The sequence below is a fragment of the Triticum urartu genome, chromosome 3A (genome assembly GCF_056163025.1).
Source record: "Triticum urartu cultivar PI428250 chromosome 3A, HENAU_Tu73, whole genome shotgun sequence".
NCBI lineage: Eukaryota > Viridiplantae > Streptophyta > Magnoliopsida > Poales > Poaceae > Triticum > Triticum urartu.
The window spans coordinates 467,887,906-467,959,994 of NC_141875.1; the positions used below are offsets into that span (position 1 = coordinate 467,887,906).

General features: G+C 47.6%; 1 long non-coding RNA gene across 1 annotated transcript; it reads right to left on the reverse strand.

Moving 5' to 3' along the window:
* Window positions 1-22,681: 22,681 nt before the first annotated feature.
* Window positions 22,682-26,139, reverse strand: LOC125548504 (uncharacterized). Its single transcript, XR_007301105.2, has 3 exons — window positions 25,659-26,139; window positions 24,196-25,585; window positions 22,682-22,965 (listed from the first exon to the last, which is right to left on the reverse strand). It is a non-coding gene; the product is annotated as an uncharacterized LOC125548504 (long non-coding RNA).
* Window positions 26,140-72,089: the final 45,950 nt, after the last annotated feature.

The following is a 72,089-nucleotide window of genomic DNA, read 5'->3' on the forward strand; positions in this document are numbered from 1 at the left end:
CTTTGTCTGCACAATGAAGAAGACATCAGTTCACTACAAGATGGTACAAACTATTATACCTTGCCTTTTTTTATTCCTTTGCCCCATTTCCAATATAGAGAAGATATTTATGCACATCCTTGTTTTCAGGCCTTTCCAAAGCAGTTCACTGATGATTACCTCTCAAACCAACTCTATTGTCAGCAGGCGAGGAAGGTTTTCATACAACACCCACAGTACAATATTGAAGTGTTTCTGAAGAGGACGGAGGACGGATGGTCAATCATCCACATGCACTGGACTAAAGTTGCAAAGACCTTCAACATGAATGAAGGATCAATATTAGCCTTCCGCTTTAGCAATTTTCCAGATGAGATGCATCCGTCTATATACACAAAACTGTTATGCTGTTATGCTGCTCGTGCAATCAATACTTAGAATAGAAGAAAAAGAGTTCCCTCGGGACACATCCTCTTCTCCTTTGCTGGTGTGACTATCATGAGAAGAATTCCATTCCAAGAAGTCAAATAACAAGAAAAAGAAATGAGGTCAAGATCCGTTGTTACCAGTACCGACGAAATGGAGAAAGTGTCCTCCGGGAACACAATCTACTACATTAGTTGGTGTAGCCAAAGAAGAGGATATCCCTTTTTTGACCCATTGGTCTTCAGACCAGACCCATACCATAGCTACAAACACTTTTGAGTTGGAGGAGACTGGCCAGATCGCCTTCTTGAGGCTCTCTGGGCTTATCGGACGTCAATCTGTATAGCATTGGTCCTCTTCTCCTTAGTCGTTGGCATGGACGCCATTCTTCCCAGTGAACTCGATGATTCCTTCCCTGCGCGTTCTGATCGACGATGATATGACTGATAATCAGAAGGAGAGTGAGGGAGTCCTGGATTAGGGGGTCTCTGGACAGCCGGACTATATCCTTTGTCCAACTATTGGACTATGAAGATACAAGATTGAAGACTTCATCCCGTGTCCGGATGGGACTCTATTTGGCATGGAAGGCAAGCTAGGAAATACAGATATGTATATCTCCTCCTTTGTAACCCACCTTGTGTAACCCTAGCCCCCTCTGGTGTCTTTATAAACCGGAGGGTTTTAGTCCGTAGGACAACATACAATCATATCATAGGCTAGCTTCTAGGGTTTAGCCTCTCCGATCTCGTGGTAGATCAACTCTTGTACTACTCATACTATCAAGAATAAACAAGCAGGACGTAGGGTTTTACCTCCATCAAGATGGCCCGAACCTGGGTAAAACATCGTGTCCCCTGCCTCCTGTTACCATCTTCCTAGACGCACAGTTCGGGACCCCCTACCCGAGATCCGCCGGTTTTGACACCGACATTGGTGCTTTCATTGAGAGTTCCTCTGTGTCGTCACTGTTAGGCTTGATGGCTCCTCCGATCATCGATAGCGATTCAGTCCAGGGTGAGACTTTTCTCCCCGGACAGATCTTTGTATTCGACGGCTTCGCACTGCGGGCCAACTCGCTTGGCCATCTGGAGCAGATCGGGAGTTACGCCCCTGGCCACCAGGTCAGGTTTGGAAGCTTAAACTACACGGCCGACATCCGCGGAGACTTGATCTTCGACGGATTCGAGCCCCTGCCGAGTGCGCCACACGGTCTCGATGAGCATCATTTAGCTCTACCATCGGACAGTGTTCAGGAGATCGCACCGGCAACCGCCCCGACCCTCAATTCGGAGCCAATTGCGCCATCCATTGGCAGGAGGATAGACCTTGCCACGGAGGCCGTATCCTCAGCGGCGATCGAGCCAAGTATCGACCTTACCCTTCGCGAGAGCTGTGATGCCAAACTGCCGGATCCTTCCCCGGCCATGGACTCCGAACCGCCTGCGCCCGTGCCTATTGAATCCAACTGGGCGCCGATCATGGAGTTTACCTCCGCAGATATCTTTCAGCACTCGCCCTTCAGCGACATACTGAACTCATTAAGGTCTCTCTCCTTGTCAGGAGAGTCCTGGCCGAACTATGTCCGGCAGGATTGGGATGCGGATGACGAAGAAATTCGCCGCCCACCCACCACCCACTTAGTAGCCACTGTCGACGATTTGACCGACATGCTTGACTTCGACTCCAAAGACATCGATGGCATGGACGACGATGCAGGAGGCGAACAAGAACCACTGCCCATAGGGCACTAGACAGCCACCTCGTCATATGACATATCTATGGTGGACACACCCAAAGAAGGAAATGGCGACGGGACAACGGAGGATGACCCATCCAAGAAGCAACCCAAGCGCCGACGTCAGCGGCGCCGCTCTAAGTCCCGCCAAGGCAAAAGCGGTGATACCGGCACCGGAGATAATAGCACTCCGGACAGTGCCGAAGACAACAACAATCCCCTCCAGCAAGATTTAGAGCAGGAGGATGGAGAAGCCAGCCCTCCCGAGAGAGCGGCAGATGGAGAGGCGGAGGATGATAATTACATGCCTCCCTCCGAAGACGAGGCAAGCCTCGACGATGACGAATTCGTCGTGCCAGAGGATCCCGTCGAACAAGAGCGCTTCAAGCGCCGGCTTACAGCCACGACAAATAGCCTTAATAAAAAGCAACAACAGCTTCAAGCTGATCAAGATTTGCTAGCTGACAGATGGACTGAAGTCCTTGCGGCCGAGGAATATTAACTCGAACGCCCCTCCAAGAGTTACCCAAAGTGCAGGTTGCTACCCCGATTGGAGGAGGAAGCACCAGAACCTACATCTCCAGCGTATGACGCGGCTGATCGGCCACCTCGTGGCTGCGACAAAAAGGAGCTTCAGCCAAAAGCTCAGCCCGCACCCCGACGCCACTCAAATAAAAATGTCAGGGCATGGGGAAATATGCCAGACATGCGAGACGTATTGGAGGATAAAGCAAAACACACAAGATCGATCTACGGATCAAGAGGGCGTGCCACTATGCGAGACGATAACCGTCACGCCGGATACGGTAAAAGTAAATCCGGCCGGGCTGAACATAGCGGACAAGACTCATTTGAGCTGCGTCGCGATATAGCCCAGTACAGAGGCGCCGCACACCCCCTATGCTTCACAGACGAAGTAATGATCACCAGATCCCAGAGGGTTTCAAACCCGTAAACATTAAATCATACGACGACACAACAGATCCTGCGGTATGGATCGAGGACTTCCTCCTGCACATCCACATGGCCCCCGGTGACGATCTACACGCCATCAAATACCTCCCACTCAAACTCAAAGGACCAGCTCGGCATTGGCTCAATAACCTGCCAGCAGAATCCATTGGCTATTGGGAAGATCTGGAAGCCGCATTCCTCGACAACTTCCAGGGCACTTATGTGCGACCACCAGATGCCGATGACTTGAGCCACATAATTCAGCAGCCAGAGGAATCGACCAAACAATTCTGGACACGGTTCCTGACAAAGAAAAATCAAATCGTCGACTGTCCGGATGCAGAGGCCCTAGCAGCTTTCAAGCACAACATCCGTGACGAGTGGCTCGCCCGACACCTTGGCCAGGAAAAGCCGAAATCTATGGCAGCCCTCACGACACTCATGACCCGCTTTTGCGCGGGAGAAGACAGCTGGCTGGCTCGCAACAACAATGTATCAAAGAACCATGGTACTTCGGATACCAAGGATGGCAATGGCAGGTCACATCGCAACAAACACAAGGGCCGCATCAACAACGACAATACCGAGGATACGACAGTCAATGCCGGATTCAAAGGCTCTAAACCCGGTCAGCAGAAAAAGCCGTTCAAAAGAAGCACTCCGGGCCCATCAGTTTGGACCGTATACTCGATCACTCGTGTCAAATACACGGCACCCCCGACAAGCCAACCAATCACACCAACAGGGATTGTTGGGTGTTCAAGCAGGCCGGCAAGTTAAATGCCGAAAACAAAGATAAGGGGTCACATAGCGATGACGAGGAGGAGCCCCGGCAGCCGAACACCAGAGGACAGAAGAGGTTCCCCCCACAAGTGCGGACGGTGAACATGATATACGCAACCCACATCCCCAAGAGGGAGTGGAAGCGTGCGCTAAGGGACGTATATGCGTTGGAGCCAGTCGCCCCAAAGTTCAACCCATGGTCCTCCTGTCTGATCACCTTCGATCACAGGGACCACCCCACTAGTATCCGTCATGGCGGATTCGCCGCACTGGTCTTAGACCCAATCATTGACGGATTTCACCTCACTCGAGTCCTTATGGATGGCGGCAGCAGCCTGAACCTGCTTTATCAGGACACAGTGCGCAAAATGGGCATAGACCCCTCAAGGAACAAACCCACAAAAACAACCTTTAAAGGTGTCATACCAAGTGTAGAGGCTCATTGCACAGGCTCAGTCACACTGGAAGTGGTCTTCGGATCCCTGGATAACTTCCGAAGCGAGGAGTTAATCTTCGATATAGTCCCGTTCTGCAGTGGCTAGCATGCACTGCTCGGGCGAACCGCATTTGCCAGATTCAATGCGGTACCACACTATGCATATCTCAAGCTCAAGATGCCAGGACCTCGGGGGGTCATCACAGTCAATGGAAACACAGAACGCTCTCTCCGCACGGAGGAGCACACTGCGGCCCTCGCAGCAGAATCACAAAGCAGCCTATTAGGGCAATCCACCAGTTCGGCGATTAAAGACCCGAACACCTTCAAGCGCGCCCGGAGTAATCGGCAACAAGACCGCCTGGCACGTTCCGAGCTCGCATAGCAATGCGGCCCCCACCCCAGTCCCAGCCACACCGCAAAATCCGTGCCACGCGTACATAATTACACATTGAAAATACCATGGGCACAGGTGGGGAGGGGGGCACGACTACGGCACGCCCCAAGACGCGGCTCAACCGCACTAGGGGCTTCCCGCCTTATTATTTTTCTTCTCTTTCAGGACTTTACTCTCTGGAAACCCCGTCCGGCAGTACATTTGCCGGACACACGATACAACAACCAAGGAGGAAAAAAGCTACGTCGCATCATGGAATTCCTAGGTGGTCTCTGATAACGAGCGAAATACCTGCTTTCAATACCATTCCTCGGCTTGCCCTTGGAGGGGACATGTCAAATAGTCCTACTTTTTGCTTATCGCACTAATTGTATCATTCTGCTTCGACGCACCTTTTTGAATAAACAATGCATATCACTAGACTATTATCGCATTCTCCATTCTTTTTTATTATATATATATATGTTCATCCATGACATTCAGCACCCGTACACTTTGGTACGGCCACTACGCCAGGGGCTTAAGCGTACCCCATAATTCGGCGTGAGAAGTCTGAACACTTTCAACAGTGCGGCACCCCGAACTTATAGCATTATATGCATCAGCTCCGAATCATGTCTTGGGTCAATAGTTGGGTTTGCCCGGCTCCCATGTTTTGGTACCTTACGTTCTGCTATATCGGCTAAGGTAGCACTAGGAGAACTACTGCGATTGTGCCCCGGTTCAGCTGGGCTAAGCACCTCAGTAGAGAAAGCTAAAACTGACTGTCATGATAAGGCGAGAGACTGGTCGCTGTTCGAGAGGTCTCGAGTCCCTAAAGACTTATGCCGCTTAGAGCGAGGAGTCGGCTTTGTCCGGCTTAAGGCGTGTATGGCGCCCCAAATTCGGCCTTCCGAACACTAGGGGCTTCGCCAAAATTTAAAATTATAGAATTATATGGCTAAGTGTGAGTGATAACGCATTATAGTCTGATTGCCTTGTTCGTCGTGCTGAGCACCTCCCTCGAAGGACCCAACAATGGGAAAAAGAGCGCTCAGGTTTATCCCGAACACCCCAGCACTCGTGGCATGGGGGCAGAAGCCGACGACTGGCCATCTCTCAGATTTGATAAACAGCCGCACAGAAGGTAATATTTTAAATTCAAACAAGTGTTGCATAGCGCATATGAACAAGTTTTCATAATACAGGATCACATGAGAAAGTTTATTCAAAAATTACATCCTTCACGCACTCGTCCGCCACAAGACGGGCACCCTTCAGGACACCCTCGTAATACATCTCGAGGTGGCGATGCACCTTTCCCTGCGGCGGCCCCTCCTTCACCAGCTTCACGGCGTCCATCTTGGCCCAGTGCACCTTAGCACGGGCAAAAGCCCGACGGGCACCTTTGATACAGACGGACCGCTTGATGACTTCTAGTCATGGGCAGGCATCTGCAAGTCGCTGCACCAGGCCGAAGTAGCTGTTGGGGAGGGAGTCGCCAGGCCACATCCAGACTATGAAGCCCTTCATGGCCTGTTCGGACGCCTTGTGCAGCTCGACCAGTTGCTTCAGTTGGTCGCTCATAGGCACCGGGTGTTCGGTCCCACTATACTGAGACCAGAACAACTTCTCCGTCGAGCCTCCCTCCTTGGCCTGGTAAAACTTCGCGGCATTCGACACGCTGCGGGGCAAATCTGCGAATGCTCCTGGAGAGCTCCGGAATCAGGTAAGTAAAAAGTAATTTACTTTCGCATGCTTGCTTTGCATATTGAATGCCTTACCCGCCGCTATCTTCCCCATCGCCTCAGTCTCCTGGAGGGCCTTTTGGGCTTCGGCCTTGGCATGCTTTGTGCTCTCGAGGGCCGCGGCAAGCTCGGACTCTCGAGTCTTCGAGTCAAGCTCCAAAGCCTCGTGCTTAGTCACGAGAGCCTGGAGCTCTTGCTGCACCTTGCCCACCCGTGCCTCTTGTTTTTCCCACTCGGTGCGCTCCAGGGCCGCTTTGTTTTCGGCCTCGGACAGCGCTTGCTTCAGGGCCACCACCTCGGTCGTGGCCCCTGGCACATTTATGATGATCCTGTCATTTCGCAACCACATTTTATTTTATATATAGACAAGGTATCACTTACCTTTGTTCTCCTCGAGCTACCTCTTGGCAAGGCCGAGCTCTTTCTCGGACCCCTCGAGGTCCTGCTTCAATGCAACGACCTCCGCAGTCAGTGCGACAGAGGTCAGCAGTGAAGCCTGCATACGCATACAGACATACTAGTATTAGACTCCTACAGATATTATTTGATCCTCTATTCGGCTTTTCTTTGTGAACACCAAACAGAGCATCAGGGGCTACTGTCTATGCGGTAATATTTTTCCTATATTTTAAATACTTACCTCAAAGCCTGTTAGAAGGCTGGCACAGGCTTCAGTCAGTCCGCTCTTGGTGGACTGAACCTTCTTGATCACCGCACTCATAATAGTGCGGTGCTCTTCGTAGATGGAAGCACCGCGAAGCGCTCCCAGCAGGTTGTCCAGTGCCTCTGGATGGACAGAGGTCACCGGCACAGGCGTCTTGCCCCTTTTGGAAGGAGGCCGCCTGCCCGAGTCCGGAACCACTGGAGGTTCCGGCGCGGTGTTCGGCTGAGGGCCGAACTCGGAGCCCTCGGGAGCCTTACTCCCTTTGCTCCCGGAGTCCGGAAGGTCGCCTTGAGGCTCCTCCGGGATTGTCTCCCCTTGACCCGGTGCCTCCTAAGACAATACCTCGGCATTGTCCATAGGGTAAGGGGAGGAGGCGGTCGGAAGTGGATCGCTATCCATATCCGACGAGTCCAAGGAGCCGTCCGACGAGGATACGTCGATACGGGCTTGGGGCGGTCTGCATAATCATATTCGGCGTTAGGAGAAGCAGTGCGACAAAGGTATGCTATGAGTTACTCTCGTATCCGAATACTTAAGACTTCACCAGGGGCTTGGCCTTGAGCAGCCACTCGTCTTTGCCTTCGGCGGCGGTGGTGGAGCAGTCCGGAAGGAGAGTCCTTCCCTTCTTGGACCCTTCGGGCCCCCCGGTTGGGGCGGCCTTCCTTTTCTTGTCTCCCCTAGCTGGAGGGGGAGCATCTTCATCTTCCTCCTCGTCTTCGTGGGAGGAGTGCATCACGGAGTCATCGGACGATGAGTCCGATACCACCTGGCGTCGGGAACTCTTTCGGGTTCCCTTGGCCTTCTTCTTGGTCTTCTCCGGCACCTTGTAAGGAGCCGGAGTCAGCATCTCCGTCAAGAGAGCGTCCGCATTATCTTCGGGCAGAGGGGCCGGACAGTTAATCTGCCCCGACGTCTTCACCCAGTCCTGTCAAAGGCATGGGAGCTCAGACCCCGCACATGGTCAAACTATGGGAAATAAATACCCTACCAGATGTACAGAACTTACCGAATTCGCAAGGCGCTTCGTGCTTAGCCCACGGTCCTCGGTAAGAGAGGGAGGGACCTCGGCGCTCTTGAACAGCACCTTCCAGACGTCCTTGTGCGTCGTGTCAAAGAGCTCGTGTAGAGTCTGGTGCTGGGTCGGGTCGAACTCCCATAAATTGAAATCCCGTTGTTGACACGGGAGGATCCGGCGGAAGAGCATGACTTGGACTATGTTGACAAGCTTGAGTTTTTTGCTTATCATGTTCCGGATACACTTCTGGAGTTCGTGCAGCTCCACTGATGAACCCAGGACATGCCCTTCTCCTTCCAGGAAGTGAGCCGCGTGGGGATTCCGGATCGAAACTCGGGGGTCGCCACCCAGTTGGTGTCGCGCGGCTCGGTGATGTAGAACCATCCCGATTGCCACCCCTTTATGGTCTCCACGAAGGAGCCCTCGAGCCATATAACATTGGGCATCTTGCCCACCATGGCTCCGCCGCATTCCGCTTGTTGGCCGCCCACCACCTTCGGCTTGATATTGAAGGTCTTCAGCCACAGACCGAAGTGGGGCCGGATGCGGCGGAAAGCCTCGCACACGACGATGAACGCCGATATGTTGAGGATGAAATTCGGGGCCAGATCATGAAACCCCAGTCCTTAGAGGAAGTGATGGAGGAAAACCACCCTCTCGTGAGGTTCCGGGGTAGGGACTATCTGCCCCGCAGCTGGCAGATAATGCGCGATATCCGCGGCTAAGTATCCGGCTCCACGTAGTTTTTTGATGTTTCTATCCATGACGGAGGAGACCATCCACTTGCCTCCCGCTCCGGACATGTTTGGAGAAGGTTGAGGAGAAGGATGTGGACTTGGGCGCTGGAGCTCAAGTGGACGAGAATGGATGAGCAAGGAGGAAGAAGGCCTGGGTCGAAGAAGGTTAAACCTTATCCCTTTATAAGGGCGGACGAAACTATGCGCCCCCACTAGCCTGGTAAAACTTTCTTATCCCCCAAGCGCCGTAATTGATGGCGCGGTTGGGTTACCCATGACCGTATTGATGAGAATCCCGTAATAAGGGGGACACGATCTCTGCTTTGACAAGACGTGTCAAGAAACCGCCTCGCGTTATGTGCAGGGCTGGTTAAAGAAAAATGGTTCGAATAATTACCGGGCCATGGCATGATGTCATGTTGCCAAAACATGTCACCAGATTAGATTTGTGGAAATATTATTCTCTCTACGGTGGTATGTGGGACTTATTTTGCAGGGTCGGGCAATATCTTTGTATTCAAACTCTTCTGTGGTGTATTCGAAGGAGGAACCCTCCTTGCAATGCCGAAGACAATAACTGTGAGCCAGACTCATCATCATTGAAGCCTGGTTCAAGGGCTACTGAGGGAGTCCTGGATTAGGGGGTCTCTAGACAGCCGGACTATATCCTTTGTCCGGACTATTGGACTATGAAGATACAAGATTGAAGACTTCATCCCGTGTCTGGATGGGACTCTACTTGGCGTGGAAGGCAAGCTAGGCAATACAGATATGTATATCTCCTCCTTTGTAACCGACCTTGTGTAACCCTAGCCCCCTTCGGTGTCTATATAAACCGGAGGGTTTTAGTCTGTAGGACAACATACAATCATATCATAGGCTAGCTTCTAGGGTTTAGCCTCTCCGATCTCGTGGTAGATCAACTCTTGTACTACTCATACTATCAAGAATAAACAAGCAGGACGTAGGGTTTTACCTCCATCAAGAGGGCCCGAACCTGGGTAAAACATCGTGTCCCCTGCCTCCTGTTACCATCCGCCTAGATGCACAGTTCGGGACCCCCTACCCGAGATCCGCCGGTTTTGACACCAACAGAGAGGCTCTACTCTCGAAACTTGACCTCGTCGATTCGATGGATGGGAGAAAAAAAAGGTTACGAGCGGCGGAGCACGCACAAGTCTATCAACGTCAACTCAGCCGCGCTTTGGACCGGTCCTACAAATAAGAGGCATTAACAAAGCATTTATGAGACACCATACTTTGAATAGGCAAGGGCCAGCCCAAAGATCAATGGGATCTTTCTCCAAGCTAAGTTTCTACCCCCGAGGGAACCGACCATGATGCGTGGGGTATCAGTGCTGATAAACTCGTCTCCGCTCATCTTACCTGGAAATGGAAATATATTATGGTAGATTACCTACCTCATCTGAGATGAAGGAATTTCCTACTTAATATTCATATGCCTATTTTGCTATTGATGTGGAGAAATTGGTACTAGCCTACTCGGTATGTTCCTTGCCTGGTTCGCTATAGGAAGTGCTTTCAGCAAATGAGGAGGGGAATATTCATAGGTATGAATCTTCCGTCAATGGTTAAGGTTGAAGTGAAGGCAAACCTTCCTTGAATTTTTATGCCTAATTATTTAGCTCTGGTATGGAGAAAGAAACCATTCATACGGCCAGGTCACAAGAGTGCTTCTTCGGCTTACAATTCCGAGTCAACAACCGTAACTCGAGCGCTTAGCCCTAGCTCTTGCTCTTTCCTTCCTTACAACGGGCTGCCTGTGTGCCTACTAATATTTACTTACATCAATGGTGCGCTAACTTTGGAACGAGGATTTTCCAAATTCGTATTAGGGGGGGCTATGCAGCAATTCGACCACTGTTACTGTACTAGATATCTCAGGCTTATCCTAAAGAAATTATGGCTTCACTTCTCTTCTTCCTGGTGATGGATATAGTCTCAATGGCTTTGCCCAAGTATGGCATAAAAGTCAAATAGGATATCCTTCAAATGGGAATTTCATGTGTGAGCACCTTGCCTCTTTTAGGGAAGGCTATTTACCAAGTGAGTCTGCGCAGCATGCTACAAAACATAAGAATCATTTTGAATCCCATTTGCACCCGGATTCAGCTTCTTTCGAACTAGGAAATGCACTTTCAGAGCCAACAACGGATCGGCTTGGCCCATTCCCCATCTAGGGAAGAAAGAGTACCAAGATCTCCATCTACTAAGTATGACCTGAAATTCATGTTATGATCCGGTCCTTCCCAAAGCTAGGGCTTATTTTCCCATCCCTATCCTCTGCGTCAACCTGTACCGGACCCAGAGTCAAAACTAAAAAGAGAATGAAGTCTCGAAAACTCTTAATTAATAAATATTTGTGCACCTACTTTGCTTATCCTTCTCTGCCCCATTATAGATAGTTGGGTAGAGCGAGAGGGATAGCAAGGACTTGAAAAGGGAAGGGTTTTTTACGGCTAAGATGTTTCAATTTGCCCCGACATGAAGCTACCACTTCTCTCCTATTGTTTCAAGCTATTATCTCATTGCCCCCTTTTAGTAGCACCTTTGACTTCTATCGCTCAGAGCACAAATCGTTGTGCTCCTCACTGCTCAAGAGACTTCTTATTTTCTTCTTACCCTTCGAGAAATCGGGGCAGCTGAACTCTTTCTCTTTTGGTAGTGGATTCCCTCTTTAACTACTTGCAAACGAAAAAAGTGCAATGTTTCCGTTTTTTCCTGGATCACATTCCTCTAGCTTTTGTTCTTTTTGATGAAAATCACTCATCTTTACTGGGATTCCAGTACGCGACTATTGCTTTCGTTTTCACCACTCGTAATAATAGTGATCTTATATTTGTATTGCAAAATGGAGAGGGAACTACTCGCTAATGGTAGAAAAACCACCCTGCTCTTCTTGGTTAGTATGGAGAGAAGTTATCTGAAAGGTTGAAAGATGCCAATGTGAGCTAGCATCTTGTTATGCTTAATATCATTCCAATCTTTTAATAATAATCACTACGTTTATCTCTTTTGCTTCGCTTGGTTGATTAGTTTCACTACTTCAAATAAAACAATGAACCTTTTCCTATGTGGCCAAAGGGACTACGTTCCTAAAGTTCGAATTGATCATTCAATCGATCTAGGAATCATGCATGGCACAAGGTAAAGGATGGAATGAGACATCTGATAAAGTGCCTAGAATGACCTTTCCCGATCTTTTGAAGGGTAAGAATAAGAACTCTGTTGTATCGATGCACTACTCTCAGGAGAGATTGAACAGAAAAAAGGTGCATCAAGGCGTGAATAAGGAAGAAGTCACCTTTGTCGGTTTTCAAATTGAGGACCAACTGTGCTCCGAAAGTGAGAGAAGAGATCTCAAAAGACCGACACCCACATCAAGAGAAACAGACGAAGCAGCTCAAGCAGAGCTAGAAATGGAGCCGAAGCAACATCTTCTTCCTTTTTCCATACAGAGAAAGGTGCCTTCGCTTAGATTTTTTTTCTGTTGATCAGAATTCCTTAGAAGAAATTAGAAGAAAACCGTAGAAAAACGGTTGAACCTTAGCGAAGTATTTTGGGTTTGTTACAACCTTCTCCTATTCAGAGTCGGAGAATAGGAACGAAGTAGCTCGCCTAAAGAGGAACTACAATTCTTCTTTACTTCGATCAAGAAACTAGATTCTCAATAGAGTTGTTTACTACGAAAAGAAATATACCCCACCTTTAGTTATTAGATGGATCACTAGCCCTTACTCTCAGTCACTGATTCAAGAACGAATACCGAGATAGGAAAAACCCGTGCTGGTCTACTTCTTGATGGCTTTACATCGCTAAAGAATCCGTAATGGACAACAAGAACTCTGAATCAAGAAAAGTACCAAATCAATTGGAAATGTACGCTCCTGTGGGAGTCGAACCCACCACATAGGTGCCTTGTTCTACCGAGAGATGAACTAAGGAGCGGCAACCCCTACATCAGTTCTTTGTACCGCCCAGAAGGGCACGAGAGAAAAAACAAAACCAATAAAAGACCAGACGAGACGGAATTGGTAACGTGAACGTCTTTTCGTCTTCTTGCCTCTGTTTCATATAACTCAACCTTGCTTTCCAAAAAAGAAGTACTGATTGAGATTTCCCTTTTATGATGGCTATCCCGTTTCTATTACTTACTGAATTTCTTGTCTACTGGCTGGAAACTTGAAAGGCTTACCACGGGATCGAAGGCAGAAGAACTTTTAGGATTGGCTAGAGGGGAACTACTCCCCCAATCCCATTTTTTCATGGGAACCTGATGTTATTAGATTCTATTCATTCGTTCTGAATCTTTTATCACATCGCTTATTACGGCTATCTTTAGAATTTCATTGACTATATATGTTTCTTTCCATATGAGCTATTCCCTTTGCCTTCAATCTGTCTTGTGCCACTCCAGCTTTCACTCAAGCCATTCTTTGCCTGTCGACCCTCACTCTTCCTCTTGCTTCCTTAGGAAAGAGCATAAAGAAGGCACCGAAAACAGGTGGGAAAGGAAAGGTATGCTTTTCACAGCCAATAAGAGGCGCATTTATGCCCTAAAGAACTAGCTTCCTGGAAAAAACTCACTCAATCACCGGCTTTCAGGGGATTCCCTCACTTAAGAATAAAGGGGCATAGACTATGAAAGGGCTACGTTCACTTGATGAACAATAAAAGGTATTCTATTACATAACGAGAGCATACGAGCGGAATACGATACTATCGAGCTTTCCGAAAGTGTGAGCTGAAATTCCAGGGTAATCGCACCCTTGACTCTATCACAAGCTATTGGAATTGGCTGGAACTTTCTATACCAAAAAGGGATATATATATATATATAGGGGTTTGTTTTATTGATGCAATAGAGATTTTCGTAGATGGATCCCAATATGATCTTATTGATACAAGAATTAGAATGAAATAAAAGTGTTTTCTGATGCATGCACTCTTTTCTTTAGGTTAATCAGCCCTTACTTGCATATGATGCTAATTTCGAAAGGTTCTACATGTTGCATGTGAAACTTGGTGCCAGTGCAGTTGTGTAATGGGGTAGCTGAGTGCTGAAGCTATATCATGTTGTACTCTGATGTATTTCAATTATGAAATTTCGCTTCCTTAATATGGAAATGAAATATAGTATGTGCTTAATATGAATGTCAATTAGATTAATAAATGGATTATTAATAATTGGGCAATTAGCCTGCTAATTGGGTCTTGCTATTGCAAATGGTTATTGAAAAAATACCGTGGGTGATGACCTCAGGCAACACACACAGTTTCAAGGAATAAACCATGTTGGACCAATGAACAATCACACACGATTGTTGGCGTCCTGGGAACGGGGGTCCCTAGACTTGCCTGCCTGCGGCCCGCGGCGTGGCTGATCCAGCAGGTCGTACGACCCATCTTCACCAACAAGGCACCCAACACCCTCACGAGGCGGATGGCACGATACCTCCTCTCGAGTGGCCTAGTCAGGCAAGCTCACAAGGAGTGGAGATATCAAGGCTAGGCGAACCTCACGAGGCTCTCTTACGTGAGCCATGACGGTCGACACCAGGCGGGCGCCAGGCAGGCGCTAGCGCGCGCAGCGTCCTTGTTTCCTCTTTGGTGCAAAGGAGGCAAGCGCAACCACGGAGTACCAAGGCCTCAGGAAAAGGTTGCCATTTCAGTGCAACAAGACCAAGAACAGAAGGACGAGAAGATGGAGGTCATCGTGGAGCCCAAGACGGCGTCACCACCAGAGCCTTTCGCAGGCGGAGACCACCTTTTGTTAGGATGGCTTGTACTAGCTGTCCCCCTTCAAATTTGCCCGCCATTGTTGGCTCCTTTCCCACTCAACATTTGGGAAGAGGACCAGGGCCTCTATAAGTAGGACTAGCCACCACCATAGAGAGGGGAGAGAGGGAGAGAAAAAAGGGGGATTGGCAAACAGAAGGAAGAAGGAGGGGCGAGGAGACGACATCTTAGATCCCTCTCTCACCCACACAAGTAGCCACGCACAAGAACACCTCAACCTGAGGAGGTTGTTCTCCCCCCTTGTACTGTTCATCATCAGCCCAAGAGGCAATCCACCACCACCACACTGGAGTAGGGTGTTACACCACAACGGTGGCCCGAACCCGTATTAATCTTGTGTCTTTCCGTGTTGCGAGTTCGTCGAGTTCGTCCGCGAGATCTTAGCGAGCTAGGGCGTAGATCGGTAGGAGGGAAAGACTTCGCGCGCACCCCAGTGTTCAAACCTTAAGGGTTTTCCGGAACCCCACATCCGACATTTGGCGCGCCAGGTAGGGGTGAGCCGGAGCTTCTTCTCCGACAATCGACTTGCAGACGCACCGCGACCACGATGTCCGACGACCCAAGAGCTGATCCCGACCGCTGGGCAGCCTGGCCAGCCCGGTCGGCGCCCCCCGCCTATGAAGACCTCAACCCCGCGCTCCAGGCGGCCCGAGCGCCACCCAATCCTGCGGGGCACGGGCGACGCGGCGGGGCGTCGGCTACCCTCACTCCACGGCAAGTACGAGCCGCTACCAAAGCAGCAAGCCACGCCGCAGCGACGGCGCCGCACTCACAACAGGAGAAAGTAAACATGCGGACAACACTCACTATGGCAAGGGAGCTGCTGCGGTACCGGCTGATGGAAAGCAGCCGGGACACGCTGCTGGAGCGCGTCGCCGAGCTGCTGGATGCGGCGGCCTCGGGAGCCCCGCCCTTCTGCCATCAGCTCCCCCTTCAGGCCGCTACGGGGGTCTTTGGTGGGCCACGCCGCCATCACACACCATCGAGTGCGCCAGGGGGCTTCGTCAAAGCCGGCACGGCCGGCGGCGCCGGGGGCTCTATCGCCCTCGTACCGCCCGCAACAAGCATGGGCACAAGCGTCGCCTTCCATGGCCCGAGTGGGATGACACCCTATCACCCCCAGGACGCCACGATGGGCCGAGCGGCATGGAGTGCGGGGCACCACGGCAAGGTATTCGGGGTAACAGCCCCGGAGGCCTACGTGCCCCGCATGACGGACCAGGAGTACGCACCGGAGGACGGTCCGGGCTCGTTCGCTGGAGAAGATTGGGAAGAAGGAGCGCAAGGAGCCGAAGCCTTCCAGGTGCTGCCGGGGAACCACCACGACCACGTGTGCGATGACCACTACAGGGTACCCCTAATCCCTCAGGAGCAAGCTTACGCTAACCATGAGTCATAGGAGGAGCAGGTCACCGCGGCGGCAGGCGGCCCCAGCTCGACAGCCCCCTGGCAATAGGAGGATCGCGTTGGGGGCTGTAGGAGAGGGGTCGGGAGCCAGGCCCCTCCCCAAGGCACGCGAAACCAGGGGACACCCGGAGGTAGGCCCTATGCCGGGGTGACTTCGACAACCCTTCCCCCGGCAGAGGACCCGTGGTCGCCGAGGGAACCGCTGGTGTGGGAGTCCTGGATTAGGGGGTCTCCGGACAGCCGGACTATATCCTTTGGCCGGACTGTTGGACTATGAACATACGAGATTGAAGACTTCGTCCCATGTCCGGATGGGACTCTACTTGGCGTGGAAGGCAAGCTAGGCAATACGGATATGTATATCTCCTCCTTTGTAACCGACCTTGTGTAACCCTAGCCCCCTCTGGTGTCTATATAAACCGGAGGGTTTTAGTCTGTAGGACAACATACAATCATACCATAGGCTAGCTTCTAGAGTTTAGCCTCTGATCTCGTGGTAGATCAACTCTTGTACTACTCATATTATCAAGAACAATCAAGCAGGACGTAGGGTATTACCTCCATGAAGAGGGCCCGAACCTGGGTAAACATCGTGTCCCCTGCCTCCTGTTACCATCCGCCTTAGACGCATAGTTCGGGACCCCCTACCCGAGATCCGCCGATGTTGGCACCGACGTTGGAGCTTTCATTGAGAGTTCCATTGTGTCGTCACCATAAGGTTGGATGGCTCCTTCGATCATCGCTAGCGATGCGGTCCAAGGTGAGGCTTTCCTCCCCGGACAGATCTTCGTATTCGGCGGTTTTGCACTGCGGGCCAATTCACTTGGCCATCTGGAGCAGATGGAAAGCTACGCCCCTGGCCATCAGGTCAGATTTGGAAACTTGAACTACACGGCCGACATCCGCGGATACTTGATCTTCGACGGATTCGAGCCCATGACGGACGCGCCGCACAACCGCGATGAGCAAGACGTAACTCTGTCGTCGGACAGTGCTCGGGAGATCGCATCCGCAGCTACTCCGGCCGTTAATCCGGAGCAAATCGCGCCATCCGAGAGCGGAGGGATAGACCCCGCCATGGAGGCCGCACTCTCAGTGGCGATAGAGCCAGACACTGACTTCACCCCTTACGAGAGCCGTGTCGCCGAACCACTGGATTCATCTCCGACCACGGACTCCGAGCCGCTCACATCCGTGCCCGTCGAATCCGACTGGGCACTGATCATGGAATTCACCTCCGCGAATATCTTTCAGCACTCACCTTTCGGAGATGTGCTAAATTCATTAAGGTCTCTCTCCCTGTTAGGAGAACCTTGGCCGAACTATGTCCGGCCAGAATGGGATGCGGACGACGAAGAAATTTGCTGCCCACCCACCACCCACTTAGTAGCCACTGTCGACGAGTTAACCGACATGCTCGACTTCGACTCCGAAGACAACGACGGTATGGACGATGATGCCGGAGACGAACAGGAACCACCGCCCACAGGGCGCCGGACCACCACTTCATCACATGACATATACATGGTGGATGCACCCAGAGAGGGCAATGGTGAAGAGACAACGGAGGATGCACCCTCCAAGCAACCCAAGCGCCGACGTCAGCGGCGCCGCTCTAAGTCCTGCCATAGCAAAAACAATGATAACAGCGCAATAGGGAATAATAGCCCACTCGAGTCTGGAAGAAATGACAACTGCACCACCCCGGTGGCAGAAAACGATCAAGATGCAAACTGCAAACATAGTATGGATCCGACGTCCGAACACGATGACGCCAAGGATAAGCCTCATCAAGCCCTGTCTGGGGAAGAAAGCAGTCCGGACGAAGATGCACACATCATCCCGGAAACGCACCTGGAGCAAGAGAACCTCCGCAGAAGGCTTATTGCCACAGCGAGGAGCCTGAAGAAACAAAAGCAAAGGCTTAAGGCCGCACAAGATACGCTCAACAGCAGGTGGAACAAAGTAACAAAGTATGGTGGAAGTTACCATAAAAATAGCTTTCCAAAGCACAAGCTATTACCGAAATTCGATGATGAGGCCTTAGAGCCCATACAGACGAAGAGTGATACGGCCAACCGCCCGGATCCACCACCTTGTAAACGCGATAGAGCAGCTAACAAAATCGCGCATAAGTCAACACACGATATACGTGAGAACTTGCGTCAAAAATCTGGCGTGACCAGATCTATCTATGGATCTAGGAAGCACGCTACGGTACAAAACCAACACCGAAGACTACAACCGTCCGAACACCATGGCGCATCCCAATACAGGGGTGCCGCACACCCCTTATGTTTCACTGATGAGGTGCTGGATCACGAATTCCCAGAGGGATTCAAACCGGTGAACATAGAGGCGTACGACGGGACCACAGACCCTGGAGTCTGGATAGAGGACTTCATCCTCCATATTCATATGGCTCGTGGAGACGATCTCCATGCCATTAAATACTTGCCCCTCAAGCTTAAAGGGCCAGCTCGACACTGGCTGAAAAGCCTCCCCGAAAACTCAATTGGAAGTTGGGAGGAGCTCGAGGACGCTTTTCGGGCCAATTTTCAAGGGACTTATGTCCGACCTCCGGATGCAGACGATTTAAGTCATATAATCCAACAGTTCGGAGAGTCCGCCCGAAAGCTTTGGAACAGGTTCCTCACCAAGAAGAATCAAATCGTCGACTGTCCGGACGCCGAAGCCTTAGCAGCTTTTAAACACAGCGTCCGAGACGAATGGCTCGCCAGACACCTCGGTCAAGAAATACCGAGAACAATGGCAGCCCTAACAAGCCTCATGACCCGCTTTTGTGCGGGCGAGGACAACTGGTTGGCCCGTAGCAGCACCAGCGACCCAAGCACATCCGAAGTCAGGGATGGCAATGGTAAACCAAGACGCAACAAAAACAAGCGTCGAAATAAAGAAGGTAGCCTAGATAACACGACGGTAAACGCCGGATTCAGGGGCTCCCGACCAGGTCAGTGGAAAAACCCTTTCAAAGGCAGCAGAGAAGGACAATCTGGCCTAAACAAAATTCTTGACAAACTCTGTCAGATTCATGGCACCCCAGACAAACCTGCAAATCGTACCCACAAAGAATGTTGGGTCTTCAAGCAAGCCAGTAAGCTAAACGCCGAACACAAAGGGGAAGAGACGCCAAGCGAAGACGAGGATGAACCTCGCCAGCAAAGCGCCAGAGGACAGAAAAAGTTCCCACCAGAGGTTAAAACAGTAAACGTGATCCATGTGACAAAAAGGAGAAGCAAGCATGCACTCTGAGGCACACACGCCATAGAGCCCGTCACCCCTAGGTTCAACCCCTGGTTGGCCTGCTCGATCACTTTTGATCGTAGGGATCATGATACAAATATCCGGCATGAAGGACTGGCGGCCTTGGTGTTAGACCCAATAATAAACGGGTAGCATTTCACACGAGTCCTCATGGACGGCGGCAGTGATCTAAATCTGATATATCAGGACATAGTCCGCAAAATGGGGATAGACCCGACACAAATAAGCCACAGTAATACTACCTTCAAGGGAGTAATACCAGGCCAAGAGGCCCGCTGTACGGGCTCTCTACTACTGGAGGTGGTATTCGGTTCTCCCAATAACTTCCGAAGCGAAAGGTTAACTTTTCACATCGCTCCATTCCGAAGTGATTATCAATCACTACTCGGAAGGGTGGCTTTCGCTCATTTTAACGCAATACTGCATTATGCCTTTCTCAAGCTTAAGATGCCCGGTCCACGTGGCATCATCATAGTTAGCGGAAATACCGAATGTTGTTTACGTACGGAAGAGGACGCGGCGGCTCTAACAGCCGCGAACTAGACGGCCTCGCCAACCAGAAAAAATGGCAGGTCGTCAAGACCACGGACATGGTTAGACGAGTCCGGAGTTCCATCACATACACACGAGACGGGTTTGATGATGATCAAACCCTCATAAACGATACCAGGGGCTCCCCGCGTGCAATCAGGGCCAGCCCGACTCAACTTGACTTCTCCTGAATTTTGATAGTTCATTGATAATAACCAATTCTTCTTTTTTGGCACGGCAACTTTCACCTAAGTTCTTTCCTTTTACAGATGATAATCGTGCTACACCGGTCCAGGACACGGCACAACGGAGACACAGGCGCAGACGTGCAACAGGGACCCGCCCAAAGGTTTCTTTTTAGATTAAGACCATGTGCAAACCTTTTTTACTGTCTCTTGTTGCTCACATCCTCCGGATACTCCACACAACCGAGAAGGATGCTGACGTTCTTGGCATGTGGCCACGTCAGGATATTGCACGTACCTGGACACATGGGGTTTCTTATTAAGGGCATTGTTTCGCCCGGTATATGTTATGAAGACCGAACACCTTAGGGAGTGTTCGGCATCGCGAGTTTGGCCCTATATGCATCAGCTCCGGATCATGTCTTTGGTCAAATGTTGGGTTTGCCTGGCTCCCACGTTTTGGTACCTTACGTTCCATTATATCGGCTAAGGTAGCACTGGGAGAACTACTGCGATTGTGCCCTGGTTCATCCGGACGAGCACCTTAGTAGAGAAAGCCGAAAACTGACTGTCATGATATAGGGAGAGACTGGTCAACCACTCGATGACTCAGCGGAATCTTCGGGATTCCTCCACATTAACGAAGGGCGGTTTCCCGGTCATGTACGTACGCGCCCCGTATTCGGACAAGCGTAGAAGTACCAGGGGCTATATAGTAGCCCCACCGTCAAACTCCTATGGCTAAGTGAAAGTGTTAAAGAAATATAGTCCGATTGCCTCGTTCCCTGCGCTACCACCTCCTTAACGGACCAAGACGTTGGATCAAGTGTGGATATGCATTTTTTGCAAACACCCCCGCATTATATGCGTGGGGGCGGAAGCCGACGACTGCAAACTTTCAGGTTATATACATATATACATAAACGGCCGCACAGGAGGCATCATAGTACTTTCAGGCAAAAGTATAAATACAACCTTGATAATTCAATAAAACATTGTTTTTACAATGGGAATACATGTCACTAGAACATAATATTCTTCAAGCACTGAGCCTCTATCGAACAAGCGCCTTCAAGAACTTCTTCAAAGTAGTGCTCGGCAGCTACTCGACCTACGGCCGAACCCTGTGTCGCAACAGTGGTGGCCTCCATCTCCGCCCAGTATGTCTTGACACGGGAAAAGGCCATCCGCGCACCCTCTATGCACGCCGATCTCTTTACAGCATCGATGCGTGGCACAACACCAAGGAATTGTTGCACTAAACTAAGGTAGCTATTCGGCCTTGGCCCTCCCGGCCACAGGTGATCCACAACGGACCTCATGACAAGTCCGGACAACCTATGGAGCTCGGCCCACTCGGCCAATGGCTCATTCAACAGCAGCGGACGGACTGGAGCGTGAAACTGTGACCAGAACAGCTTTTCCACTTTGGGACCTTTCTGATCCTTGAAGTACTCGGCTGCATCAGCAGCACTTGCAGCTAAATTCATGTAGGCATCCGCAGAACTCCAGAGCCGGTCCAGAGGAGCATACTTCGGATCTCCGAACTTAGTCCGCAACAAGAAGGGCTTCCCAGACACGATATCTGCAGCTTGATTCAGCTCCTCCTTCGTCGCTCTAATTTTGGAGTGGACTTCCTTGCAGCCACCAGGGCCTTCTCCAGGTCCGTCGCCTTCGCCCGGTTTTCTTCTTAAAGAAGCTGGTAACGGTCAGTGACATCTTTTAACTCTACAGACATCTTGGCTATTTTTTCCTTGCTCTCGCAATGCACGGCTCGTTCGGCCCTTAACTCTTCGGCCGCCTTTAGAGCGGCCGCATTGCTCCTCCTTGCTTGCTCCTTGGCTCGGGCAAGCTCTGCCCGAAGGGTCTCCACGGTGGTAGCTCCATCTGCAGTCACAACATATTAAAGATACTAGCATCATGCTCCCCTTACTATGTGTTGGTCACCGAAAAAATCACTTACCCTGTGCCTCGTCAAGACGCTTGTTGACAAGCACGATGTCGGCATCTGCCGCATCTAGTTGCCGCTTTAGCTCGGCAAACCCATCACTCCGGCTAGCCACCGGAGCTTCAGCGACCTGCAAATCGAGGCGGTCTGGTTATTACCTGGGACTATGATCCTCTGTTTGCCGCTGTTTTCGACGACAACCAGAGTCTCAGGGGCTACTATCTGCATAGGGCACACCTAACGTATGCGGTACTATAAAAAACATACATTATTTCACGTACTTTGAAGCCTTTCAATAGACTCATAAAGGCTTCATGCAAAGCGCTTTCAGCGGATGAAATCATTTCAATTACCGTACCCATTAGCGTACGATGCGCTTCCGAGACGGCCGCTTGCCCCAGAAGATCCTTCAGCGCGTCCGACCGCACACTGTACGGACCCTTGCTGTCGCTCTCCTTAGGAGCCGGATACTGGGGATCCCGAGTAGCCATAGGGCTGTCCTCTGGCCTTAGTGGATCCGGAGATGCCCTTCACGACGACACTTCAAGGTCGCCCACTGTAACACCCACGATGTGGATATCTCTCTCATGTGTCGGAGCACGACTTAGAGGCATAACCGCGTAGTAGGCATGTCGCAAGAGGGGTAATCTTTACACATCTCATGTACTAAAAAAGAAAGGGATAAAGAGCTGGCTTACAATCGCCACTTCACAGAATACATAAATATGTCATTACATCATCCAGATACAAACAAGGTCCGACTACGGAACCAAATAAAGAAAGACAACCCCTAATGCAAAAGATCCCCGATCGCCCCGACTGGGCTCCACTACTGATCAACTGGAAGCGAAACAACACAACGAACACGATCTTCATCGAGCTCCCACTTGAGCTCAGTTGCGTCAGCTGCACTGGTAACATCGGCACCTACAACTGTTTGGAATTATCTGTGAGTCACGGGGACTCAGCAATCTCACACCCGCGAGATCAAGACTATTTAAACTTATGGGTAGGAAAGGGGCAATGAGGTGGAGCTGCAGCAAGCACTAAGCATATATGGTGGCTAACTTACGCAAATAAGAGCGAGAAGAGCAGCAAAGCGCGGTTGTGAACTAGAAGTGATCAAGAAGTGATCCTGAAACTACTTACGTTCAAACATAACTCCAAAACCGTGTTCACTTCCCGGACTCCGCTGGAAAGAGACCATCACGGCTACACACGCTGTTGATGCATTTTAATTGAGTTAAGTGTCAAGTTTTCTACAACCGGACATTAACAAATTCCCATATGCCCATAACCGCGGGCACGGCTTTCGAAAGTTCAAACCCTGCAGGAGTGTCCCAACTTAGCCCATCACAAGCTCTCACGGTCAACGAAGGATATTTCTTCTCCCAGGAAGACCCGATCAGACTCGGAATCCCGGTTACAAGACATTTCGACAATGGTAAAACAAGACCAGCAAGACCGCCCGATGCGCCGACATCCCGATAGGAGGTGCACATATCCCGTTCTCAGGGCAACATCGGATGAACACTACGTACAACTAAAACCAACCCTCAAGTTTCCCCGAGGTGGCGCTGCAAGTGGTTCTGGTTCGGACCAACACTTAAAGAAGCACTAGCCCGGGGGGGTAAAATAAAGATGACCCTCAGGAGCGCGACTCCCAAGGGAAAAGTAGGTGGTGGTGAGGCAAATGGTAAAACCAAGGTTGGGCCTTGCTGGAGGAGTTTTATTCAAAGTGAACTATCAAGGGGTCCCCATAACACCCAACCATGTAAGGAACGCAAAATCAACGAACATAACACCGATATGACAGAAACTAGGGCGGCAAAAGTGGAACAAAACACCAGGCATAAGGCCGAGCCTTCCACCCTTTACCAAGTATATAGATGCATTAATTAAATAAGAGATATTGTGATATCCCAACATATCCATGTTCCAACATGGAACAAACTTCATCTTCACTTGCAACTAACAACGTTATAAGAGGGGCTGAACAAAGCGGGAACATAGCCAAACAGCGGTTTGCTAGGAAATGTGGGTTAGAGGCTTGACATGGCAATATGGGAGGCAGGATATAGCAAGTGGTAGGTATCGCGACATAGCAATAGAGCGAACAACTAAGTAAAGATAGAAGTGATTTCGAGGGTATGGTCATCTTGCCTGAGATCTCGCAAGAAAGAAGAACAAGTCCATGAAGAAGACAAACAGACGTAGTCAAACGGATCCTCACAAACGCGACGTTATCGGAACCAACCCGAAGAAGCCACACCGGAAAGAAGCAAACAACATAGTAAACATCCACCACATAATCATGACATGATGCACAACCAAGTATGATGCATGTCCGGTTTAATGAAGCATGGCATGGCAAAGTGCATAAACAAAACTACAAGTTAAGTGGAGCTCAATATGCAACGAGTTACATATTGAAGGAACACCATATCAATTATTTAGTTCTCTCCCGTTTATGTACTCAACAAAATTAGATGTTGTTAACCATGGCAAGGGGTGAAGCATTAGTAAACTAACTATCTAGTCAAGTTTAAATGAGGCCGGAAATAACAAACAACAATTCCGGTAAAACCCCATATGCATATTTTAAGGTTTGGTATTGTTCTGCCCTAAAGCAAATTTTAGAGTTGTTAAACATACAAAGTAATGTCACCATGTTAAACCAGGCATTTTTCTATCCCATTTACATATAAAGTTTATTAAATTTGGAGCTACGGTTATTAAGTTATGAAATAAAGCATTTTAACATGTCATAGGAGAAAATTTAACCAAACAGCATTATAAACATTTCAAACATGCATGAAAATTGGATATTGTGAAACTAGATGAAATTCTAGTCAAGTTACATATATAATTTGTTTTAAACCGATGCATGGTTAAGAAGTTATTATATGCATGATGTTTAGGGTTTTTTCTGCAAATCTGTCAACTCTGGAAAAAATAACTAAATTCACAGATCTGGGAAAAAACCTAAACAGGCCGAATCTGGTTGGCCCGATAGAGAGAAGGGTTGTTGCTCACATGGGCCAAGCCCAGTCGGGGAAGAGGCTTGGCAGGCCGGATCTTGAGGGGAAGCAGGCTGGGCCTTGAGGCGCTGCAAGAGGAGGCCCACGTACGGTGTGGCTGCGGTTAACGCAGAACGAGCGGGGAGCGCGAGGTTCAGAGTGGCGGCGCTGACCACGCGAGGCATGGGCACCTCGTCCTCCCCGTAGAACGAAGTAGAGGAGGGGCTGGAGATGGCCGCCGGCGACAACTGGCGCGGGCAAGCGAGGCGAGGCGGAGGGACTTGGCGCTCTGGCCGTTGCTGGAGACGACGAGGAAGCCGAGTCCGGCGTGGAGCAGGGAACTTAGCGCGGCGGCGGCTAGCCTGGGGTCTCCGGTGACGACGAGGCCGGTCTTCGGAGGCGCGACGACGAGGCCGAGGAAACTAGGGCGGCAAGTCAAACCTAGCTTGAGGCGTCCATGGCTCCAGGTGCGGGCGCAAGAGGAGTTCAGGTCGGAGGCGCGAAGGCGTTCGGGGATGGAGCTCCTGTCGTTGCTGGACAGAGGGAAACAGAGGTTAGGAAGGAGACAAAGAAAGGAAGGGAGGATGAGGGACGTTGGTGCTCAACTGCGGCAGTGTCGATGGTCACCGCCGAGGTCGAGGCGGGGCACGCTCTGGCGGACGGACGACCTGGCAACGCGCGGGCGAGGTAGAGCTGACAAGGCAGCGACGTGAGGAGGTTGGGGAAGAGCTCGGGGATGCTCTCCTATTGCGGCAAGGGAGGAGCACGGCGCAGGGGCTCCTCGGGCCCATGGATTGGTGGTACGGCGATGGAGATCCGACGATGAGGTGGAGCAGGGGCGCGGGAGAAGGGGCTCAAGCTCCTGGAGCTTGGCGAAGACAGCATGGAGCCCTCGAGCGGGAGAGCCTATGGGCGCGGAGGAGCTCCACTCCTCTAGATCGAACAGGGAGGAGGTGGTTGTTTGCGGTTCTGGAGGGGATTGAGGGATGCTCGAAGGAGCTAGCTGGTTGGGTGAGAAGGGGATCTAGGAGGATTCCGATGGAGATGGTGAGTGGGTGGCGGCGACGCGATGGGAAAAGATGGTTGGGACAGATCCTAGGACTAGGGTTTGGACGCATATATACATGGCATGGATTAGATTAGAGGCTACCTTGTCCCTCCGATTGTAATCGGGCGGACGAGAATAAATAGCTTAGGGGAGTCCAACAAAGAATCGGAGATGTTTTGTATATGTTTGGGGATGTTCCGGACCCAATGGTGATGACTATCCGGGTCGGGTTCGGGACAGTTTTCAGACGCGCGCGAGGAGGGCCGCGGGCTGACGAGAGAGGTTAGGTTGGACCTGGCAGTGAGTGATGGTGGGCTATGCAGAAAGCCTTGGGCTGAGAGAAGAGAAGAGAGAGACCCGGCGACTGTTTCCGGAGACCGAAAACGTCCGACGTTTGACCGGCTATACTGCAGCTATAGTTATCCGTTGGGGCGTCAAACGGACTTCGAATGCGATGAAACTTGGCGGGCGGTCTACTGACAACATAACAACATCGCACGCCAACTTTCAACCCATTCCAAGAACATTTTCCGGCCACTTATAAAATAATATTTCGGACATGCCACGGGCGCGTGCAAGTGTGTCTGGGCTCAGAACGGACAACGGACGGAACTGGGGGAACCCGGACGGATGCAAGTTTTGAAAACATGATGATGCAATGCGGATGATGACATGGCAAGATGCGACACGCGAGCAAATGACAAGGCAACAACAACGAATCACTGGAAGATACCTGGCGCGTCGGTCTTGGGGCGTCACACCCGCTTCATGAGGCGGGGTGTCGAGGGGGGGGGCGTTTCACTCTCCATCATCTCCGGAAGATCCCCCGTAGATGAACTCTGTCGAGACAGGCTACGATCCGGACTACAATTTATAAACATTGGTTATTGTCTTCGGAAGTAAGGTAGGATGTTTCCACTATGAAGTACTTTTTGACTACTTACAGCTCGGTAGAGGGCTGATCCCCGCGCGGATATTGTGCGGCAAGAATACCCTCCGAGGCAGGACCCTCTGATGAAGATTTCTTCTCCCGTTTGGAAACCTTAGTTTCCAGATCTTCAGAGGTAGTCCTCTTCCTTCCCCGGGGAGCGAGAATGTCAGACTCTTCCCTTTGGTTGTCCTCCCTCGCGGAGGCGCTCATTCCCCCGGCTGGAATAAATAGCGAGTGAGGCCCGCTTTCGCCCTCTCTATTCCCCCATCATCTTCCTTTGAGGGCACTGGATACGGCGCCGGCTCGAGCATCTTGTCCAGTACCGGATTGTCCAAGCCCTCAGGAAGGGGGGCCGAACACCTGATCATCATCGCCTTTGTTATCCAGTCCTGGTCAAAGAGCGGCTCTTTAGAATGATGCCATGATGAATAAAAGGACAGCAGGTTCGGCATGGGATTACTTACTAGGGCAGCGGGGCGGTTCCAGCTCAGACCCACGTCCTCGGTGGTGTCCGGACACTCTATTTGGGGTCCGAAGAACGATTTGTACATCTCTTCGAGCGTTATGCCGAGGAAATGCTGAATAGCTCATGGTCCTTCCGGGTTGAATTCCCACATGCGGAGGGGCCGGCGTTTGCAAGGCTGGATTCGACGAACTAGCATAACTTGCATTACCATAACCAGACTGAAATCTCTCTCAAAGAGATCTCGGATGCGGCTCTGTAGTATTGGCACGTCCTTTGCTGGACCCCAGCTCAGCCCCCTGCTGATCCATGACATCAGTTGCGGTTGGGGGCCCGAGCGAAAGGTGGGGGCAGCTACCCACTTGGCACTTCGGGGAGCTGTGATGTAAAACCACTCCCGCTGCCACAATCCGGACACCCCTGGGTAGGAACCCTCTGGCCATTGAGTGTCAGCGATTTTGCTTATTAAAGCACCTCCGCACGCTGCGTGCTGCCCCTCGATCATCTTCAGCTTCACATCAAAGGTCTTGAGCCACAGGCCGAAGTGAGGGGTAATGCGGAGGAAGGCCTCACATACGACAATAAATGACGAGATGTGAGGAAGGGAATCCGGGGCCAGATCATGAAAGTCCAGCCCGTAATAGAACATAAGACCCCTAACAAAGGAATCTAGAGTGAGGCCTAGTCCTCGGAGGAAGTGGGAGACAAACACAACACTCTCGTTGGGTTCGGGAGTAGGGACGACCTGCCCTCAGGCGGGCAGCCTATGCGAAATTTTGGTGGTCAGATATCTGGCCTCTCTCAACTTCTTGATGTCCTCCTCTGTGACGGAGGAAGGCATCCACCGACCTTGAAGGTCGGATCCGGACATAGTTGAAGGTCCGAAGCACCTGACCTTAGCTTTGGGTGTTAGAACTCGAGGTGGGGGAAGGATTCGATTGAGCGCGGGAGGGAAAAAAAGAAAAAGCCTTGTCCCCTTTATAAAGAGGGTGAATATCAGGCGTCCTCCTCGTGACCGTTTGGGACTTGCCTAAGATCTAGGAGTCATACCAACAGGCACGGTTGGGTTACCCACGTTTGTATTGATGAGAATCCCGTGATAAGGGGGACACGATCTCTGCTTCGACAATACGTGTCAAGAAAACTGCCTTGCGATATGTGCGAAGCTGGTTGAGAAAAGCGGTTCGAATAATAACAGGGCCATGGCGTCATGTCATACTGTCAACACGTGTCAGCAGATTAGATTTGTGGAAATATTATTCTCTCTACGGTGGTATGTGGATATTTTGCAGGGTCGGACACTGTCCTTGTATTCAAACTCTTCCATGGTGTATTCAGAGGAGGAGCCCGCCTTGCAATGCCGAAGACAACACTACGCGCCGGACTCATCGTCATTGAAACCTGGTTCAGGGGCTACTGAGGGAGTCCTGGATTAGGGGGTCTCCGGACAGCCGGACTATATCCTTTGGCCGGACTGCTGGACTATGAAGATACGAGATTGAAGACTTCGTCCCGTGTCCGATGGGACTCTACTTGGCGTGGAAGGCAAGCTAGGCAATACGGATATGTATATCTCCTCCTTTGTAACCGACCTTGTGTAACCCTAGCCCCCTCCGGTGTCTATATAAACCGGAGGGTTTTAGTCCGTAGGACAACATACAATCATACCATAGGCTAGTTTCTAGGGTTTAGCCTCTCTGATCTCGTGGTAGATCAACTATTGTACTGCTCATATAATCAAGAACAATCAAGCAGGACGTAGGGTATTACCTCCATCAAGAGGGCCCGAACCTGGGTAAACATCGTGTCCCCGGCCTCCTTTTACCATCCACCTTAGACGCATAGTTCGGGACCCCCTACCTGAGATCCGCCGGTTTTGACACCGACAGTTGGCGTCCCCTTTCCCTCTTTTGTGTCGTCCTGGTGACTGGTTGGCTCAAAGGAGGTCGAGGGTGGCGCAAGGCGGGATCCTCGCCTGGCGATATGAAGCAAGGCCGGTACTTGTGAAGAAGGCACAATGCCTGTGAAGCTCGTCGCCCGTGACACTCTCACGTAATAATGAGTTGGGGTTGTACACGCCCCGGAGTCTCAGGAGCGCCGGTCTCAGGCCCTGGGGCTCCCTCCCACGCCTAGTGGCAGCACTTAGCTCCGCGCTGGTGAGAAGACTTGAAGACCCGAAGACTAGACTAGGTGCCGGACGCGGCCTTTTTCTTTGGATCTCTCTTTCTGCGGCTTTGCTTTCTGAATCTGGACTTAAGTTGAAGCTGAATTTTTATCGATGTGCATGGGGGGTGCCTTTTCTCGTTCGAGCCGTTTCTCGCCTTCTGGATCATGTTTGGTTTGGGACTCATGTCCATCACCTTTCCCTCACCAAGCTCCTCGCGAGCCAGACCGCGCAAAGCACACGCTCGTCAAGCACGCACAAGCACTGCGCCTGGTGCTCACCTCTTACGGGCCCCCCTCAAACGTGGCGATAAGCTCCGCAGGATTCTCAGGAACTCGTCGCCTCATGACCCAACCCTAAGCTGGCGCTGACTAAGGTAAACCACATGGGGGAGCTCACCCCCAGCTTCATGAGCTCACGAGGACACATACCCACATCGCATAGGAAAGTAAATACTGCAATTTGCTTATACGAGGGGCTCCCCCTCTCAAAATTCTCTTACAAGTCTTCCAAGGGCCACGCCCGAGTTTTGCGTGCAGGATAAAACAACAAGAGAACATGGGATCAGCCAAAGATATCACTCACCACATCACCGCGGACGCGTCACTCGCGTCGCCGCCATCTTCGTCGGTATCGTCGCCACCATCGGCGACACCCCCATCGCCGTTGTTGACCACGTCACCTTCGTTTGCGACGACCACCTGAAGGAAATATGCCCTAGAGGCAATAATAAAGTTATTATTTATTTTCTTATATCATGATAAATGTTTATTATTCATGCTAGAATTGTATTAACCGGAAACATAATACATGTGTGAATACATAGACAAACAGAGTGTCACTAGTATGCCTCTACTTGACTAGCTCGTTAATCGAAGATGGTTATGTTTCCTAACCATAAACAAAAGAGTTGTTATTTGATTAACGGGATCACATCATTAGAAGAATGATGTGATTGACATGACCCATTCCATTAGCTTAGCACCCGATCGTTTAGTACGTTGCTATTGCTTTCTTCATGACTTATACATGTTCCTATGACTATGAGATTATGCAACTCCCGTTTGCCGGAGGAACACTTTGTGTGCTACCAAACATCACAACGTAACTGGGTGATTATAAAGGAGCTCTACAGGTGTCTCCAAAGGTACATGTTGGGTTGGCGTATCTCGAGATTAGGATTTGTCACTCCGATTGTCGGAGAGGTATCTCTGGGCCCTCTCGGTAATGCACATCACTTAAGCCTTGCAAGCATTGCAACTAATGAGTTAGTTGTAGCATGATGTATTACGGAACGAGTAAAGAGACTTGCCGGTAACGAGATTGAACTAGGTATTGAGATACCGACGATCGAATCTCGGGCAAGTAACATACCGATGACAAAGGGAACAACGTATGTTGTTATGCGGTCTGACTGATAAAGATCTTCGTAGAATATGTGGGAGCCAATATGAGCATCCAGGTTCCGCTATTGGTTATTGACTGGAGACGTGTCTCGGTCATGTCTACATTGTTCTCGAACCCGTAGGGTCCGCACGCTTAAGGTTTCGATGACAGTTATATTATGAGTTTTGATGTACCGAAGTTAGTTCAGAGTCCCGGATGTGATCACGGACATGACGAGGAGTCTCGAAATGGTCGAGACATAAAGATTGATATATTGGACGGCTATATTCGGACACCGGAAGTGTTCCGGGTGATTTCGGAGAAAACCGGAGAGCCGGAGGGTTCCGGAACCCCCCCGGGAGAAGTAATGGGCCATATGGGCCTTAGTGGAGAGAGAGGGGCAGCCAAAGGTGGGCCGCACGCCTCCTCCCCCTGGTCCGAATTGGACTAGGAGAGGGGGGGGTGGCGCCCCCCTTTCCCTCTCCCTCCCCACTTCTTTCCCCCTCCTAGTAGGAGTCCTACTCGTACTAGGAGGAGGACTCCTCCTTGGCGCGCCATAGAGGGCCGGCCGGCCTCCTCCCCTTGATCCTTTATATACGGGGGTAGGGGGGCACCCCTTGACACACAAGTTGATCCACGTGATCATATTCTTAGCCGTGTGCGGTGCCCCCTTCCACCATAGTCCTCGATAATATTGTAGCGGTGCTTAGGTGAAGCCCTGCGACGGTAGTGCATCAAGATCGTCACCACGCCGTCGTGCTGACGGAACTCTTCCCCGACACTTTGCTGGATCGGAGTCCGGGGATCGTCATCGAGCTGAACGTGTGCTAGAACTCGGAGGTGCCGTAGTTTCGGTGCTTGATCGGTCGGGTCGTGGAGACGTACGACTACATCAACCAAACGCTTTCGTTGTCGATCTACAAGGGTACGTAGATCACACTCTCCCCTCTCGTTGCTATGCATCACCATGATCTTGCGTGTGCGTAGGAAATTTTTTGAAATTACTACGTTCCGCAACAGTGGCATCCGAGCCTAGGTTTTATATGTTGATGTTATATGCACGAGTAGAACACAAGTGAGTTGTGGGCGATATAAGTCATACTGCTTACCAGCATGTCATACTTTGGTTCGGCGGTATTGTTGGACGAAGCGGCCCGGACCGACATTACTCGTACGCTTACGCGAGACCGGTTCTCCCGACGTGCTTTGCACATAGGTGGCTTGCGGGTGACAGTTTCTCCAACTTTAGTTGAACCAAGTGTGGCTACGCCCGGTCCTTGCGAAGGTTAAAACAACACCAACTTGACAAACTATCGTTGTGGTTTTGATGCGTAGGTAAGATTGGTTCTTGCTTAAGCCCGTAGCAGCCACGTAAAACTTGCAACAACAAAGTAGAGGACGTCTAACTTGTTTTTGCAGGGCTTGTTGTGATGTGATATGGTCAAGACATGATGCTAATTTTTTATTATATGAGATGATCATGTTTTGTAACCGAGTTATCGGCAACTGGCAGGAGCCATATGGTTGTCGCTTTATTGTATGCAATGCAATCGCGCTGTAATGCTTTACTTTATCACTAAGTGGTAGCGATAGTCGTGGAAGCATAAGATTGGCGAGACGACAATGATGCTACGATGGAGATCAAGGTGTCGCGCCGGTGACGATGGTGATCACGACGGTGCTTCAAAGATGGAGATCACAAGCACAAGATGATGATGGCCATATCATATCACTTATATTGATTGCATGTGATGTTTATCTTTTATGCATCTTATCTTGCTTTGATTGACGGTAGCATTTTAAGATGATCTCTCAATAATTATCAAGAAGTGTTCTCCCTGAGTATGCACCGTTGCGAAAGTTCTTCGTGCTGAGACACCACGTGATGATCAGGTGTGATAGGCTCTACGTTCAAATACAACGGGTGCAAAACAGTTGCACACGCGGAATACTCAGGTTATACTTGACGAGCCAAGCATATACAGATATGGCCTCGGAACACGGAGACCGAAAGGTCGAGCGTGAATCATATAGTAGATATGATCAACATAGTGATGTTCACCAATGAAACTACTCCATCTCACATGATGATCAGACATGGTTTAGTTGATTTGGATCACGTAATCACTTAGAGGATTAGAGGGATGTCTATCTAAGTGGCAGTTCTGAAGTAATATGATTAATTGAACTTAAATTTATCATGAACTTAGTCCTGGTAGTATTTTGCAAATTATGTTGTAGATCAATAGCTCGCGTTGTTGCTTCCCTGTGTTTATTTTGATATGTTCCTAGAGAAAATTGTGTTGAAAGATGTTAGTAGCAATGATGCGGATTGGATCCGTGATCTGAGGTTTATCCTCATTGCTGCATAGAAGAATTATGCCCTTGATGCACCGCTAGGTGACGGACCTATTGCAGGAGCAGATGCAGACGTTATGAACGTTTGGCTAGCTCAATATGATGACTACTTGATAGTTTAGTGCACCATGCTTAATGGCTTAGAATCGGGACTTCAAAGACGTTTTGAACGTCATGGAGCATATGAGATGTTCCAGGAGTTGAAGTTAATATTTCAAGCAAATACCCGAGTTGAGAGATATGAAGTCTCCAACAAGTTCTATAGCTAAAAAGATGGAGGAGAATCGCTCAACTAGTGAGCATGTGCTCAGATTGTCTGAGTACTACAATCGCTTGAATCAAGTGGGAGTTAATCTTCCAGATAAGATAGTGATTGACAGAATTCTCTAGTCACCATCACCAAGTTAGTAGAACTTCGTGATGAACTATGATATGCAAGGGATAACGGAAATGATTCCCAAGCTCTTCGTAATGCGGAAATTGACGAAGGTAGAAATCGAGAAAAATATCAAGTGTTGATGGTAGACAAGACCGCTAGTTTCAAGAAAAGTGCAGAGGGAAGAAGGGGAACTTCAAGAAGAACAGCAAGCAAGTTGCTGCTCAAGTGAAGAAGCCCAAGTCTGGTCCTAAGCCTGAGACTAAGTGTTTCTACTGCAAAGGGACTGGTCACTGGAAGCGGAACTACCCCAAGTGATTGGCAGATAAGGATGGCAAAGTGAACATAAGTATATTTGATATACATGTTATTGATGTGTACTTTACTAGTGTTTATAGCAACCCCTCAGCATTTGATACAAGTTCAGTTGCTAAGATTAGTAACTCGAAACGGGAGTTGCAGAATAAATAGAGACTAGTTAAGGGTGAAGTGACGATGTGTGTTGGAAGTGGTTCCAAGATTGATATGATCATCATCGCACACTCCCTATACTTTCGGGATTAGTGTTGAACCTGAATAAGTGTTATTTGGTGTTTGCATTGAGCATGAATATGATTTGATCATGTTTATTGTAATACGGTTATTCATTTAAGTAAGAGAATAAATTGGTATTCTGTTTACATGAATAAAACCTTATATGGTTACACACCCAATGAAAATAGTTCGTTGGATCTCGATCGTAGTGATACACATAATCATAATATTGAAACCAAAAGATGCAAAGTTAATAATGATAGTGCAACTTATTTGTGGCACTGCCGTTTAGGTCATATTGGTGTAAAGCGCATGAAGAAACTCCATGCTGATGGGTTTTTGGAATCACTTGATTATGAATTAGTTGATGCTTGCGAACCATGCCTCATGGGCAAGATGACTAAAACGCCGTTCTCCGGAACTATGGAGCAAGCAACTGACTTATTGGAAATAATACATACTGATGTGTGAGATCCGATGAGTGTTAAGGCTCGTGGCAGGTATCATTATTTTCTGACCTTCACAGATGATTTGAGCAGATATGGGTATATCTACTTAATGAAACACAAGTCTGAAATATTTGAAAAGTTCAAAGAATTTCAGAGTGAAGTGGAGAATCATCGTAACAAGAAAATAAAAGTTTCTACGATATGATCGCAGAGGTAAAATATTTGAGTTACGAGTTTGGCCTTCAGTTAAAACAATGTGAAATAGTTTCACTACTCACGCCACCTGGAACACCACAGCATAATGTTGTGTCCGAACATCATAACCGTACTTTATTAGATATGGTGCGATCTATGATGTCTCTTACCGATCTACCACTATCGTTTTGGGGTTATGCATTAAAGACAGCTGCATTCACATTTAAAAGGGCACCATCTAAGTCCGTTGAGACGACACAATCTGAATTGTGGTTTGGCAAGAAACCAAAGTTGTCATTTCTTAAAGTTTGGGGTTGTGATGCTTATATGAAAAAGTTTCATCCTGATAAGCTCAAACCCAAATCGGATAAATATGTCTTCATAGGATACCCAAAGGAGACTGTTGGGTACACCTTCTATCACAGATTCGAAGGCAAATTATTCATTGCTGAGAATGGATCCTTTCTAGAGAAGGAGTTTCTCTCGAAAGAAGTGAGTGGGAGGAAAGTAGAACTTGATAAGGTAACTGTACCTACTCCCTTATTGGAAAGTAGTTCATCACAGAAATCTGTTCCTGTGACTACTAGACCGATTAGTGAGGAAGCTAATGATGATGATCATGTAACTTCAGATCAAGTTACTACCGAAACTCGTAGGTAAACCAGAGTGAGATCTGCACCAGAGTGGTACGGTAATCCAGTTCTGGAGGTCATGTTACTTGACCATGACGAGCCTACGAACTATGAGGAAGCGATGATGAGCCCAGATTCCGCGAAATGGCTTGAGGCCATGAAATCTGAGATGAGATCCATGTATGAGAACAAAGTATGGACTTTGATTGACTTGCCCAATGATCGGCGAGCCATTGAGATTAAATGGATCTTCAAGAGGAAGACGGACGCTGATAGTAGTGTTACTATCTACAAAGCTAGAATTGTCGCAAAAAGGTTTTCGGCAAGTTCAAGGTGTTGACTATGATGAGAGTTTCTCACTCGTATCTATGCTTAAATCTGTCCGAATCATGTTAGCAATTGCCGCATTTTATGAAATCCGGCAAATGGATAAACAAAACTGCATTCCTTAATGGATTTATTAAAGAAGAGTTGTATATGATACAACCAGAAGGTTTTGTCAATCCTAAAGGTGCTAACAAAATGTGCAAGCTCCAGCGATCCATCTATGGACTGGTGTAAGCATCTCGGAGTTGGAATATGCGCTTTGATGAGATGATCAAAGCATATAGTTTTATACAGACTTGCGGTGAAGCCTGTATTTACAAGAAAGTGAGTGGGAGCACTACAACATTTCTGATAAGTATATGTGAATGACATATTGTTGATCGGAAATAATGTAGAATTATTCTGCAAAGCATAAAGGAGTGTTTGCAAAGAAGTTTTTCAAAGAAAGACCTCGGTGAAGCTGCTTACATATTAAGCATCAAGATCTATAGAGATAGATCAAGACGCTTGATAAGTTTTTTCAATGAGTACATACCTTGACAATATTTTGAAGTAGTTCAAAAATGGAACAGTCAAAGAAAGAGTTCTTGGCTGTGTTACAAGGTGTGAAATTGAGTAAGACTCAAAGCCCGACCACGGCAGAAGATAGAAAGAGAATGAAAGTCATTCCCTATGCCTCAGCCATAGGTTCTATAAAGTATGCCATGTTGTGTATCAGATCTATTGTATACCCTACACTGTGTTAAGCAAGGGAGTACAATAGTGATCTAAGAGTAGATCACTGGACAGCAGTCAAAATTATCCTTAGTGGAATAAGGAAATATTTCTCAATTATGGAGGTGAAAAAAGGTTCGTCATAAAAAGTTACGTCGATGCAAGTTTTGACACAGATCTGGATGACTCTAAGTCTCGATCTATATACATATTGAAAGTGGGAGCAATTAGCTAGAGTAGCTCCGTGCAGAGCATTGTAGACACAGAATTCGCAAAATACTTACGGATCTGTATGTGACAGACCCGTTGACTAAAATTATCTCACAAGCAAAACATGATCACACCTTAGTACTCTTTGGGTGTTAATCACATAAACGATGTGAACTAGATTACTGACTCTAGTAAATCCTTTGGGTATAGGTCACATGACGATGTGAACTATGGGTGTTAATCACATCGTGATGTGAACTGTTAGTGTTGAATCACATGGCGATAATAAAGTGGGAGACTGAAGGAAATATGCCCTAGAGGCAATAATAAAGTTATTATTTATTTCCTTATATCATGATAAATGTTTATTATTCATGCTAGAATTGTATTAACCGGAAACATAATACATGTGTGAATACATAGACAAACAGAGTGTCACTAGTATGCCTCTACTTGACTAGCTCGTTAATCGAAGATGGTTATGTTTCCTAACCATAAACAAAAGAGTTGTTATTTGATTAACGGGATCACATCATTAGAAGAATGATGTGATTGACATGACCCATTCCATTAGCTTAGCACCCGATCGTTTAGTATGTTGCTATTGCTTTCTTCATGACTTATACATGTTCCTATGACTATGAGATTATGCAACTCCCGTTTGCCGGAGGAACACTTTGTGTGCTACCAAACGTCCCAACGTAACTGGGTGATTATAAAGGAGCTCTACAGGTGTCTCCAAAGGTACATGTTGGGTTGGCGTATTTCGAGATTAGGATTTGTCACTCCGATTGTCGGAGAGGCATCTCTGGGCCCTATCGGTAATGCACATCACTTAAGCCTTGCAAGCATTGCAACTAATGAGTTAGTTGCAGGATGATGTATTACGGAACGAGTAAAGAGACTTGCCGGTAACGAGATTGAACTAGGTATTGAGATACCGACGATCGAATCTCGGGCAAGTAACATACCGATGACAAAGGGAACAACATATGTTGTTATGCGGTCTGACCGATAAAGATCTTCGTAGAATATGTGGGAGCCAATATGAGCATCTAGGTTCCGCTATTGGTTATTGACCGGAGACGTGTCTCGGTCATGTCTACATTGTTCTCGAACCCGTAGGGTCCACACGCTTAAGGTTTCGATGACAGTTATATTATGAGTTTATGAGTTTTGATGTACCGAAGTTAGTTCGGAGTCCCGGATGTGATCACGGACATGACGAGGAGTCTCAAAATGGTCGAGACATAAAGATTGATATATTGGACGGCTATATTCGAACACCAGAAGTGTTTCGGGTGATTTCGGAGAAAACCGGAGAGTCGGAGGGTTACCGGAACCCCCGGGAGAAGTAATGGGCCATATGGGCCTTAGTGGAGAGAGAGGGGCAGCCAAAGGTGGGCCGCGCGCCTCCTCCCCCCTGGTCCGAATTGGACTAGGAGAGGGGGGGGGGCGGCGCCCCCCTTTCCCTCTCCCTCCCCACTTCTTTCCCCCTCCTAGTAGGAGTCCTACTCCTACTAGGAGGAGGACTCCTCCTTGGCGCGCCATAGAGGGCCGGCCAGCCTCCTCCCCTTGATCCTTTATATACGGGGGCAGGGGGGCACCCCTTGACACACAAGTTGATCCACGTATATTCTTAGCCGTGTGCGGTGCCCCCTTCCACCATAGTCCTCGATAATATTGTAGCGGTGCTTAGGCGAAGCCCTGCGACGGTAGTTCATCAAGATCATCACCACGCTGTCGTGCTGACGGAACTCTTCCCCGACACTTTGCTGGATCGGAGTCCGGGGATCGTCATCGAGCTGAACGTGTGCTAGAACTCGGAGGTGCCGTAGTTTCGGTGCTTGATCGGTCGGGTCGTGGAGACGTACGACTACATCAACCAAACGCTTCCGTTGTCAATCTACAAGGGTACGTAGATCACACTCTCCCCTCTCGTTGCTATGCATCACCATGATCTTGCGTGTGCGTAGGAATTTTTTTGAAATTACTACGTTCCCCAACACCACCACCGCGTCACCCTCCGAGGTGAAGGCCCTAACCAACGCGTCGACATGGCCCTCTACCCAACACGCCAGGTCGCCCCGGACGGCCGTGGGTACGGGGGCAATGGCGGTGTCGAAGTCGAAGTTGGGGTCGGCATTCAGAAGGTGGCTGAAGACACGAGAGAAGGCGCACTGAAGCAGGCCACGACCCCTCTCCTCCACAAGCTGTTGAGCTCTGGCAGATTGAGCCTCCAGGCGTGTCACCACCTCAGTCAAGAAGGTCAGGTGGCTGGCGTAGTCATTCGAGTGAGGGGACGGGGCGTTCTCGTCGCAGATGTAACCCAGGGCAGTGTTGGCCTTGTTCCGAAGGTCTTAAAGCATAGGAGCATGCTCGCGCTCCAGCGTTCGGTGTTGGAGCACTTCCTCCATGTTTTGCCGTGCGACGGCCTCGGCATCATCAACTCGTTTCCGGAGGGAAAGCAGCTCAGCGCGGGCGGAGGCCAAGTCCGCCTGCGCCGTAACCAGGGCAGCGGTTGTGGCCTCCGCACGCCTCTCGGCCTCGTCCAACCTGGGCCCGAGGGCGGCGGCCCTGCCCGCACCCTCCAGACCGGCGAGCTTCAGCTTCAAGTCGTACCTGCCCTCCAGACCTGCGCGAACCTCATCCACCCGGCGGTTGATCTCCTCCTCGACTCTGGCTTCGCGGGCCCCGACGGCATCTTCTGCTTGAGCAACTTGGCGTTCCCTCGTCTCTAGTCGCTCGAGCTCGAGGCTGTGCTCCACGGCTTCCAGGGCCAGCGTCTCCTCGCGCTTCCGGACCTCCTCTTCCTCCGCGGGCGTCCCCCTCAGCGATGCAAGAGCGGCCCCACGCGCCTCCACCTACTGCTCAAGGGACGCACTCCAGGCCTGAAGCCCCCACGCACGCTCCTTTGCAGCCTCGCGGCGACGATCGGCCTCGCGAGCTTCTTCTAAAGCTCACGAGCGGGCCTCATTGGCAATCTTGAGGGATGCCTCGGCCTTCGCGTTCTCGAGGTCACGCTGATAGCGACCAAGGTTGATGGCCACTCTCAGCTTGCGCCGCTCCTCTGCCAACCGAAGACCTTCAGCCTCAAGACGCGAGTCGACACCAGCAAGCTCTTCACCGAGGCGGCTCATCGCGTCCATTGCCTCCTGGAAGAGCTCGTGACAGACTATGATGCGCCCGCGCTCGAGCTCGAACACTCGACCCACCTCGTCCTCCACCTCAGGGGCTGCGGGTGGAGCATCAAGTGGTGCGCCACCTCCCGGTTGGGGGCTGGGGGCTGCGCCGTGCCTGACGTCAGCCCATCCTCGCGAGGAGTCCGCGGCGTGGATTCCGGGGGCGACGGCTCACGTCGCCGTGGCCCAGCGACCCCAAGCACGGCGCCGGCGGCGCTGCTCGTCGCCCCGCCCTCCTGAGCCCTCGGCTTGGGCATACAGGGGTAGCGGATACCCTGGAGGATGCCGCTCGCACCAAGGCCTCGCCACCACCTGCATCGCCGCTTCTTCATGGCAATGGATCGAACTCTTCTTCGGCGGAAGTGGCTCCGGGACATCATGGGGAGCCTTCCCCTTCTCTTCGGTGGAGAACCTTCTGATAGGCGCCATTGGAGCAAGTAGTGGAGCGAGGAAGAAGAATCTAGGAGCGGAGTGAGGAAGAAGAAGCAGGAAGCGAAGAAGAGATGGCCGACGGGGGCTCCGCCCCCTCCCCATTTATAGCAAGAGAAGGCCAACCAGCACCTCCCACGATCGCAGGTAATGATGGTTTCCATTGCATGTCGCAGGGACTCGTCAAGTCATGCAGTTGCCAAGGCAGCATGGGGAAGAGGAGACGCCCACGTCCAATCAATCGCCACGCGTCAATCGAGGCCGTAGGCTTTTGGGGCCCACGGTGCTCCGTGCTTGGCCCTTGGCTTCACCGCGAAGCCAAGCCCGAGCGCACCTTGGGCCCGGGGGCTACTGTTGGTGTCCTGGGAACGGGGGTCCCCAGACTTGCCTGCCTGCGGCCTGCGGCATGGCTGAGCCAGCAGGCCGTACGGCCCATCTTCACCAACAAGGCACCCAAGAGCCTCGCGAGGGGCCAAGCCTCGCGAGGTGGATGACACGATACCTCCTCTCGAGTGGCCTAGTCAGGCAGGCCCACAAGGAGTGGAGATATCAAGGCGAGGCGAACCTCACGAGGCTCTCGTGACGTGAGCCATGACGGTCAACACTAGGCAGGCGCCAGCGCACACATCGTCCTTGTTTCCTCTTTGGTGCAAAGGAGACAAGCGCAGCCGCGGAGTACCAAGGCCTCAGGCAAAGGTTGCCATTTCGGTGCAACAAGACCAAGACCAGAAGGACGGCAAGACGGAGGTCATCGTGGAGCCCAAGACAGCGTCACCACCAGAGCCTTTCGTAGGCGGAGACCGCCTTTTGTCAGGATGGCTTGTACTAGCTGTCCCCCTTCAAATTTGCCCGCCATTGTTGGCTCCCTTCCCGCTCAACATTTGGGAAGAGGACCAGGGCCTCTATAAGTAGGACTAGCTGTTGGAAATATGCCCTAGAGGCAATAATAAAAGTATTATTATTATATTTCTTTGTTCATGATAATTGTCTTTATTCATGCTATAACTGTATTATCCGGAAATCGTAATACACGTGTGAATACATAGACCATAATATGTCCCTAGTAAGCCTCTAGTTGACTAGCTCGTTGATCAACAGATAGTCATGGTTTCCTGGCTATGGACATTGGATGTCATTGATAACGGGATCACATCATTAGGAGAATGATGTGATGGACAAGACCCAATCCTAAGCATAGCACAAGATCGTGTAGTTCGTTTGCTAGAGCTTTTCCAATGTCAAGTATCTTTTCCTTTGACCATGAGATCGTGTAACTCCCGGATACCGTAGGAGTGCTTTGGGTGTATCAAACGTCACAACGTAACTGGGTGACTATAAAGGTGCACTACAGGTATCTCCAAAAGTATCTGTTGGGTTGACACGGATCGAGACTGGGATTTGTCACTCCGTATGACGGAGAGGTATCACTGGGCCCACTCGGTAATGCATCATCATAATGAGCTCAAAGTGACCAAGTGTCTGGTCATGGGATCATGCATTACGGTACGAGTAAAGTGACTTGCCGGTAACGAGACTGAACAAGGTATTGGGATACCGACGATCGAGTCTCGGGCAAGTAACATACCGATTGACAAAGGGAATTGTATACGGGGTTGTTTAATCCTCGACATCGTGGTTCATCCGATGAGATCATCGTGGAGCATGTGGGAGTCAACATGGGTATCCAGATCCCGCTGTTGGTTATTGACCGGAGAGTCGTCCCGGTCATGTCTGCATGTCTCCTGAACCCGTAGGGTCTACACACTTAAGGTTCGGTGACGCTAGGGTTGTGAAGATATGTATATGCAGTAACCCGAATATTGTTCGGAGTCCCGGATGAGATCCCGGACGTCACGAGGAGTTCCGGAATGGTCCGGAGGTAAAGAATTATATATAGGAAGTGCAGTTTCAGCCATCGGGACAAGTTTCGGGGTCATCGGTATTGTACCGGGACCACCGGAAGGGTCCCGGGGGCCCACCGGGTGGGACCACCTGTCCCGGGGGGCCACATGGGCTGTAGGGGGTGCGCCTTGGCCTGCATGGGCCAAGGGCACCAGCCCCAAAAGCCCATGCGCCTAGGCTTCCACAAAAGGGAAGAGTCCCAATGGTGGAAGGCACCTCTGGGTGCCTTGGGGGGAAGGGAAACCTCCCCTTGGCCGCCGGCCCTAGGAGATTGGATCTCCTAGGCTGGCGCACCCCCCCCGTTGGCCCTCCTATATATATTTGAGGAGAGGGAGGACTTCATACCTCAGCCTTTGGTGCTTCCCTCTCCCCTGTTACATCTCTCCCTCGTAGTACACGGCGAAGCCCTGCTACTGTGACGCCCTGCATCCACCACCACGCCGTCGTGCTGCTGGATCTTCATCAACCTCTCCTTCCCCCTTGCTGGATCAAGAAAGGAGGAGACGTCATCCGTTCCGTACGTGTGTTGAACGCGGAGGTGCCGTCCGTTCGGCGCTTGGTCATCGGTGATTTGGATCACGTCGTGTTCGACTACATCAACCCCGTTCTTTGAACGCTTCCGCTCGCGATCTACAAAGGTATGTAGATGCATCCAATCGCTCGCTGCTAGATGAACTCATAGATGGATCTTGGTGAAACCGTAGGAAAATTTTTGTTTTCTACTACGTTCACCAACAGTGGTATCAGAGCTAGGTCTATGCGTAGTTCTCTTGCGCGAGTAGAACACAATTTGTTGTGGGCGTAGATGTTGTCAACTTTCTTGCCGCTACTAGTCTTATCTTGCTTCAACGGTATTGTGGGATGAAGCGGCCCGGACCAACATTACACGTATGCTTACGTGAGACCGGTTCCACCGACTAACATGCACAAGTTGCATAAGGTGGCTGGCGGGTGTCTGTTTCTCCTACTTTAGTTGGAGCAGATTCGATGAACAGGGTCCTTATGAAGGGTAAATAGAAGTTGACAAATCACGTTGTGGCTTTCACGTAGGTAAGAAAACGTTCTTGTTAGAACCCTACTTCAGCCACGTAAAACCTGCAACAACAATTAGAGGACGTCTAACTTGTTTTTGCAGCAAGTGCTTTGTGATATGATATGGCCAAAGTTGTGATGAATGATGAATGATCTATATGTGATGTATGAGATGTTCATGCTATTGTACAAGGAATCACAACTTACATGTCGATGAGTATGACGGTGACAGGATGATCATGGAGCCCCAAGATGGAGATCAAAGGAGCTATGTGATATTGGCCATATCATGTCACTATTATTATTTGATTGCATGTGATGTTTATCATGTTTTGCATCTTGTTTACTTAGAACGACGGTAGTAAATAAGATGATCCCTTACAACAATTTCAAGAAGTGTTCTCCCCTGACTATGCACCTTTGCTACAGTTCGTCGTTTCGAAGCACCACGTGTTAATCGGGTGTGATAGATCCTTACGTTCACATACAACGGGTGTAAGACAGTTTTACACATGCAAAAACACTTAGGGTTAACTTGACGAGCCTAGCATGTACAGACATGGCCTCGGAACACAGAGACCGAAAGGTCGAACACGAGTCGTATGGAAGATACAATCAACATGAAGATGTTCACCGGCGATGACTAGTCCGTCTCACGTGTTAATCGGACACGGCCTAGTCGACTCGGATCGTGTAACACTTAGATGACTAGAGAGATGTCTAATCTGAGTGGGAGTTCATTAATAATTTGATTAGATGAACTTAATTATCATGAACTTAGTCTAAAATCTTTACAATATGTCTTGTAGATCAAATGGCCAACGTTGTATTCAATTTCAACGCGTTCCTAGAGAAAACCAAGCTGAAAGACGATGGCAGCAACTATACGGACTGGGTCTGGAACCTGAGGATCATCCTCACAGCTGCCAAGAAAGATTATGTCCTACAAGCACCGCTAGGTGATCCACCCGTCCCACAGAACCAAGACGCTATGAACGCTTGGTAGACACGTACTGATGACTACTCTCTCGTTCAGTGCGGCATGCTTTATAGCTTAGAGCCAGGGCTCCAAAAGCGTTTTGAGAGACATGGAGCATATGAGATGTTCGAAGATCTGAAAATGGTTTTTCAAGCTCATGCCCGGATCAAGAGATATGAAGTCTCCGACAAATTCTTCAGTTGTAAGATGGAGGAAAATAGTTCTGTCAGTGAGCACATACTCACTATGTCTGGGTTACATAACCGCTTGACTCAGCTAGGAGTTAATCTCCCGGATGACGCGGTCATTGACAGAATCCTCCAGTCGCTTCCACCAAGCTACAAGAGCTTTGTGATGAATTTCAATATGCAGGGGATGGTAAAGACCATTCCTGAAGTATTTGTTATGCTGAAATCAGCAGAGGTAGAAGTCAAGAAGGAACATCAAGTGCTGATGATGAATAAAACCACTAAGTTCAAGAAGGGCAAGGGTAAAAAGAACTTCAAGAAGGACGGCAAGGAAGTTGCTGCGCCCAGCAAGCAAGCTGTCGGGAAGAAGTCAAAGAATGGACCCAAGCCTGAGACATAGTGCTTTTATTGCAAAGGGAAGGGTCACTGGAAGCGGAACTACCCCAAATATTTAGCGGACAAGAAGGCCGACAACACCAAAGGTATATTTGATATACATGTAATTGATGTGTACCTTACCAGTGCTCGCGGTAACTCCTGGGTATTTGATACCGGTGCCGTTGCTCATATTTGTAACTCACAACAGGAGCTGCGGAATAAACGGAGACTGGTGAAGGACGAGGTGGCGATGCGCGTCGGGAATGGTTCCAAGGTCGATGTGATCGCCGTCGGCACGCTACCTCTACATTTACCTACGGGATTAGTTATAAACCTCAATAATTGTTATTTAGTGCCATGTTTGAGCATGAACATTGTATCAGGATCTCGTTTAATACGAGATGGCTACTCATTTAAATCCGAGAATAATGGTTGTTCTATTTATATGAGAGATATGTTTTATGGTCATGCTCCGATAGTCAATGGTTTATTCTTAATGAATCTCGAGCGTATTACTACACATATTCATAGTGTGAGTACCAAAAGATGTAAGGTTGATAATGATAGTCCCACATACTTGTGGCACTGCCGCCTTGGTCACATAGGTGTCAAACGCATGAAGAAGCTCCATGCAGATGGACTTTTAGAGTCTCTTGATTATGAATCATTTGACACGTGCGAACCATGCCTCATGGGAAAAATGACCAAGACTCCGTTCTCAGGAACAATGGAGCGAGCAACCAACTTATTGGAAATCATACATACCGATGTGTGCGGTCCAATGAGTGTTGAGGCTCGCGGTGGCTATCGTTATGTTCTCACCCTCACTGATGACTTGAGTAGATATGGGTATGTCTACTTAATGAAACACAAGTCTGAAACCTTTGAAAAGTTCAAGGAATTTCAGAGTGAGGTTGGGAATCAACGTGACAGGAAAATCAAGTTTCTACGATCAGATCGTGGAGGAGAATACTTGAGTCACGAATTTGGCACACACTTAAGAAAATGTGGAATAGTTTCACAACTCACGCCGCCTGGAACACCTCAGCGTAATGGTGTATCCGAACGTCGTAATCGCACTCTATTAGATATGGTACGATCTATGATGTCTCTTACCGATTTACCGCTATCTTTTTGGGGCTATGCTTTAGAGACTGCCACATTCACTTTAAATAGGGCTCCGTCGAAATCCGTTGAGACGACACCGTATGAATTATGGTTTGGGAAGAAACCTAAGCTGTCGTTTCTAAAAGTTTGGGGATGCGATGCTTATGTCAAGAAACTTCAACCTGAGAAGCTCGAACCCAAGTCGGAAAAATGCGTCTTCATAGGATACCCTAAAGAAACTATTGGGTATACCTTCTACCTAAGATCCGAAGGCAAGATCTTTGTTGCCAAGAACGGACTCTTTCTGGAGAAAGAGTTTCTCTCGAAAGAAGTAAGTGGGAGGAAAGTAGAACTTGATGAAGTATTACCTCTTGAATCGGAAAATGGCGCAACTCAAGAAAATGTTCCTGAGGTGCCTGCACCGACTAGAGAGGAAGTTAATGATGATGATCAAGATACTTCTGATCAAGCTCCTACTGAAATTCGAAGGTCCACAAGGACACGTTCTGCACCAGAGTGGTACGGCAACCCTGTCTTGGAAATCATGTTGTTAGACAACGGTGAACCTTCGAACTATGAAGAAGCGATGGCGGGACCGGATTCCGACAAATGGCTAGAAACCATGAAATCCGAGATAGGATCCATGTATGAAAACGAAGTATGGACTTTGACTGACTTGCCCGTTGAACGGCGAGCCATAGAAAATAAATGGATCTTTAAGAAGAAGACAGACGCGGATGGTAATGTGACCATCTATAAAGCTCGGCTTGTCGCTAAGGGTTATCGACAAGTTCAAGGGGTTGACTATGATGAGACTTTCTCACCGGTAGCGAAGCTAAAGTCCGTCCGAATCATGTTAGCAATTGCCGCATTCTACGATTATGAGATATGGCAAATGGACGTCAAAACGGCATTCCTTAATGGTTTCCTTAAGGAAGAATTGTATATGATGCAGCCGGAAGGTTTTGTCGATCCTAAGAATGCTAACAAGGTGTGCAAGCTCCAACGCTCGATTTATGGGCTGGTGCAAGCATCTCGGAGTTGGAGCATTCGCTTTGATGAAATGATCAAAGCGTTTGGGTTTACGCAGACTTATGGAGAAGCCTGCGTTTACAAGAAAGTGAGTGGGAGCTCTGTAGCATTTCTCATATTATATGTAGATGACATACTTTTGATGGGAAATGATATAGAACTCTTGGACAGCATCAAGGCCTACTTGAATAAGAGTTTTTCAATGAAGGACCTTGGAGAAGCTGCTTATATATTAGGCATCAAGATCTATAGGGATAGATCAAGACGCCTCATAGGTCTTTCACAAAGCACATACCTTGATAAGATTTTGAAGAAGTTCAAAATGGATCAGTCCAAGAAAGGGTTCTTGCCTGTTTTGCAAGGTGTGAGATTGAGCTCAGCTCAATGCCCGACCACGGCAGAAGAGATAGAAGAAATGAGTGTCATCCCCTATGCCTCAGCCATAGGTTCTATTATGTATGCCACGCTGTGTACCAGACCTGATGTAAACCTTGCCGTAAGTTTGGTAGGAAGGTACCAAAGTAATCCCGGTAAGGAACACTGGACAGCGGTCAAGAATATCCTGAAGTACCTGAAAAGGACTAAGGAAATGTTTCTCGTTTATGGAGGTGACGAAGAGCTCGTCGTAAAGGGTTACGTCGACGCTAGCTTCGACACAGATCTGGATGACTCTAAGTCACAAACCGGATACGTGTATATATTGAATGGTGGAGCAGTGAGCTGGTGCAGCTGCAAGCAGAGCGTCGTGGCGGGATCTACATGTGAAGCGGAGTACATGGCAGCCTCGGAGGCAGCACATGAAGCAATATGGGTGAAGGAGTTCATCACCGACCTAGGAGTCATACCCAATGCGTCGGGGCCAATCAAACTCTTCTGTGATAACACTGGAGCTATTGCACTTGCCAAGGAGCCCAGGTTTCACAAGAAGACAAGGCACATCAAGCGTCGCTTCAACTCCATTCGTGAAAATGTTCAAGATGGAGACATAGAGATTTGTAAAGTACATATGGACCTGAATATAGCAGATCCATTGACTAAACCTCTCCCTAGGGCAAAACATGATCAACACCAGAATTCCATGGGTGTTCGATTCATCACAATGTAACTAGATTATTGACTCTAGTGCAAGTGGGAGACTGTTGGAAATATGCCCTAGAGGCAATAATATAAGTATTATTATTATATTTCTTTGTTCATGATAATTGTCTTTATTCATGCTATAACTGTATTATCCGGAAATCGTAATACACGTGTGAATACATAGACCATAATATGTCCCTAGTAAGCCTCTAGTTGACTAGCTCGTTGATCAACAGATAGTCATGGTTTCCTGGCTATGGACATTGGATGTCATTGATAACGGGATCACATCATTAGGAGAATGATGTGATGGACAAGACCCAATCCTAAGCATAGCACAAGATCGTGTAGTTCGTTTGCTAGAGCTTTTCCAATGTCAAGTATCTTTTCCTTTGACCATGAGATCGTGTAACTCCCGGATACCGTAGGAGTGCTTTGGGTGTATCAAACGTCACAACGTAACTGGGTGTCTATAAAGGTGCACTACAGGTATCTCCGAAAGTATCTGTTGGGTTGACACGGATCGAGACTGGGATTTGTCACTCCGTATGACGGAGAGGTATCACTGGGCCCACTCGGTAATGCATCATCATAATGAGCTCAAAGTGACCAAGTGTCTGGTCACAGGATCATGCATTACGGTACGAGTAAAGTGACTTGCCGGTAACGAGACTGAACAAGGTATTGGGATACCGACGATCGAGTCTCGGGCAAGTAACATACCGATTGACAAAGGGAATTGTATACGGGGTTGTTTAATCCTCGACATCGTGGTTCATCCGATGAGATCATCGTGGAGCATGTGGGAGCCAACATGGGTATCCAGATCCCGCTGTTGGTTATTGACCGGAGAGTCGTCCCGGTCATGTCTGCATGTCTCCCGAACCCGTAGGGTCTACACACTTAAGGTTCGGTGACGCTAGGGTTGTGAAGATATGTATATGCAGTAACTCGAATGTTGTTCGGAGTCCCGGATGAGATCCCGGACGTCACGAGGAGTTCCGGAATGGTCCGGAGGTAAAGAATTATATATAGGAAGTGCAGTTTCGGCCATCGAGACAAGTTTCGGGGTCATCGGTATTGTACCGGGACCACCGGAAGGGTCCCGGGGGCCCACCGGGTGAGGCCACCTGTCCCGGGGGGCCACATGGGCTGTAGGGGGTGCGCCTTGGCCTGCATGGGCCAAGGGCACCAGCCCCAAAAGCCCATGCGCCTAGGTTTCCACAAAAGGGAAGAGTCCCAATGGTGGAAGGCACCTCTGGGTGCCTTGGGGGGAAGGGAAACCTCCCCTTGGCCGCCGGCCCTAGGAGATTGGATCTCCTAGGCTGGCGCACCCCCCCCCTTGGCCCTCCTATATATAGTTGAGGAGAGGGAGGACTTCATACCTCAGCCTTTGGTGCTTCCCTCTCCCCTGTTACATCTCTCCCTCGTAGTACACGGCGAAGCTCTGCTACTGTGACGCCCTGCATCCACCACCACGCCGTCGTGCTGCTGGATCTTCATCAACCTCTCCTTCCCCCTTGCTGGATCAAGAAAGGAGGAGACGTCATCCGTTCCGTACGTGTGTTGAACGCGGAGGTGCCGTCCGTTCGGCGCTTGGTCATCGGTGATTTGGATCACGTCGTGTTCGACTACATCAACCCCGTTCTTTGAACGCTTCCGCTCGCGATCTACAAAGGTATGTAGATGCATCCAATCGCTCGCTGCTAGATGAACTCATAGATGGATCTTGGTGAAACCGTAGGAAAATTTTTGTTTTCTGCTACGTTCCCCAACACTAGCCACCACCATAGAGAGGGGAGAGAGGGAGAGAAAAAAGGGGATCGGAAACAGAAGGAAGAAGGAGGGGCGAGGAGACGGCATGTTAGATACCTCTCTCACCCACACAAGTAGCCACGCACAAGAACACCTCAACCCGAGGAGGTTGTTCTTCCCCCTTGTATTGTTCATCATCCGCCCAAGAGGCAATCCACCACCAACACACTAGAGTAGGGTGTTACACCACAACGGTGGCCCGAAGCAGTATAAATCTTGTGTCTTTCTGTGTTGCGAGTTCGTCGAGTTCGTCCACGAGATCTTAGTGATCTAGGGCATAGATTGGTACGAGGGAAAGACTTCGCGTGCACCCTAGTGTTCGAACCTTAAGGGTTTGCCGGAACCCCACATCCGACAACGACTTTCTCTTGAAAACTGTTTGCGTTAGGCCACCTTGCGCAAACGTTTACCACATAGAAACTATGTGTGATGGACAACCTTTGCCACACAGTTTCTTCTATGGACCGTGTGAGATGCATTCAATAACGCAAACGATAAAATTGTTAATATCGTCTACAATTGCAACGCTATCACAAACGATTTAACATGAAAAATTATGTGTGATGTACCGTGAACGGAAACGTTTTCCTTGGAGCGACTGTGTGGGATGTACATATGAACGAAAACGTTTAGCGAGGACTGACTATGTGGGATGTACTTGCGACAAGAAACAATTTCGCGTGTATAATTGTATTTTTTAGCTCTACTATACGTATTTCCGTATTTGAGCGCTCGCCAGTCGCACACGAACTCATTTTGTCGAGCGTGTGTGCCAGGAAGGCATATTGTTGGGGAACGCAATAATTTCAAAATTTTCCTGTGCACACGCAAGATCATGGTGATGCATAGAAATGATAGGGAAGAGTGTTGTCTACGTACCCTAGTAGACCGTAAGCGGAAGTGTTATGACAACGCGGTTGATGTAGTCGTACGTCTTCACGATTGACCGATCCTAGCACCGAAGGTACGACACCTCCGCGATTTGCACACGTTCGGCTCGGTGACGTCCCACAAACTCACGATCTAGTAGAGTGTCGAGGGAGAGCTTCGTCAGCACGACGGCGTGATGACGGTGATGATGGTGCTATCGGAACAGGGCTTCGCCTAAGCAATGCTACGATATGACCGAGGTGGATTCACTACAAAAAATACACTTCTGTGATGATACGTGTTTGTCATAGTAGGTCACGTTTTCTGTCATGCATGTACATCCATGACAATTTTATGACAGGATCAAGATAGTCATACCTGTGCTGTCGTACAAGTGTTCCAAGACATTACCAAAATTATCATCACGGAAGTGTCCACTTCCATGACGATAAATTGTGCGTCACAGAAGTGCTTTCGTCAAGGGTGACTGACACGTGGCATCCACCGTAAGGGAACGTTGTTAAGCTACCGGGTCCAGTTTTGGATCCAATAACCCGTTAACAGCCCCGACCAATGGGGATTTTCCACGTGTAAAATCATCATTGGCTGGGGGAAACACGCGTCGCCTCACCATTGGGACAGATGTCATCCACTCATTGGAACCAAAGCGCCTATGATATGTCGACATGTGGCACGGCCCAACAGAGGCCCATTCCTATGAAAAGGCTGACCCGTTTGACTTGGTCAAAAGGTGGCGGGCCGGCCCATGATGAGCATGTTAACGACCTGTTCGCATATAGCCCATTTACAGCCCGCTAACCCAGGGCCTGTTTATGGCCTATCCGAATTAGGCCCAGTAGCGTCATATGGGCCGTCCAATATAATTCCAGCCCATTTTAACTTTCGGCCCATGTATGGCCCATGAAGTCTTTCGGCCCATATGAGGCCCTTAGTAACCCTCGGCCCATTAACGGCCCGTGGTAAAACTGGCCCGTAATAAACAGTGTATCACTTTATACACATTAACGGCCCATTATTCCATTGGGCCATTTCAAGCCCATGTTATCTTTCGGCCTTCTCAGGGCCCATTTATTCTTGGGCTCATTTCCAGCATTCGTTTACTTTCGGCCCGTTACTGTCATTTTCTGCTTGTGGGCCAAATTCAGCCCGTGGTTACAGTCGGCCCGTTTGTGGCCCGTTAATACGTTGGGCCGTTTTCACTGCGTCATCAAATACGACCGATTAATGACGTCCCATTATGGTTGGCCCATGAACGGACGATTTCAACTCGAGCCCATTTACGGACATAATGTGGTCTGTTATTGGCCCATGTTTGGCCAACCGATCATACGGCCCGTAGAAGGCCCATTGATGATACGGCCCATAGAAGGCCCATTGTGTCTATGGCCCGTATAAGGCCCATTGTTTCTATGCCCTGTAGAAGGCCCATTGTTTCTGCGGCCCTTAGAAGGCCCATTGTTTCTACGGCCCATAGGAGGCCCATGTTAACTACAGTAAATATGTAGCCCATGGTTAATGTGGCCTAGTTTTAAAAAATAGGTTACTGTGGCCACTAGAAAACCACAGAAAAAGAATTGCACTGGCTACAAGAAAACAAATAAACAAGACAATAAGGAAATAAATAAGCAAGCAACTTACGCTAGGCTATCACGGCTATTACACATATTACATCCATTGGGCATCCAAGTTCGCCACCAGTGCAAATATAGGGAACAAAGCAGCATATAAACGCCGCAGCAAAACAAGTCCAGAACTAAAACCACTTCAGAAGAGCCCAAGAAACAATATCCTGGGTACCCATAATGCTGGCAAGATGCTTAGCAAGCTTATTAACTTTCTCTTGTTTGGCACTTAAATCCTCCAGCACTTGCTGTTGCACCAGAAAGTATGCATCTGAATTCTGCAGGGACTTCCTCAGTCACTCGGCTTCCTATCGCATAACATCTGATCGATGTCTTTCAACTTGAAGTAGAGACTCAAGAAGCCGAACTGATTCAGGCAACGAGTTAGAAGAGCTGGTGCCAGCAGTAGTAGCTAGTAACTCGAACACTACATCAAGACAGGACTTTGGGGTTGTCTCAGTGTCTTCAATATAGTTTTTATCATCTTTCTTGGAGACCAACAGGGATGTCTCACTATCTTTAACCTTATCTGCATTACTTCCTTTACCATTGCATAACGGGGTACTCTTCTCCAATATTTTATCTGCATTCTAAAAGAGAAACAAACAAACACATCACATGTTTACAATGTAGGATATGAAACTCATTTTGGTAAACCAGTTCAGTAGTATGGTGGACAGGATAACAGCATGAAACAAACATATATCTATGTAGTATGGTCACTGCATGGTCTATATCATTCTAGTTTATGTTGCCAAATATACAGTTCGAATCATATCTATTTAAGACAACGAAGCATAGACAGAATATAAGTGTGGGAAACTACACAACAATAACAACACTTGTAATGTGCATGACATGAGAACATAACGGTTTATTCAATTGAAACTGAAATCAACATAGAGCAAGTTACGACAGCAAACACGTTAAAGAAACAGGTTTAAAACATACCTGTTGTGCCATTGGAGTTTCAATTGCATCCTTCAAATTTGAAATTAGTTGGTATGAGTAAATACAGTGATGCAAGAGCAAAGTAGTATGAACCATAGCTACGGAACTTGACCTGAGAACAATTCTTCTTCTGCTTTAAGCGTTGACTCGGGGTTTGGAGTGGTGGTCCTCGTGCTTTGGGCACTGCAGTTGCCTTACTAACTGCTCGTGTTTGGGTGCTCTGTGGTGGAGACGGTGCTATGTCAATGGGAACTGGGTTACTATCTGCTGGGGTTGGGGTTAGAAGGGGTGTAGCTCGTTCTCTATCCAACTGGGTAGGGGTACAATCTGCGTGAGTCTGGGTTATGTGTGGTGGGGCTGGTTCTTGGGCAAGTACAACCGTGGTTCTATCTCCATCGACAGGTAGCACGATCTTTCTGAAGACCGTGTTTTTACTCCCACAGATACTGCCATCACCCCCTCCAATTGAAATGGCTGATAAACAAGAAAAGTAATTGAATGTATAGACATTGTAAGATAGACAGGTGCAATGGATAGTAAGGAAGAAAATAGGGCATGAAATAATTCACATTTATGTTGTCTAACCAAATAGAATAGTAGGACATAATTTCACATATATGATGGCTAATTAAACAGGATAGCATGACACAATTTCACATGTATGATGGCTAACTAAACAGGATAGAATGACATACTTGAAAATATGATGACTATGTAAACATGATGACATGATATAACTATACGATGTGTCTATTAAAGTGGTTGGCATGCCATAAATCACAAACATGCCGTCGATGGAAACATGATGGCATGATATAATTCATGGATAGAATGACATAATTCAAAAGATGATGACTATGTGAACAGGATGAGATGATATAACTATATTATGTCTTTAGAAAATGGGTTGGCATGCCATAATTCAGATACATGCTGTCTATGTAAACATCATGGCATGATATAATTCAAATATATGATTTATGTACTAAGGAAGTGAGCAGAGGGCAATCACATATATGATGTGTCAACTAAGGAGATGGCATTCAATATCGTGTATATGATGTAAAAACTAAGCATTGCAATACAACATATGCATGATATGAGTAATATAACCCTGCCAAGTTTGAGCATACACCTCAGGGGGATAATAGGACTGGTCATCTGCCTCTGAATCCTCCTCTGAAGAGCTATCTGTAACCAGCAAGATATCTGCTTCAGCAGGTAGCATTGTCTGCTCTGAAGACCTTGTTTTCACTCCAGATTTCTCCATCACCAATTCAAATGACCGATGCACAGGAAGAGTAGTTGAATATACAAACATTGTCGACAAAAGCAATGAGAAATACAAAAAAATGACGGCATGATATAATTCACATATATGACACTTGGTAAACAACATGGCATTGCATAATTCACATATATAATGCCTTGCAACAAGATAGCATTGCATAATTCACATATATAATGTCTTGCAGCAAGATGGCATTGCATAATTCATATATGTGGTAATTAGACACTAAACAGGTGGCATTCACACAAAGCATGTCTAAACTAAGCAAATGACATAGCAATGCAAGATACCATACACACGATATGAGCAACATAACCCTGCCAAGTTCGAGCATGCACCTCGGGGGGAAATAGGACTAGTCATCTGTCTCTGAATCCTCCTCTGAGGAGCTATCTGTAACCAGCAAGACATGCGCTTCGTCAGATAGTATTGTCTGCTCTAAAGACCTTGTTTCCACTCCAGATTTTTCCATGACCATGCCGAATGGCTGATGCACAGGAAGAGTAATTGAATGTACTAAAATTGTTGACAAATTTAACACATAATAAAAAATGATGTCATGATATAATTCACATATAAGATGACTGGCTAACCAGGGTGGCATTGCAAAATTCACATATATGATGCCTGGCTAAACAAGATGGCATTGCATGATTCACATATACGATAAAGAAACTAAACAGATGGCATTGACACAAATCATGTCTAAACTAAGTAGATGACATCTTTGATGTATACAGTAAGCAATGCAAGGCACCATATGCATGCTATTACCAATATCAGCATGCCAAGTTAGAGCGAAGACCTCATGGGGTAAATAGGAGTAGTCTTCTGCTTCTGAATCCCCCTCAGAACAGTTATCTTCCTCTTGATTACGATCTGAAATGGGTGGAGGGGGGCTGCCTTTGCGTTCACCATGGAGCGACGTCTGCATGAAATTTTATTGCCACGCAAGGCTTGTCTCTTTTGCTCTACATGTTCAGTTCCATTGTCTACAATAATTGACATGCATAGGAATAAAACATAGTGAGATTATGTAAGGAGTGCATGCACAAATCCAGAGTGATGGTAGCAAACTATGGATAGACCCAAAACCAATGATAGCAGGCAGATAATAGCTTTAGTTAAAAAATACAGATAATGGCTCCTTTAATGTTTGTTTGCACCCAACATGAAACTCATGGTAGACACCCGAGATTAACCAGATAGTAGACAAATAGTACTAATTGCTGCCCCAATATGTACCCCACAACCATTTAAAAACTCAAGTTTTAGCATAAGTTTGGACCTGACTCGGAGTCTAATAGGTGAACACGACGATAAAGTAGCATGTCATCATATTAAGCGATGCATAACGTAAGCATACACGGAAGAGTGCAACCTCTCTTGCGGACCCGTGTAGTCCTCAAGGTCATCTGCTCAGTTGACGATGGTAATGCAGTTGTCGTGGCTGCCGGCAGCGGGGAAGAAGATCTGAGGTGGCGAAATACAGTCTGGAGAGCGGATCCCTGCTGTGGTGAACCCTTCCGTCATTGGAGCAGCTGAGCTGGGGTGGAACACAGCACCGCAGGAGCAGGACAAACCACACAAGGTTTTCTTTGACACATATCTGTAACAGAAGTAACTGTGTAAGGGCTTGTTTGAATTTGAGGATTCTAACAATGCAGGGATAGGAAATAGACATGAATATGATAGGAATGCACATGCAAAACAAAGAATTTAAAAACACATGATTTCTGCCAATCTGGGTGTTTGGTTCACAAGAAGTGGAAGATCAGAGGATGCAAAGAAGCATGGTCACATTAAGTCAAACCACAAGAAAATGTATGGTTATAATGCTATTATGCTATTATCTCTTAGTCTTGTGCTTCATGAATAGGAATTTGAAAAGGAGGACAAGTGGAAATTAAAATTCCTATGGTTTTTCTTTCAAGGAGACACTAAAGGAACAAATCGTACAGTTTTCCTTTGCTCCATTTCTTTGCACCAAATTCATGAAAAGTAGTACCATAGGAAACTTTCCAATTCGTATGTTTTCATTCACTTTTCCTTTCAAGCACTGGTGATTCTAGTAGGCAGGCTTGAGTAAGGAAAAGCCTACACTAAAAAATGTTTTTGTGCTACTTCTATTACTTTGGACCCAGGCCACTACCCTACTAGCTCAACTCCCAGGGCCATCGACAAATGCATAGCTCAAATGTGCAGAGATAAATAATGATGGCGTTCAAGAGAGTCCATCACGGATAGCTAAGTTGCCTGGTACCTCACTGCTTGTCATATAGTAGGATAAAATAATCATATTTCCCGTTACTCCGTGTGCTCAGTGGACAATATATATAACATGTAGAGTAAAAAAGATATGCAACAAGTGTACAACCTCTTTCGTGAAGCCATGTCGATCTTAGCGTGATTGGGTTGGCCTATGAGGATGCTCCAGCTGACTTGGCTGTCAGAGCAGGGGGAGAAGATCTTAGGCGTCTGGAGATGGAGCCCAAGGTACTGCTCCGCTGTGATGGAGGGTTTCATCGTTGGAGCAGCTCTGGTGAGTTGTACAACGCCGAGGCTGAAGCAGGACAAGAGAGACAATGTTAACCTGAGTGGAATTCAAATAGCATCTCCAATAGATGACGTAAAATACATAACCACAAAGTGCTAGATGTAAAATACATCAGCCGCTCATCTCTGAACTTAACTGTCGAAACTGAATTTAACTGTCGAAATTGAACTTGACTGTCAAAACTGAATTTTGCTGTCGAAACTGAATTTTACTGTCGAAACTAAACGCACTAGAGGTGAGGCTACATGTCAGTTGACTGACTTTTTCATATCTGGTCAGTCGATTTTGCAGCCGTTGGATACGAAATTAAGGGCCTGCAGTTCATCTTCAACCTCCACCCCCCTGAGCCGCCAGCCACCACTGGCCAAACAGTCGCCCGTGGCCGGCGGTGCACCGCCTCGCCCGCCCCGAAAACACTCCCCACTGCCGGTCCGCCGCCGCCCCGGCCATCCCTCTAGCCCCCCCGTTCCGAGCTTTTTCTCCAGCGATCCCCACGCCACTGCCCCACCACCGCCGGCGACCACCGCCCCCACCCTGAACCCTAAGATAGATAGTGGGGCACCTCTCTGGCGAGCCCCCCTTCCCGCTACGGCTGATTCTTCCTTAACTCCAGCGAGGCCCCCGCCCCCTGAAAATTGACTGACCCAAAAGTCGATTCAGTCGACTGAAGTGTAGCTAAATCAGAGCAGCATCGCAAGCAAGAGCAAGAGCGAGAGCAGAAGCGCGAGCAAGAGCAGACAAGGTAGGGGACTGAGAGTAAGAGCAGAGTAGCAGCATGAGCGAGAGCTAAAGCAGCGGCAGCTCCTACTGATATGGACGTCGCCGCCGAGGGAGCGACGCCATGGAGGAAGTGGCCGGTGACGCCGCCGTGGATGGAGCCGCGCCATGTCTGCTCGGGACCGAGCGCCGACAGCACCGTGAGATCGAATCAAGAAGAAAATGTGGCGATTAGTGTACAACCTCTTTGGTGGCGCCAATTAGGCCGCAACTTCATCCGAGGAAATGGTGATGATGATGCTCTTCCGATGGTGCAGTGAAGATGACGGTGTGGGAATGGAGGTGGCGCGAAAGACGAGGGGAACGTCGGGGCAACTCCTTGGAGGTGGAGGACGGGGTGGCTGAACAGGCGGGACGACCAGATCGACGACGGATCCTCATCCGGTACGGTGGATGAGGGACGTCGAGGTGTTGCTATGGACGACATCATCGGGGAAGAGGCTCCGGCTGGGTGGCGGACGGAGGAGTGTGTGGGGCTTCGCGGGGTTTCCCGGCCTCGGTGTATGAATGGGTGGGCGGATGGGATGGGAGTGGGGAACCATGGCTTAGGGACGCACTTGCCCGAAATGTGGGGTAAGTTACAAAAGTACCCCCACCGATTTAAGGCGGTTCTTTCGGTTTAGGGGTATCACGGGCATTTCTCGTGTCGGGATTTCACAGGAGGTGGGAGTTTTCGCACGCATTGTAATTTTGGAATAGCAAGGCGTGGGTTGAGATGGAGGGAGTTGTCGGAGAACAACGAGACAAATATTTATCTTAAATATTTCGGGGTAACAAGGCACGGGTTGAAGCGGCGGGAGTTTCGCAGCATGATAGACAGAGACGCTATCTTGAAATTTCAGCATAACAAGGCACGACTTGAAATTTCAGGAGAACAAGCTTAACGTGTACCAAAAAAAGACAATTTAGACTAGTATGATATACTACGTACAATGTGTTTAACACGCACAACACACACACATACACCATTTAGACTAGTAATGTACATGTGCATTGCACGCATGAGATTTGGCGACCGAATTATGAATAAATACCACATTATAGCAAGTAAGCTTTGAGTCATATATGCATGATGTAGACGTTCGTTTAATTCTTATACTTCATTTCATTCAAAATCATCTAGTTTTTATAAGAAAGCTAATCTATTTTAAGATTCATGGAATTGTGCGTTGTAAGGCATAAAGTAAAAACAAATCATGTAGAAAAACATTTGGGCAATTCTGATACGGAAGATTCTAGAACAAAGAAGAAGTGCTTGTGTTTTCAGGTTTGTGCATTATGCTTAAGTTCAACCATAGTCTTCTAGATTGTACATGTGGCAAGATTTGGTGGAATCTAGATGATATCCAACGGCCAGTAGTGCTCAAATTTGCCAGCTCTGCACCATCGGATTGGCCTCATCGAACGACCATCTTTCAAAGTTAAAGTTATCTGCACACTATATAAAAAATATATAATATAATATATAGGGGTATAGATATAGATATGTGATGCGAAATCCACCCATCATATCCAATTAGAATAGTGTGTCCATGCACGGATGCAATGTGGCCAAACGATGTCTGTCATCGGTATCTCAAATTCAAACCAGTCTGACCTTGTTCAATGTGTATACAATACAACATGCTCGTTTCCAAACCACACCGCGCAAATATCCGTTATATTCATGCATGCATGGGTTTCAAACATCATGATCTCTTATTCAAATATTTGAATTCAATTTTACATTGATTATGACCTCACATAGTCTTTTACACCCACACATTGGTCTTCTCTTTATAATTGTACCACTAACTTTCTCTCATGCATGCATGCACACACTACCAGTCAGCATTATCCATCACACACATGCAATCTTTTTCTTCAGGTCGGTCTCCCATGAAGGCACACACACATCCCCCTCTCCATCATATCGGGCATTCTTTATCTCTCACATGCCTGCACAATGATCGATGTTCCTCTATGTGTGTGTGTGTATAGCTAGGTCTTTCATAGTTTTCCACATAAACTGATCAATCTATATATCTAGTGAGGTCTCGCCCCTCTTTCCCACGTCCACATCGATCAATCTATACCTCTCTATATAGGATTACATCTATAGCTAATACACCCACATTAATTATATATCCAACCCCCCCTCTCATCATCTATGCCTCCCGCTTCATCTCTCAGACGCGCGCACAATGGCAAAGACAGGGGCAGCAAGGGCCCTGCCCCCCTAACATCACTATATATCGAGGCTAATATGAATGTGATCATTAGACAATTGCTTGTAAAAATGGTTTAAGTTGATGAATTGGCCCTCCTCATAAAGGATTAGCAATGCTTGGCCCCCTAGCTCATGGGACATTTTTCATGGCTCCGCCCCTGCATGCAACATCGCACGTTCTCGCCCCCTCTCTCTAAATATCAATCTCGTAGTTGTGCACTCCTTCATAGTCTCCCTCCACTCGGCCCCTCGCACCATCTTCTAGCCCCCCACCAGATTTTGTCACATGTACAATCTAGCAGACTCCATGTTTGAACTTAAGCATAATGCACAAATCTCAAAACAACAGTGGTTCTCCTTTGTTCTAGAATCTTCCATATCATAACTGCCCAAACTTTTTTTCTAGATGAATTGCCATTATTTGTTTTTACTTTATGCTTTACAACGCACAATTCCATGAATCATAAAATAGATTAAGGGCTTCTTTGATTCAAAGGATTCTCAAAGGAATTTTGGAGGATTCTAATCCTTAGGAATTTTTCCTATCTTGGTTGTTTGATTTGTAGGATTGTAAACCATAGGAATTTTTTCATACGATTCATTTGCACTAGATTTCATAGGAAACATCCCATCCACTCAAACCTCTTTGAAAGAATTCTGCGTTTTTTCTATGCACAATCAAACACTCGTACAATCCTGTAGGATTCAACACGACATTCCACTCTAATCCCATGTTCTTCCTATTCCCGCGTTTTGGAAATCCTACGAATCAAAGAGGCCATAGGTTTTTATAAAAACTAATTGATTTTGAATGAGATGAACTATAAGAATTAAACAAAGGTCTACATCAGGCATATATGACTCAGAGCTTACATGCTATAGTGTGGTATTTATTCATAATTTGGTTGCAAAATCTGACGCGTGCAATGCACGTGTACCTTACTAGTACTTCGAGTATGTGCAAAACACAATGGCATGCTACACAGTGTCTCTCTTACAGTTCATGAAGCCACGTGGCACATGTGGAGGCGTTGTCACGACATCCTTGTGTGGATTGATCACAGTGACGTGTTGTTGGTTCCAGAAGAATGTACTCGTCCTCCCTGAGCCACACTGGCGGTACATGCATGAAGCGAAGATGTGCACGCACGCCATGCACACACTCATTCCCTCGCACGCACACGCAGGTACACGGGCGGACGCAATTTTGTACCAAGATCCACCCCATGTGATAATTTGACGCGTGTAAAGTCCTTCACTTCATTGATGGTCAATTAATACAGCGCATGCAAATTGAGTGGACGTTAGGGTGGAAGAAAGACATTACTACTCCACTACGCGCATGCGTTTAGTTAAATCATGGGTTGCTAGTAGTACTTCCATTGGTCTCCTTCGTATTTTGTGCCAATTTTTGACAGTAACATAATATTTACGCATCTGAGCAGTGTAGTCTACTTGAAATTTATGTTCCACTAAACTCATCGGGAGCCGTTTTGGGCCTCGAAACCTTATCTTTACCTTGTTCCCATCACATTCGAAAGTACTAGTGCTACAATTAAGTGCAAGCCTGCTCACACCTACTAGTACGTACCAAACCTGAACGTGTTCCCACTATGCAGGTATTAGTACTAGTGCTAGTACTTATGTTATAAAAAGGGTAACTACTTAACCGAAAATTACTCTACCTTTCCTCCTCATAAGTGCTTCTTCTTCGTCTGTCCTTGCCATGTCCGGTGCGCACAGCTCTAGGTCGAGAACTACCCGTAACAAGGGAGCGACAACCAAGGCTGCGGAAAAAAAGAGAGGGCTCGCCGCCACGCAGAGACCTCGAAAGATCTCTCACGGGCTGTCGATGGCTCCCAGGAGCGCCCTAGCCGCAGAGGCGAACATGCCGAGCTGGTGGCGCTGGAGTCGTTATCCCTCGACGGCATGCCCGATCAGCTCAATAAGCACCTCAATAAGTAGAAGGAGTTCATCCACGGCTTGGTGGATCTGCTGAAGGAGAGCCTTGACGACATGCCCGCTGAGCTCAATAAGTAGGGGGAGTTGACTGCCGGCTTGGTGATGCTGCTGAAGAAGAGCATTGCCTCGGAGAAGAAGGCGACCGGCGAAATCCTGCAACTTCAGGAGGACAAGGCGAAGCTCTGCCACAAGCTCGACCTGCTGAAGGAGAAGAACGCCGGCTGGAAGAAGCTGCATGAGAGTAGTAGTTCCTCGATGAAGATGCTACATGCCCTCGTCATGGAACAGAAGGAGGAGTTGGCGAAGCTTCGCCTCGAGCACCCGGCTGCTGTCAAGGTACGTAATGCGACCGTGGAACAGATGATGAAGGCTCGTGTCGAGAAATCCCGCGTCATGGACAGAATGAAGAAGATGGCGGAGGAGACGCGCAAGGAGATGGAGGTCGTGGAGGCGATGAAGAAGCAGTTACAACTCCACGGCGAATTAGATCATTTGGGGTGATAATCTTCCTTCTTCTTTTGCTCATGTGTTTCTTCTTTTGCTTCGGGTGTTTCGTCGCACGTGTCACGTTCTCTGCGAGGCATGAATAAAACAATGCTAACAATGAGATGACTAGCAAATTAGATCATTTTTTATCGCCATATGGCACTGGGCTGCCGTGTTTCGTGCTCCTCCGTCGTAGTACTACTCCAGTGGAAAACTTGAGTATACCACACGGTTCTTTGCTCCTCCTCAGGTCGTCGCCACATTTATACGAGTAGTCAAATCACAAGGCCCCGCCCTCCAGCAGTAATGAGCCGTCAAATCACAAAGGCCCTCGCCTCTCGTGAAAAGGACCAAGCTAGACTACACCTCCCTCTAGCCTTTTAAAAATCTATACATTTGTACAGCAGTAGTATCGATGGATTGCGCCATGGAGCGAAACTAACAAGATGAAATTAAAGAAAAAAGGTGGTACATATAGAGAGCGCTCGTCGCCAAATTATGCATATACTATATGACACTACCCACTATGAAGGTACTAGTAACATAGACTAGTAACTAGTCTATTTTACTCTCCACTATGAGCAACCAAAGTCAAGGTGCAGATACCAACGAGGGCCTGGTTGTGTCTATACTTGGACAACTCACGCGACTGCATGCGCACCAGGCAGACGAAGCTCGTGTCATGTTGGTGCCATGTGCGGCCCGCACATTAACCAAAACCTCGCGCCTCCATCTTAGCCTCCGCATTTTAAACTTCTCAATCTCAAGGCCAAGGAGCAACGTGAAACCTATGATAGAGCCAATCGGATGGTTGAGAACACTACAATTTGTAGCTACAGATGCATGTGTGAGAGAGGACGAGTGCATGCGTGCACCTCTTCTCTGAGTACAAGTGTATGTGGGTGGCATCGACCTAGGGAGCAGTGATGGTGCGTGCGAGAAGTCCCGAGAGATAGGTGTAATGCGTCTGAAAAAAAAGACTAGTCTATAGTTCGCCACGAGGCTATTCCTGTCGAACGTCAAACATAAGATATGTATCTGATGGTGCCAGTTTTTGCACGTACACATCAGTAGAAAAATAACTAGTACCATGGCATATGCTACACCACGGCCGAGAAAACGTGCTGACGTTACGCCATCCGGGAATAGTGCCGCACTTCGAAACTAGAACCGTTAATAAATTTTGAGCGCGTCTTGCCACATTCCAAATTACTACTACTACCATGCTATATTTAATTGCAAACCTGTTCACACCGATCACAACCTAAATGGTTTCCCACTTAGGAGCGTATTAGTAGTACTCGGTTATAAATACTATTATGCTAAGATGACTGCACATTCCTCCTCAACTCCTCATCCACAAAAAACAATCAAGCCATAGCCAGCGTGAGTTCTGGGTCGAGAGATTTCCACCAGGGAGAGGTGAGCATGGAAGAGGAAGCACGAGAGATGTCCCGCCTCGCCGCAAAAGCAGCCGACATGTCCAGCCGCGCAGCAGTAGCAGCACAGAGGTCCCGCCACGCCGTCGATGTAGCAGACTGGTCTGACCATGCTGCGGAAGCAGCAGAGATGTCTCGCCGCGCCGCCGAAGCAGCATGAAGGCCCCGCCGCGCCATGGCGGCCTAGGAAAATTGCTCGCGGGTAGGCAAGGACTCTTACAGGCGCATGCATGCTCTGGTCCATAGCCAGATGGATCAGATCTCCGGCTGGGCGAGGTTGCAGGACGAGGCTACCGGCGTCATCCGCAACTAGGGGAGGGCAATGCGAAGCTCCGGGGCGAGCACGACCTGCTGAGGGCAAAGATCACCGGAAGGGCGAAGCAGGAGGAGGAGACCGCTGCCTTGTTGCAGAGGACAGGCGTCATCATCAAGAATGCCATTGTCCGCATCGAGCGCAACAGGCTGGTGGAGGAATCCATGGATGCTGCCAAGCAGCGTATTAAGGACATGAAAGAGTTCATCGCCCGCCGCGAGAACTAGTCTCCGTGACCTGCAGCTCATAAAGAAAGTAGAGATCAGCAAGCCAGATCGTTGTATGCGTCTTCCTTCTTCTTTTTCCCTTGTGTATTTCGGGCGTAGCCGCATGTGGATTTTTTAATTATCTTCCTAATTATGTAAGACAATTATTATCCACTCTCGTCGTCCTTATATATATTCATCAGTCTTGCTATAAGTCGCAGTAGATGCTATATAGGTCCGTCGGATCTTACATCAAGATCCGTGCAAAATTTTCTTTTCAGATTTTCTTTTCTCTCTCTTAAATCTCAGTCGAGTGAGACATTGCCATGCCATTAAACAGAGGCTCGGGCGCCATTAATGGAGACCTTGGGAGAGAGGTGGATGGCAGATGGAGGTCAAAGGGCTCGCACGCCTCCCGTACTCAAAGAGCTACCCAGCACGGCGCCTCCTAGCTAATAAAAAAAGGGGACGCGTGGCGGTACGTAAATGGTAAATAGAATGCCCATGGTTTCAATAATACTTGTGTTTCTGATTGTAACGTGACAACACTTGTTCCAAAATGACTTTGTTGATTGTTAATGTGTGCGCCTTCGCAAACCGGACAGCAAAATTACCACAGCATGTTGGTGCCATATCATGACACCAAGCCAAGTTTCATGGTTTTCATGCGTGTTTCAGATTTACAAGAATTAAAAAACCAAGTTTCTCAATGTTTCCAGCCGAGCCATGACACCCAGATGTTTGAATTTCATTCCCATTTCTGGCATGGGACCTACAAATTTACCTGAGGACACACATGTGATTTTTCAACCAGCTTTGGTGCACTGGAGCATGTGCTTGTATTTAAAATTTGAATTATGCACACAAAGGTGACACGTTCCCTCTCAGAACCACGAGCCTTCTTGAGAGAAGCTCCGGTTTGCAAGAAACTTATACCAAAACTTGTCCCTATTCTGCATTTTTTACCACAGCATGGCTGTACCATGACATGACACCATGCCAAGTTTCATGATTTTCAGGCGTGTTTTGGATTTACAAGAATTCTAAAACCAAGCTTCTCAATGTTCTCGGCCGAACCACGATGCCCAGATGTTTGAATTTCATTACCATTTCTTGCATGAGACCTAGAAATTCACCCGAGGACACACATGTGATTTTTCAATCAACTTTGGTGCACGGGAGCATGTGCTTGTAGTTCAAATTTGAATTATGCACATTAAATGACCAAAATTCAATTAATGTATAAAAAAGCCAAACGAACCCAGAATAATTCCAAAATTTAACAAGGCACTCATATAGTTCTATGTTGCCTCTGTAAGAAAATCTAGGGGAGGCAGCGTATATTGTTTTGCACACAAAGGTATAAAGAAATAAAGAAATTAGCATACCTATTTAATTCTCGAGTTCTTATTATTTATGCCACTAGTTGTGTATCACTACTCAGTTTTGCCATTAGAAGTTACTACTACTCAAAAAAATGCCATCGATCTGTGAGATGCCTGCTCAAAAATGCAATTAGATATCTAAAAAATGTCATCATTAAGTTAGATGTTTGCTCAGAAATGCCATTAGACATTGTTATTTTCACATCAAACCCGTTGACCATGTTACATGACAAAAATAAGTCGATTCTCACAATGATAAGTTAATGGTGTCCAGCACAACACACCCCTCAAATAAAACTAAGCACCCTGGAATTCTTTGACAAAATTAAGCACCCTGAAATTCTTTGACAACTAAACTACTGGCTATATGATGTTGGCCATATATATTGTACGTATATAATGTGAAGAAATGAGTGGTAGTACTATACCAACTAAAAGATGAAATGTACGAAATATAACGAGAAGAAACATAACATAGTTCTGCTGGGGGCTCAGCACAACACACCCCTCAAATAAAACTAAGCACACCAGAAATTAAACTAAGCAACTAATTCGGTAGACACTGCATTAGAACCACCATGAGCAACGGCACTGCCACCTTACTCGGAGTCCTCGTCCACGTCCTCGACTTCGTCCTTGTCCCTCTTCCTCTTGGGCGATACTTCTTTGCTTGAACCGCACACTTGGCTCTTGCTCTTCATCCAACCCTTGTAGATATTAAAACAAAGGTAGCCATCCATTGCAGCGTAGTGGGTGTGGTCTATATCTAGTACAGTCCACTGCCATGCACGATGAAATGTGTGCGGAGCTTTCTTCAGTTCACCGTACGAAGGATGAACCATGGCTCCTGCCAGGGTCAGCATTGAAGGCCGATCAAGGGAGGGCACCAGCCCTTCCTTCTAGAGGTCGAAGGGGTCGCCTACAATGAGGCCTATCTGACCCAGGATTTCCTTGTCGTTCCTAAAGTCTACAATAACGAATTTGACTTGGCTGCCCTTGAGGAACTTCTTAAATTCCTCGCACTCAATGTCGGCATGGCATATGTGGTAGACCAAGCATAAGTCATGCACGCAAACCTGGATCACGGCAGGCTTCTTCTTCTCTGCCTCCTTTAGATTCTTCTCGCTTCCCAGGACTGTGGTGTACTCAACATCTAGCCCAGCGACTCACTCATCATTTGAGTTTTTGAACATGCGTTTGAAGCGAGCAAGGCATTCTTTCACCTTTGCGGAAGAACGGGTGTAGATGACGTCGAACTCATCACCGGTGATGGTTCTAACCTTGTACTCACCGCTGATCATGGAGATTTGGGACACCATGGATTTGGGAGGAGGGTTAGGATTAGTGGAACTACCGTAATGTGAAAGGACGGGATGACTAGGAGCGGTTTATCGATTGTAAAAATGTTGAGTGGGGGGGCGTGCGAATGGCAGGGTAGTGGCTTGCCTGGTGGATAAATGGATTCATGCACAGTACTATGGGGGCCCAATTAGATGTCATGTCTACTTGACGCCCAATTAAATGGCTTTCGATTTCATGTCAAGCATCGGGAAAATTACAGGTGATACGAAGCTTTCCATTCTCCCATGATACGGGCTTCCGAGAGCCCTTGGATCTGAGATCGAACGGTTGCATGGCGTGATTCTAGACCTATGGGTGAATATCCTATCCTAGAGGGTTATTCTGCAAATTTTCAGCAACTTAGCATGCGACCGTTCAATCTCAGGTCCAAGGGCTGCTAGCAGCCCGTATCATGGCCGCACCTACCACAACCGTCACCTCGCTCGTGCGGTCGCGCCCTTGGAGATTTAACACGGTGCGTTAGGCTATCTGATGTTGGCATGTCATACATAGTCATCACTTAGTCACTCATACAACAAGGTTAGCTATAAGGTTGTCTATAAGAGTATTTTTTGTTTACTTATCTCTATCTCTTTCTTCGTAGTATTTATTGCATTTGTCAAGGAGTGACCTCTTCCAATGAATTGGTGCTTAGATGAGGTGCTATGGGCACTAGTCGTCAACCCGTGCAACCGCACGGGCTAGTTATTTTGGCAAAAACTTTGAGCAATAAATTTTTAAATATTGGTTATATGTAAGAACACACGTTTATGAATTCATACACTTTCTAGTGCTCTTGAAATTGAATTCTTACTATAATTTTTTTCTTTAGTCATACATTTAAGTAACATTAGTATGTCCCATTAAAACAAAATAGTTAGTTTTCCTTAGCCTCGAAGATCTTAATGGTTTCTTCAACATGTGTCAAAAGCTGCCAAAAACAAAAAAATTAAAATATTCTTAGTGTATGATAGAAGTTCCACCATTTATTTACTCCCCCGTGTGTATTAATTATATAAATATGTTCCGCGGAAAAAGTGAAGCATACAATCACTAATGCTTCAATTGGGGAAATAAATAATATTCAGATGTTTACAAACAAAACTGCTGACAATACTTTCTTAAATATATTGTACAATTATTGGACCACATAGAGCAGCATGATGTTTGTAATCATTCCATACTGTCAAGCAATTAAATAAACTTGAGTCCATGAGTTTCTGCCATGCTGTTATGTTGAGAAACACATGATTTCTTCATATACTCATTAGGAAGTGTCCACGTGGAATTGTTGGACGATTGTACACACTGAACATCACAAACACAATAAGTTTGTTTTCGACTATATAATTATTAGAAAATCATATATAAAATATAAACATACACAATTTTCACAGACAACGGTACACCTACCATGTCATCTTTTCCATGTACCTAAAAGAGAATTGCCCAGTAGCGGCCACATAATTATTTGCCCAATCTCATAAATCAAGTGGAAGTGCGATCAAATATTCAAATATTTACACACACCACATGCATTGGTTCCCTGGTGTCATGTGATCCACATCACTTTATAAAATATGAAAAATTGATTATATATCTGCAAGAAAGAGGAATGGAGTGGGCTAAGAGTAATATAATGAATTAAGCAAAGAAAAATATAGGTGAATCAAAAATATTTTAGAAACATTTTTTGGTCTTTTCAACATGAACCAAGATTATGTGTTGTTTTTTTTAGTAAGGAGAAACAAAAGTCACGCATGTACTTGAAATATGTGAGTAGATATAATATTACCTTGCTTTATAACTCCAAGAAAAACAATCTAACTTCAAGTTGTCGTATAACTCCAATAGGCAACTCCTCCCGAAGTAAAACTTTGCCAAGCAATAGCTTCTAAATGGACTCGCTGCTACTCTAGTTAAGTGGTGCTACACCTATTGTCCTATCCTAGTACGACCAATGACTTTCTCATAGAAAAATACGACCAATGACATAGTATATTGGTATCTCTCTTGTTTTCAACCTGTATGGTCCACATTTGTGTCCTACCACCATCCGCATGCGCACCATTTGTTTTTTCAAGATTTGCATTGCGGTGCTGATGTTTCCTGGCACTGCCATTGCACTGACCAACCAATTTATTCAATAGTAATTATGGAGAACAGAAAAGGTAATCTGTACCCCATGGCTAGGCATAGCCAACTTACATTCGATTCAGGCGAGGAAACAGAATTAGGAGGACAGAAAAGGTATCAACTCAAGCGTATCTGAAGAGAGACTAAATACAGTCATGTCTCGGAATGTTAGCAAGAAGTTTTTCCTATAAGAACAGGAGGGTGTGGTCCTTGATGTCAACTTGGACATTGTAGAACAACTAAACATATGAGATAAGACCATCAAATTCACTGAATAGATTATAAGCTGAAGCATGCATTGCTACTTAACAAAAGAACACATTAGGCACCTGCAAGTGAGTCCACGACTTCTTTTCCTTGTGCGTTTCATCTAACATACATGGGAAAATTGATTGTTATTTGGCATCGTATGGCCATATCTTATAGAAAAATACGATAATACTGAAGGTGGAATTAGTATGATCATACTGAAGGTGCGTCAATGAAGGTGGAAAATACGATGTCATACGATGTCAAATAACACTCAATTCAGGTGTACGATCATACTGATAGGATCATACTGTGCGAACCTGTAAGTCCGCTAATCATGTTCCAGACCTGTTCTGACCTTCATTGACGCACTATTACCCCTGCCGGTCGACACCTTTTCCTGCAAGTGGCGATCAGTTCACTGACAGAGAAGATCAAAGAACGAAATTGGCATCATGGTGAATATCTTAAAAGCTACTATATTTCCTAATACTTTGCATTACGTACTTTAGTGCTAGAGTCATCTCCAAGACTTGAGCAGATGCCTAATTCACTACAAACAAAGGAAATCAGCTCGCTAGAAACAACCTGTGGTAGCATGTTATATTAAATCTAAACAAACTGCATTAGTCATATCAGGGAGCTCACCTGAGAACGTCAAGAGTTCGTGCGAGATGACACGGGGAGGCATATGTGACTTCTCCACCGGGAATCCAATCATCCATGTATGCATCTATTTATTCAATCTATTCATCATCAAGTATCTAACTATGCATCCATCAATTATACTTATCCATCAATTCCATATTTGTATCACTGAGTACCATTGAGATAAAGCTTAAAATATATATTGTTCAGTCATAGGTTGTTTGCTGGGTACAAATACCAACATGAAGCACACACAAAAGTAGCTGAATTAGCATTTTCATCGGGTATTGGGGTATAGTTTAATGAGACACTGACTAAAAGCTAAAGCAGCCTCCTTTCACAATAGTAAGAATGCAGGGACAAAGGATTATTGTGTGAAGTAAAGTGAAACGATAAATCCCTCTTTACCATTCAATACTCCATAGGCTCCAGATTTGTTCACGTACATAGTGAGCCTATAACAGTTTTTCCATCTAATATGTGTACCAATGGATCGATACATGATTGTAGATGAATTTACGGTAATAAAAGTTATGTCCCTACTCATAAAGGAAACCTTGTGATGATCCAACAATTCTATGTAAGTTAGGTGCAAGGGGAGATTACTCTTCATAAGAATAGCAGCATGCCAAAATGTACTCTCCCTGAAACTGAAGGTTGCCCGTCATATCCACTGAATAATGTGCTAGACAGAGGGCATATCTAGGAGGATCTTATTGGGTGTCAGCACCAACCTTCTGAAATAACATTTCTGGTGGAAGATTTAACAAAAAAAACTACACACACCATATCTACAGTATACCAAAATATAATAAGCTGGGATCGCTTTGTATAATTTACCTTCAATACCAACAAAAACTGATATATCGAATGGTTTCTTTGACCCAGTAAATTGATGATTGAATTTTTCCTAATAGGAAAGTAAATGTACATTCTTTAGGCATATCAAAATAAGTGGTTTACTATGTCAATTCACGTGCACAGCCCATCACAACATAACTGAGTATAAATTGGAAGCCTAAACGGTTTCTAGTAACTCAATAAATAACTAATCTAAATGTAATGGATTGGAAACTGGAACATGTTTAATGCTTAGTGCTCAAATAACAACCCATCTGTATGGACCGAAATATCTCGATCTATTGTCTTTACTGGCTCAGCAGAACTCAGAGAATAGATAGGTCTGAAAAAATGCAAAAGGCCACATACCTTGAACCAGCTATTATCAAACATCAACGATATCAGCTGTACATGACTGCCCACTATGTGCATGGGGCCTTTTGTCTAATAAAGTGATAAAAGTGATAAACAAATATTAGTCCATCCCAGTTTACTTAGATATGCACTTACCACAAATCTTCCTTACAAAATTGCAGAGCTCGCATCAACCATCTGGGCAGTGTATTAGAGATAAATTATATGAGTAGAAATTATCCAAATTAGGAAATTCTTCAAGATGCAGAGGTGAGAGGTGAAAAAAATTGAATGGTGTCGAGCAAGTAAACAACTTTGCTACCAAACCTCCATCCTTGTTTGCTAGGCAGCCTAGTTGACAGAGACTACCATCCGATCTGCTTCAAACAGTCATTGTACATGGTACACCTCCTCCGCTGCATCAATCACAATGGACAGATTCATCGGCGGGTATACCACATAGCACGAA